The 72,089-nt window shown below is 35.8% G+C and overlaps 4 protein-coding genes, 1 long non-coding RNA gene and 1 pseudogene across 12 annotated transcripts in view; 4 read left to right on the forward strand and 2 right to left on the reverse strand.

Annotated features, from left to right (window-relative positions):
• Positions 1-9,409: 9,409 nt before the first annotated feature.
• LOC104608388 (ABC transporter B family member 9-like) lies at positions 9,410-16,547 on the forward strand. 4 transcript variants are annotated; one of them, XM_088890727.1, is made up of 13 exons: positions 9,490-9,578; positions 9,684-10,023; positions 11,380-11,434; positions 11,869-12,044; positions 12,185-12,406; positions 12,513-12,751; positions 12,824-13,349; positions 13,433-13,706; positions 13,810-14,452; positions 14,552-14,780; positions 14,972-15,238; positions 15,315-15,578; positions 15,715-16,547. In XM_088890727.1, the coding sequence occupies exons 2-13, from the start codon at positions 9,769-9,771 to the stop codon at positions 16,357-16,359; spliced, it is 3,795 nt and encodes a 1,264-aa protein (XP_088746853.1). In that variant the 5' UTR covers positions 9,490-9,578; positions 9,684-9,768; the 3' UTR covers positions 16,360-16,547. The 4 variants fall into 4 exon arrangements, with proteins under 4 accessions (XP_019055137.1, XP_019055136.1, XP_088746853.1 ...); XM_019199592.2 differs by having other exon boundaries at positions 9,410-10,023; positions 11,380-11,444; positions 11,846-12,044; XM_019199591.2 differs by having other exon boundaries at positions 9,410-10,023.
• LOC148790652 (uncharacterized) lies at positions 11,669-22,455 on the reverse strand. Its single transcript, XR_016077849.1, has 4 exons — positions 21,994-22,455; positions 12,990-13,181; positions 12,786-12,873; positions 11,669-12,365 (listed from the first exon to the last, which is right to left on the reverse strand). It is a non-coding gene; the product is annotated as an uncharacterized LOC148790652 (long non-coding RNA).
• Positions 22,456-26,017: 3,562 nt separating this feature from the next.
• Positions 26,018-32,657, forward strand: LOC104608387 (ABC transporter B family member 9-like). Its single transcript, XM_088889238.1, has 12 exons — positions 26,018-26,529; positions 27,646-27,700; positions 28,148-28,323; positions 28,464-28,685; positions 28,806-29,044; positions 29,117-29,642; positions 29,726-29,999; positions 30,103-30,751; positions 30,851-31,079; positions 31,269-31,535; positions 31,612-31,875; positions 32,010-32,657. The coding sequence occupies exons 1-12, from the start codon at positions 26,275-26,277 to the stop codon at positions 32,652-32,654; spliced, it is 3,801 nt and encodes a 1,266-aa protein (XP_088745364.1). The 5' UTR covers positions 26,018-26,274; the 3' UTR covers positions 32,655-32,657.
• Positions 32,658-38,883: 6,226 nt separating this feature from the next.
• LOC104608444 (uncharacterized) lies at positions 38,884-41,382 on the forward strand (annotated as a pseudogene). Its single transcript, XR_016077671.1, has 4 exons — positions 38,884-39,142; positions 39,203-39,834; positions 40,353-40,868; positions 41,248-41,382. The product of XR_016077671.1 is annotated as an uncharacterized LOC104608444 (transcript).
• Positions 41,383-55,085: 13,703 nt separating this feature from the next.
• LOC104608386 (uncharacterized) lies at positions 55,086-63,187 on the forward strand. Of its 4 annotated transcripts, none has more exons than XM_010274353.3 (4): positions 55,086-55,456; positions 55,628-56,409; positions 56,533-56,637; positions 62,751-63,187. In XM_010274353.3, the coding sequence occupies exons 1-3, from the start codon at positions 55,369-55,371 to the stop codon at positions 56,629-56,631; spliced, it is 969 nt and encodes a 322-aa protein (XP_010272655.1). In that variant the 5' UTR covers positions 55,086-55,368; the 3' UTR covers positions 56,632-56,637; positions 62,751-63,187. The 4 variants fall into 4 exon arrangements, with proteins under 4 accessions (XP_010272655.1, XP_019055163.1, XP_010272656.1 ...); XM_019199618.2 differs by having other exon boundaries at positions 55,136-55,456; positions 56,533-56,633; XM_010274354.3 differs by having other exon boundaries at positions 55,136-55,456; positions 56,536-56,637.
• Positions 63,188-71,753: 8,566 nt separating this feature from the next.
• Positions 71,754-72,089, reverse strand: part of LOC104608385 (membrane protein PM19L-like) — a 2,155-nt gene continuing 1,819 nt past the window's right edge. The window contains exon 4 of the mRNA XM_010274352.3: positions 71,754-72,089. This exon is cut by the window's right edge and continues 560 nt beyond it. The gene's annotated coding sequence lies outside the window, so the exon portion shown is untranslated.

The raw sequence follows: 72,089 nt of genomic DNA on the forward strand, positions 1-72,089 counted from the left end.
ATTAGACAGGCCAAAGCACTAAAATATAGTTTAATGGCTTGTTCGTGTGGAATACTTGTCCACCTAATGCTCTTTCTTAATGTTGATATACTTGCAAGAGTAAGATGGAGAGCTTGATTACTGTGGGAAGCTCCAGGCCCAGGGTGCATCAAGGCCTAATTTTCATCGACCACCCTGCACCACCCTCCCATTCTCTCTATCTTCTCTGTCTAAAGCATTGAGTGTAAGCAGTAGTTGGATTGAGCCAAATCGGATAACTGACTTGTTACCCAACCCCATTTAAAAACTATTCTCTTCTATTTTCATGAAACAATTCCCTCAGCATGTGCAGGTCTGGTGATTGAGGCTGGTGTGTTCAGGCGAGATCTCTCAGATCTTATTTTTCTCATTTTAACTCAGATTCCTTAGCTTTCCTAGCATTTTTCTGTTTCCCCTCAGTTTTTTGTTGGTTTCACTGGTACTTCCCAGATGTCTTCCCATCAGGATCGAGCTATTCAATGTTTCAATTTAAACCACCCAGTTACTGAGCCTTTTAGGATTTGGCCCATTAGTCAACATATTGATGTGCCCATTGGTTTACTTTTTCTCCTATGGTTTCAGATTTCGAGAATTCAGGTACAAGAAAGGATTCTGTCCTATGGTTTCTGAAGTGTAGCTGCTGCCACAACTTCAGAACCCATTACTGAGTATGACGATAATGATTTCTTCTACTTCATAAGTAGAGTTCAATATCACTTCAAAGCTGGACTGGACAGATTTTGGTTATTTTGGTTTGGAGACATTTTGACTTGCAGTGCCCTTGAAAGCTGCCTTGCCTCAGGGACAGGAGTTGATGTGCAGGCTGATGAGAGGAGCAGGAATTTGTTTCTGGCTTTCTATTGCCTACTGAATTGCAGACTTAAGCTTACAACTAACAAGTTGGGGGCTTGCTCAACATTTTTCTTTTTGCTTAGTGTGTTTCTATTATTCTTTTCTTAGTTTAGGTTCCATAGACTTGGGTCAACATTATAGGTTTCCTTTTCTTTGGACTATATCTGAATTGTTGATGACTTTCACCTGAGATTTTATTATTAATCTGTGGCATCATTTATTTATTTTATTTTTGAAGCATTTTGGCATTCCTGTAATCTTAAATTAATAAGATAGTTCAAGGGAACAAAATCAATTAAGTTAACAAAAATGGTTCTATAGTTATTCTTTTGCACATGCTCTTTATCCATGTTTTCATGGCTTACCTCTTATGGATTTCACAACCATTTTGATCAAATGACAACCACCAGATTGAAGGTTGGGGGTTTTGTCTGAATAACTTGTTAAAATATTTCGGTATGAAGCAATGTTTTAAAATCATTCCCAGAAGCTGAACATTTTTGCCTCTGGAGGATCCAGTCGTGGGTCATCGGTTTGACGAATGGGTTAGACCATGCCACATTAGCGTGTGCGTGGGTGGGTCTGTACAAACATGAATTTTATCAATAAAAGATGTATAATTATGTAGATGTAATATGTGTAAATAAATATTATTTTGAAGTCATTTTTTAATTTCTTATTTGCAAAAGAATGCTTAAAGTTGCAATTTGAGGCTAAAAGAGTGTTTTGGCGAAAATTTTAACTATAGCAAGATTTAAACCTTGGTCACTTGATTTTAACAACAACAAATTTACCAATGAGCTACACATATTTGTTTGCTATGATCATATGTATTTTTAATTTTAAGTAAATTTTCACTTTTCTTAATGAGTGACAAATGTTTATTAATAAATGATAAAATTAATTATTAAAATTTATATACTAATAAATATTAAGATCAATTATATTGGTTTTTTTTTGAAAATTGACATTCACATTTTAGTTATTCCATCATTTTTCAATGGTTACTAATTGTGTCCCGATATGTCACACTTTATATAAACCATTAAATTATGGTTTTTTACCTTTAAATGACTTATTTACAATCATATAAAATTTGTAAATATTGTTAGTAATATACATTCTTTTAGGATTTATTCGAATTTTTTATTATATTTATGTGTATCTCGATTTTTCATCCATATCCAAAGCGTATTCTAGTATGTCTCTTAAAATTGTCTTTTTGGTATATATTGCATTTCCGGTACTTTGAACCTTGGTATGAATGAGACATGTATTAAATATAGGAAAGAATGTATATATTTAGCCATTAGCATTATACCAATAGTGGCTATATGCTACCTTATCTACACTTTTCTCATCAAACTATAGATAATTAGATATAGCGTAATCAACAATCAAGCCTTTAGCCATAGACATTGTACATAATGTGGCTATATGCTCCCTTTAGTTATGATTTTGTCATGGCCATATACTTCCTTTAGCTATAGTTTTTTGAGAAAAGCATAGTTATAGATTTAGGGGGTATTCTGAAGTGTGGATGAGAAATTGGTGGGTGTGGATTGGTCCACACCACACATTGTGGCAAGGACTAGTCCACACCACACTACAGTCTATAGTTGTTCTAAACTGTAGACAAACTATGTGGATTGGACCAATCCACACCCATAATGGCGTACTGGTCCACACCACACTTTTTTTATTTCATGTATCTTATGTACATTTTATGAATTATCTACACCAACATTTTAAAAAATGACCCAGAAACGGAACCATTTTGGCCACCGGTTTTTAGGTTGATGGTTCGACCGTCTGAATCGAACGGATGGCCCGTTCTGACAAACAAATTAAAAATAATTAAAAATAAAAACGGTAAAAAACCATTGAACAAGTTGATGGTTTGACCGCTTTGGTCAATGGGTTGTTGACTTTTGCAACGGTTTTTAGCCAAAAACCGGGTTTGGGGTAAAATGGAACCGCTTGCCTAGACGGTCCCCGGGCTAAACGGTATGACCGTTCGGGTCAACGGCAGTTCAAAAACCTTGATCTACATAATTAATCATAAATATCTAATTTTTGGATTTTATATGATAAATATATTGAAAAATGCATCAATGAATTAATATTAACCAATAAATATTATTTTTTTATAAAAATAATAGTAAAATAATTAAAATTTTAAAAAATATATTTAAAATATTATTTTATTAACAAAACATTAAAATTAAAAAAAATAAAAAATTAAGTAAAATCATTAATATTTTATTGACAAAAATATTAAAATGTGAAATAGACAATAGGGTAGCCTTTCAGGAAAAGTTTGAAGTAGGGGATCAAAAATCAAGTGTGGACGGTTCCCAACCACGAGATTTTACCATGGATGAGAAATTGGGGTGTGGATGGGACCTGTCCACGCTATATTGGGGTGTCCCAGCCGAATGCGACCAAATTCCGTGGACAGAACCCGTCCACGAGATTTAAGCGGTTCCGAACACCGCCTTAAGGTTCAAAGTACCAAAAACACAAGATGTATTGGTAAAGCAATTTTAAGAGATGTATGGAATGCTCTTTGGACACACATGGATATGGACAAAAAATCAAAATACACATGGATATATTAAGAAATTCAAATAAACTATAAAAATGTATTAAGAACAATAAATATAAGTTTTATATGATTATAATTGAGTTGTTTAAGCATAGAAAATCATACTTTAATGGTTTATATAAATTGTAACACATGGGAATACATTTGATAAGCATTAAAAAATGATGGAAGAATTAAAATTTTAATGTATTAATTTTCACAAAATCAATATAATTTGCATTATTTTCCATTTGTATATAAGTTTTAATAATCAATTTTAGCATTTATTACCAACATTCCTTGAGAAGAGAAAATTTACTTAAGAATTAAAATGTATATGTTTATGGCAATTGACAAACAAGTCTAATGTGATTCAATAGTAGACTTACGATCATTATAAACTACTGACTAAGGTTCAAATCCTCTTACTTATAGTTTTTATAGCTAGTTTAAAGTATGTTTAATGCATATAATGAAATTGAATTTGAATTTGAATATTGATTAAATGTAATATTAAATAAAGGAGTTAGTTTAAGGCATATATATATATATATATATATATAATGGATATCATAATTTCGAGTTTGAATTTGAATACTGATTAAACAAAGGAGTTAGTTAAGGCATGTTTAATGTATCATTAAATAAATAAGTTATTAGATAGAGGGGGAGTTATTAATAATTATTATAGAGAAAGGAAATAGTCTTTCCATAATAAAAAGTCAGAATGTATCGGCTGATACATACATAGTATCAACCTATATCGGATTTGTATATTGATACAGATCCAAAACAACCCAATACAGGCTTGTATCAAACCTATACAGACAAAAAGAAACAAAACCAAAGGGTTTCGTTGTGTTCCAAGTGTTGGACTCCTACATATCAGCCTATATGTTATGAAATTTTAAACCTTGTATAGATGGATCTACAATTGAGTGTTTAGCCATAGACAATGCACAAGCTGTGGTTATATCATACCTTTAGTTAGGGTTTATGCATTGACCCTCCGATTTGAGAAGACCGTAGCTATAGATTGATCCACAATTGAGCCTTTAGGCACAGTAGTCCTTTACTGGAGAGAAACTGAAAAGATATGATATCCTAAAACTAACAAATCAATAAATTGGAACCATAAACGTGATAGTGCATAAGGTGTTAATTATCAATATTCATGGGTGAATTAACCCTTTCCAATGGTGCCACTTGGAATTTGCAATGAGAAGTCAGAAAATGTGTGAACCAACATTGGGGCTTGCCAGGTTATTTGAAGAATTTTTTAGAGCTAACTTTCTGTACAAACTGATATTTGGCTCTCTGGATAAATGAAGTGAGACACCAGAAACCTGAAAAATGTGACAAAATATTCTTCCTAAAACAAGTGTTGAATCCTTCTTTGTAAGATGCATTTATGTTATTAAAACCGTGAAATCTCAACCATGATAATCTTTTCTTGTTTCTTTCAAAACAAACACATTTTCTTTCTTAAATCTTAACTAACGGCGCAATCGGATTAGAATAGCAAGGACGTGTAGAGCTACTAAATTAACTTTTCTCTTCTACAAGAAATCAGAGGTGTGAATAACGGAAAGCGTGAATTACATTTACATACTATCCTCTGTAGTCTAAGAGCCTGAAAATCGGGGAACCGGTCAGGTAATTGGTTCTGTTTTACTTTAAAACCACGACTTTTAGGCCAGTGGCCCACTGACCCTCTAATTGTCAACCTGGACAATGGACAATAATATTTGACCGTTTTTCATTTTCTTTTATTTTTTTAAGTTAGAACAGGTCATTCGTTGAAATTGTGACAAAGACCCCTTAACTTTCAAATTCCAACACTTTGCCCCCTCCCCATTAATTTTATTGATTTATTGATGGAGTATGATAATTTACTAATTAAATAACTTTCAAAATTTTGAAATCTATTCCAACTTAATAATATTTGACTAATGGAAATTCATTCCCGAGGCATTGACAGCCCTAATTGAATGCGTCCTAATGAATATGGTTATACCAAAAACCATTTCTAACATGACTTTTAACCCTTGCATTATCTTTGGAACTATTTTATTGATTTTAAGAGAAACTTCTTTCCACTACGAACGCCATTTATAATAACTAGTAAATTTACGAACTGTATGTGATTAAATAGAGGGAAAATTTCTGATTAGTATCTTGTATTTTGAGCTTAGCATCATTTTGGTCCCCGAATTTTAAAACACGATAATTCAGTATCCAAACTTTCAGAACGTGTCAATTTAGTATGTACCATTAACTAGCCATTAAGTGGTATTTGAAAAGACACAAGTGTCTTTCGAGTGTCATCTAATTTTCTTTATTAATCATCCAAACGTTGATAAAAAATGAATATTCTCAAATCCTTTTTTCTTCTGTTCAAGAAAGTTGAGGTCACCTGAATGTCGATTAAGACATTACCCCAACTTTCTTGAATAGAAGAAAAAAAGATTTGGGACTATTCATTTTTGTCAACATTTGGATGGCTAATAAAAAAAGTTGAATTACACTCAAAGGGCATTTGTGTCTTTTCAAATGCCACTTAATAATTGGTTAACAGCAAGTACTGGATTGGCACGTTTTGAAACTTTAGATACTGAATTGTCGTGTTTTATAGTTTTGGGATCAAAGTGGCACTAAGCCCAAAGTGCATGGTACTAATCGGGAATTTTCTCTTAAATATAAATTTGGTTAGGGTTGAATTGGCAAATTTGGGCTCTAACATCAGTTTGAATTCAGCCTAGGATCCATACCTAGGTTTGGTCTTGAGTTCGTTCTTTATAGTTTATAAAAAAGATAAAAAATGGATTGAAGAATTTAAGAGGAAATAAGAGATTTAATAGGGAAGGGAGATGTTAAAGAGAGAGAGAGAGAGAGAGATTTAAGATAAGAATAATATTATTGGATAGAGTAATAATAGATCTTATTAGAGACAACAATGACCTAGAGGGTTTTTATTAGATATGCTAGGACTAACTTTTGTTTTAAAGAGTTGCTATGACTATCTCAAGTCTCAACCCTTAAAAAAGTTCTCCTTTTTCTTGCAATGAAGCAATAAAAATAGATGATAAATAGGGGATTCTCACTCCTACCTACATGGCTTCTCACTTACAAAAGGACAGTGATTTCATAAAGTGGAATCTCTCTCCTCCCACATTTTTTTTTTCGTATTGGAGGGCTCTATGTCTCTCCAAACCCATTCAAAATTTTATCCTTTTCTTGGAATTAGAGAAGAAAAAGAAAAATAGAAAAAGGTTCTATGTGGGAAATAAAAGATGTAATGCTTTTCCTCACAAAAAAAACACTTTTGTGGCGGCAAATGGTTCGGATTGAATTCGGTAGGGGTATATAATGGTATATCTGAATCCAAGAATTCCCAATTTGACCCGATACCCAATGGATATGTAAAGAAAGAGTTTTGAATTCGATTCATTTATATATCTGGATTTCCTACTTGAGTCTAATTTGATTAAAATATTATTTAAGTATATTATAAGATTATCCTAAATCCATAAAATTAATATAAGCCTAAAAATATATACCACAAATGGAAAAAATAAGCAAATCTATCAAAATCCCAAATGCAATGTAATTTTGAGGAATTTTAGGGGGTAACCTTCATACAAACTGATTTTTGGCTCTCAAGTAATCTTCGAAATATGGCCTATGTGACAGAGAATTGCATACTGGAAACATGAAAAATTGGCAAAGTACTCATGAGGTTTTAAGATTGTGGGTCATAAATTTGCTTTTAAGTGAATTCAATATATTCTTTTTTTTTTCTATTTTTCTTTTGCTTTTATAGATTCCTTCTAGAATATGTTTGTATCTAAGATAAAGTGTTCTAATTAACCTTTGCATGTGGAAAATTTTGATGATGATGATGATGACGATCATTTTCCAAAATTTTCTACAATTTTTTTTATATTTTTAAGTTTATAAAAATAATTCTTATTTATCATACCTTTTTTTTTGTTTAATATGATGTATATATATATATATATATATATATATATATATATATATATATATATGATATTAAAGATGTGCCTAAATGTTTTTTACAATTTATTTCTTTGTATTTTTTGTACGTTTTTGTGTTTTCATCCTTTTAATTATTATTATTATTATTTAATTATGACATCAAGAGTTTAATACATTTGACCCAAAAGGTTGAATTATTGACTTGCTAACAAACAGGAAAACAATTCTATTTTTTTTGTTGGTTTTAATTTTGTATTTTATTTCTATCATCAATAAAAATAATTACTTTTATCACATCTATTTTTATTTAATATGATTAATTAATATAGAATTCAATGAAAGAATGAAGTTAATACCATAAATATAGACTTAATGAGAGGGAATTGAATGATGAGGAGAAATATAGTAGTTCAAATTATATTTGTGAGAGATTAAATTCAAAAATAGTGGTGTTCTAGTCAAAAATAGGATTCAATGAATGTTTAATGGAAGTTAATACCTTAAAATAATACTTAATGAGAGGAATTTAAATAAAGAGAAAAGTGATTGTTAAAATTATATTTCTGTCTCTACAATTAGGAACGAACCAGATTCAAAAATTGGGGTATTTTAGTCAAAGAAAAACTCCATACTCTCATTCACAATTTTAATGGAAGTATAAATATAAATTAGATACTGATTGTGAGATGCATTTAAGTTTTTAAAGCCTATAGTCTCAACCATGAAAATCATAATCCCTTTTCTTGTTTTCTTTCTTAACTAACAATGCAATCAGATGAAAAAGAACATAAGGTGCTAAAAAATTTTAGATAACCAGCCTACTTTGAGGGTAGTAACAACTTATTAGTCTCCTCTGAACTTTCATTTGCAACAAAAGCCGACCCCTAAACTTTCAGATTTCAACATTTCAACTGCCCCACCGGTTAACTAGATCAATGTGAGAAAATAAATTTACTAGAATGCCCTTTTGATTCCAGCACTTATCCCCCTCCCCACTAACTAGATTGAAGGGCATTTTCCCTTTATTTCACATCATTTTTTGTTGTATTTATCTTAACTGGAATCCATTAATTGGATATTTGGGTTCTTGTATTTCCCTCTTTTTCTTCATTTTTTGAAACATTTTTATTTTTCTTTTATTTTTTCATCTTTGTTGCATTTTATCAATTTTCTGTAAAACAGCCTCAAAATTAAATTAAGGGTACTTTGGAGTTTTAGAATTTTTTAAGAGTAAAATATAAAACCTCCCTGGAGGTTTCTGACAATAATAAAAACCTCTCCTGAGGTTTCACTTTAATGAAAACATCCGTTAAACTTTTGAAAAAAAAAATTGCACTTCCCTCCCTATTATCATTGACTTGGAAGTTACAAATTTGTCCTTTCTATTCTTTGGGCATCTTCCAACATAATTCAAAATGTCAGATATGCCCTTTTAGACTTTACTTAATCCTTATGAGCTTACAAAGTAAAATTACATCACTCTTTTCAATGAATTTTTTTAGTTAAAAGTTAAAAGTTTTTTCAACAGTATTTTAGTAAATTATTATGTGTTGTATCGATAGACACAAGGGGTATTTTTAAAACTAATGCATATTATCATCACAGGAGTATAAATATATAAAATGCAAATACATGGAAAATAATACAAAATACAAGGTTTTACACTCTATAACTGAGCCTAAGTGAAACCTCAGAAGAGGATTTTATGATTGTTATTACAGGAGTTTTTATGATAAAGGGGCAAAGTGTTGGAATTAGAAATTTCAGGGTGGGTTTGTTCCAAATTGCAATTGAAAGTTTGGGGTTAAGTGTCATTGCCCCTGTCCTAACAGATTTACAGAAATATGAAATACGAGAGAGATCCGGGAGCGTTTACATCTCTGTTCTCCCAAGCGAAAGTAATAAATTTATGGGTATATATAGTAATAGTATGCTTTCAAGAACAGTCTTCGCTACTAACCGTGTAACCACTAACCACGAAGATTTAAGAAACAGAAGAGAGAGAGAGAGAGAGAGAGAGAGAGAGAGGGAGAGAGAGAGAGTTTTTCTTTTCCTCTGTCTATCTCTTGAAACTTCGCTATCCCCTTTTGCTTTACGTAACGATTCAAATTCTTTCATGGTACCTAGACTCCAGAAATCTCTTTGTTTCATTTCTTTCTCCTACTTTCAGTCGTTGTTCATGCTTTCGCATCATATCCAAGTTTTGGGTGTTATTTCTTTCTAGGCTGATAAGCTGTATATTTTCTGTGGAAGATTTGTTTCGCTCTTGGGAAGAAAAGGAGATAGATAATTAAGAGATCAAGAAAGCGATGAAAGACCAGACTGACAAAGAAGCTTCGACGAGAGGGAATGGAGAGAAAGCAAAAGGAGAGGAGCAGCAGAAGGTTCCCTTCTACAAGCTCTTCTCTTTTGCAGATAAACAAGATGTGGCGCTGATGACTGTTGGCACAACATGCGCCATTGTAAATGGGCTGTCCATGCCGCTCATGACTCTCGTCTTTGGTCAGCTCATCAACTCCTTTGGCTCTTCAGATCGTTCACACGTTGTGGCCGCAGTGTCTAAGGTATGCACGTCAAGGCAGTTCACAATAAGCCTAATTAGAAACACCAGAGTTTACCAGATAAGCCATTGTCGTTGTTAGAATAAATGTGTCTTAGCCAAACAACAAAGTACTTGGCCAGTGATCAGAACCTTGGTCTCTTTACTGCAAATAGTGAGCCAGCAATCTCTGGTTTGGATCCTTGATGACTGCCTGGTTTGGTTAATAAGGATCTCAACTCTCAGTCCTATTGCTTGGAAGAACAAGTCTAGGTAAACACAGGTACAAAACTCATTCCATTGAGAAATGGGTTAAGATCATTAGGTGTCCAGCCGGCCGGAAATCTACGCCGATGTGAGTGACACATTTAGGCCCAGTTTGAAAAAAGAATACAAATGTAAATATATACAGTACGAATGTATATAAAATAATACAAAATACAAGGTTTTATACTCTACATATTTATATTCCTGAGCCTTCTGGATCGATCATACTGAAAAAAATCCAATTTCTGAGATCAGATTTAGTGATTACTTTAGCAACTCCAGACTCCAAGGACAGCACAATTTGTATGGCTCAATTAGCCACTCTAAGAAGTGGGTCTTAGTTGTGTTTCAACATTTTTAGTCATTGGACCTTTTGGGTGAATTAACTAAACACTGTCCTTGTTTGATGATTAAAATAGCGTCTTACAAATACAAATACAGTTTTTTATTGTTTGTTCCACCTCAGAAATCGAAATGCCCGAAGGCCTTGTACGGCGTGCCAATTGATCGCTGACTCCAGCTATTAAATATCTAATTGTAGGTGGAGAACTGGAGCCGAATACAATTAGAGATTTAAAAGCTGGAGTCAGCAATCAATTGGCACTCTGTGCAAGACCATCGGGCATTTAGATTTCCAAGGTGGTGCAAACAATAAAAACCCACAAAATAAAATACCCCATCCTTTAAATGGATTATTGTTGGATTCTGCTTCTTTGTTCCAAAAAGTATGGACAGGCCAAATACATATTTCTGATTCCCACTCTGAAGTTATAAATATTCATAAGGTCCAAAAATCATACTATATGCATCCATATCCGCCCGTGAATTAGCATCAATTCCGGTTACCCACCACAATGTACTTTGAGTCTACAAATTCTGACCCTGGGGTCAGTCATTCTCCCTTGTTTGTTTTGATTATTTCGGCTTTGATCTTTCAATGAAGCTAACAAAGCGAGTGAAGAAAAATCACAGAGACAGTCACTTTAAAATGGTTAAAAGTAATGCTTGGTTGAAATATCAGGTTGGCCCAAATCATAATGAACTGCAGCCAAATATTGTCATCAATGTATCTATGCATGATTACTTGAGAATTCATTTATCTTTTTGGCTTCAGGTATCTCTGAAAATCATATACTTGGCTTTTGGTACAGGTCTCGCCGCGTTCTTACGTAAGTGTACTTGATCCCTTTTCTTTCTTTCGCACATAAATGACTGATTGAATACTCTTTATCTGGGTCATACATGGGCTGAGTTTATATGGATGGTGTCTAATTCACATGTAGGCTGGGCAAGGCAGTGATATCCAATCTCAGTTCAGATCTTCATTAATTTAATTTCCTATGCAGAATGCCAGTATCCTGCCTAGCCCAGACCAACCCATCCATATCCATTTTATATGGAGCTTTCCTTAAAGTGAAAATTTTCCATTCAGAAGACTATTTACAAATAATGGTTCCATCCCATGTCATTGTGGTTAGTTTATTACAGAAGCACTGAATAAATGGGTTGAGTAAACATTAGTTTCTCCAAATTAAGCACTCAGGCATTGGACAATACATATCAATATAAATGCTGAGTTGCTACTACTTGTTGTCCACTTCAGAGGTGTCTAGCTGGATGGTGACCGGAGAGAGACAGGCAGCTCGCATTCGAGGTCTATACCTAAAAACTATTTTGAGACAAGATATTACATTTTTTGACACGGAAACAACAACTGGAGAAGTCATTGGAAGGATGTCCGGGGACACCATTCTCATTCAAGATGCTATGGGTGAAAAGGTAGCTTCTCATGTTCTGTTTTGTTCTTGTTTCAAACTTGTATCTGCATTTACCTACTTCCAAGAATGCCAAGAAACAGTGCAGACTAGCTAGACAAGCAATTAATAGATCCCATGACATACTTCAAATTCTTTTGTTAGGTTGGAAAGTTCATCCAACTTCTTTCTACCTTTTTTGGGGGCTTTGCAATTGCATTTTCAACAGGTTGGCTTCTTTCAATGGTCATGTTGACATGCCTTCCTCTCCTTGTGGTCTCCGGTGGTGTAATGTCAGTAGTCATTTCAAAAATGTCGAGCCGCGGACAGATCGCCTATGCTGAAGCTGGAAATATTGTAGAGCAGACAGTAGGAGCCATTAGAACGGTAAGGCATATTCATGATGGAAATTCTGCAACTCAGATGCATACAATCCTTTTGAGTACAGTTATCCATAACTGACGCATTATTTTTTTTAACCTAAATTCCTTAGGTTGCATCCTTCACTGGGGAGAAACAAGCCATAAACAAATATAGTGCAGCAATACACAAGGCATATGCTTCCTCCATCCAGCAGGGCTTTGCATCAGGTGTGGGACTTGGAACAGTTTTAGTAATCATATTCAGCAGCTATGGACTAGCCATATGGTATGGATCCAAGCTGATCATTGAGAAAGGCTACAATGGCGGAGTAGTCATCAACATTATATTTTCTCTCATGACTGGTGGAATGTAAGTCTTAGATCAATTTTTGAACAGAGAATACCTATAGGAATCCCCTCTCTTATTGGTCTCTTGAATCAGGTCGCTGGGCGAGGCATCCCCATGCTTGAATGCTTTTGCAGCAGGACAAGCTGCAGCATATAAGATGTTTGAAACAATCAAAAGAAAACCACTGATTGATGCATATGACAAGAGTGGCATTGTGTTAGGGGACATCAAGGGTGACATAGAACTAAAAGATATTTACTTCAGCTACCCAGCAAGACCCAATGTTCAGATATTTTCTGGCTTCTCATTGCAAATTCCGCGTGGCACCACTGTGGCTCTAGTTGGACAAAGCGGAAGTGGGAAATCAACAGTGATCAGCCTGGTGGAGAGATTCTATGATCCCCATGCCGGTGAAGTACTTATTGATGGTGTCAACTTGAAGGAGCTGCAGCTAAGATGGATAAGGGGGAAGATTGGACTTGTCAGCCAAGAACCCATCTTGTTTGCAACTACAATCAGAGAGAATATTGCATATGGAAAGGAAAATGCAACAAATGAGGAGATTAGATTGGCAATTGAGCTTGCCAATGCTGCAAAGTTCATTCACAAGCTTCCTCAGGTACATCTGCAACATACTTTTAAGGAATAGTTTCTGCTTTAATTATGTAAACATGACATGATCACAATATACAATTTATTTAGGGGCTTGATACAATGGTAGGAGAGCATGGAACACAATTGTCTGGTGGACAGAAGCAGAGGATTGCAATTTCAAGGGCCATTCTCAAGAGTCCTAAGATTCTACTTCTTGATGAAGCAACAAGTGCATTGGATGCAGAGTCTGAGCGCATAGTTCAAGAGGCCCTAGTAAGAATCATGTCAAACCGGACGACTGTGGTTGTTGCTCATCGTTTGACCACCATTAGGAATGCAGATATCATAGCTGTGGTACATCAAGGGAAAATTCTAGAGCAAGGTAATCAAAACTTACTGTTTCATTTTAATATGTTGATTCTATCAAAGTTAACAAATACTGGAAACCATCCAAAATATCCTGAAAGTTGCATTTTGTTTACTAGGTACTCACTCAGAGTTGACTAAGGATCCTGATGGGGCTTACTCACAGCTCATTCGTCTACAAGAGGGTACTCAACAAACTGAAGTTTCACCACATAAACCAGACCAGAGCCTTGATTCTATAATGAGCAGATCTCACAGCCAGAGATTATCCATGAGGCAATCCATAAGCAGAGCTTCTTCTAGTGGTAGGCACTCCTCACTTACATTTGGTATTCCAGGTCCCATAGATCTTCATGAGACTGAAATAGAAGAGGAGGAGACTATTGACCAAAAGGAGAAAGAAGATGCACATCGCAAGGTCTCCATCAAGCGCCTAGCCTACCTAAATATGCCAGAGGTGCCAGTTTTGCTTCTAGGGTCCATTGCTGCAGCTATACATGGTGTAATCTTTCCTGTCTTTGGGCTCCTGCTCTCAACAGCCATCAAAATATTCTATGAACCTCCTCACGAGCTTCGAAAAGATTCCAGGTTTTGGGACTTGATGTTTGTAGTTCTAGGTGTCATTTCTTTGGTTTCTGTACCAGTTCAACAGTATTTCTTTGGAGTTGCTGGCAGTAAGTTGATCCAACGTATCCGATCCATGACATTTGAGAAGGTGGTACACAAAGAAATAAGTTGGTTTGATGAAGCTGCAAATTCAAGGTATTTAAACCAGTTCGTAACACCCATTCATCTCCCTCCCACACACAAATCCACACTCTCTAATATATGGATTCATTAAAATTTCTGGTTCTGTTTCAGTGGGGCAGTTGGTGCAAGGTTATCTATCGATGCCTCAAATGTGCGGAGTCTTGTAGGTGATGCCTTGGCCTTAATGGTTCAGAACATAGCAACACTAACAGCAGGGATTATAATAGCATTTTCAGCTAATTGGCGATTGGCACTTATAGTCTTAGTTCTGCTACCATTGGTGGGTTTACAAGGATATGCTCAGATGAAATTTGTGAAGGGATTCAGTGCAGATGCTAAGGTTATTTCTTCTATTCTACCATTTAACTTGATATTATTATGGAATTTAAATGATTGGAATTCGATGTGTGAATACATAGACATATTATAATCAAATTCAAACACTAATTATAGATTTAGTGGTGCAATTCTTTTGCAGACAATATATATACAGTGTATATGGCACTAAGAAAGTTTTAAAAACTCTTGCAGGTAATGTATGAAGAAGCTAGTCAAGTTGCAAATGATGCAGTGAGTAGTATTCGAACAGTTGTCTCATTTTGTGCAGAACAAAAGGTGATGGATTTGTACCAGAAAAAATGTGAGGCACCCATAAAACAAGGAGTCCGCTTAGGACTAGTAAGTGGTGGAGGCTTTGGCTTCTCTTTCATTGCACTTTATTGCACCAATGCTGCCTGTTTCTATTTTGGATCACTTCTGGTACAACATGGCCTAGCAACATTTGGACAAGTTTTTAAGGTATGGTTGTAACTATTTGTTTTCTTGATCCCTTTCCAAGGTAAATCTTTGGTCTCTGATGGTCCGATACATATAGGTTTTCTTTGCCTTGACAATATCAGCAGTGGGAATTTCACAAACTAGTGCAATGGCTCCAGACTCCAACAAGGCTAAGGATTCAGCTGCTTCTATTTTTGAGATTCTTGACAGCAAATCAAAGATTGATTCAAGCAGTGAAGAAGGTGTTACCCTAGCCAGTGTCAAAGGTGATATTGATTTCAAACACGTCAGCTTCAGATATGCAACACGCCTAAACGTGCAGATATTCAGAGACTTGTGCTTGAGCATCCCTTCTGGGAAGGTATTTAGAACACCTCCCTGACCTGTTTCTTGAACAATACTTAAACACAGTTTTTGGAAAATAAAACTCATAGGCGACATTTCTAGTCTCCTTAGTTGCTTTTTGAATTGACACTAACATTCTTTATTGTTTCTAGACTGCTGCCCTGGTTGGAGAGAGTGGTAGTGGAAAATCAACTATTATCAGCTTGCTAGAAAGGTTTTATGATCCTGATTCAGGCCATGTATTGTTAGATGGAGTTGAAATTCAGAAGTTTAGGTTAAGTTGGTTGAGGCAACAAATGGGATTGGTAAGCCAAGAGCCCATATTGTTCAATGAGACTATTCGTGACAATATTGCTTATGGAAAGCAGGGTGGTGCATCAGAAGATGAGATTATTGCAGCTGCAAACGCAGCTAATGCTCACAGCTTCATAGCAGGATTACCAGAAGGATATGATACCTCAGTTGGGGAAAGGGGGGTACAATTGTCTGGTGGCCAGAAACAACGGATAGCCATAGCAAGAGCAATACTGAAGGACCCAAAGATCCTTCTGCTTGACGAGGCCACAAGTGCGTTGGATGCAGAATCAGAGCGTGTAGTACAAGATGCATTAGATAGAGTAATGGTGAATAGAACAACTGTTGTTGTTGCTCATCGCCTCTCTACGATCAGAGGGGCTGATATAATTGCAGTAGTGAAGAATGGTGCCATTGCTGAGAAGGGAAAACATGATGAACTGATGAAGATATCTGATGGTGCCTACGCTTCTCTAGTAGCACTCCACATGAACTCTACATAAGCAAAATAGGAAACAACTGTGTAGTATTTTCACACATTAAACATCTTACCGTGATCAATAGGGCTACTTTTCTTTTCTTTTCTGTTTCTTCCTTTTTGATCAATGGACAGTGAGCAAAAAGGCTTTCCAACTGTTGATGCTAAAACTTAAAAAGAAAGTAGAGGAAATCAATATTGATTATTTGATTATGATATACTGTTGTCATCCTTGTATCTCTTTTAAGATCCTAAATAAGGTAAAATTATTGATAGAGAAGAGCAATGCTCCCTAGAGAATCTTCCTCATGGCAGTCTCAATCACAACAGAAAAATAAAGTGGAATAGCAATCAAACTCCAAGGGTTCAGAGGGAATACCTGCACTTTTCATTCATTCCCTTCAACTGGAATGCTTATTAGAGGATTTTTCTTGTTATAGAAACTTTTAACCCTTTAAACACATGCACATTTCTGTGACTTTTCTGCTGTTACACCCTTTGCATCAGAATTATTACCATCTATATTTTCTCATCATTGTGTGCAGCATTAGCTGTTATTTCCTTCAGTGGTTGGTATACTGACCGTTGGCACCATTGTTAGTGTTTTCAATTTGTAGTTTTCCCCATGATGGTGCTCAGCTAACCTGCAGACAGTTTCTCATGGCCATGTTTGGTGAGTGTCTGCAATATGATGGCTTGTTTTACAAAACAATTCTATGACGTTGACCATCTGAAGCCGTACCAAATTACAAATGCAATCACCATTTGGATGAGACTCCTTTACCATCACATTTTAAAACACTTGCTCACTTAAACAGATCTGACCAAGAAAGTCCCTCCAAATCAGTAGTTGAATCAAAATCTGAGTTATTTAATTTAAATATTTATAGCATTGGACCCAAGTTACCTAAGCATGGAGAAAGAACTAGAATGTGAACAGGAGTTGGGTAAGCGTGAAATGTTCCATAGTAATGTCTTAGGAGAATTATACGTATATATACAGAGGGAGTAGGGGTGGATTCGAGCCAAATAGTATGAGGCTTGAGCTCGGTTCGAGCTAGAACCTTGAGCTCGAGCTCGACTTGATAAAAATGTTTTATAAAAATAAAAAATATTTTTTATTTGATATTTAAAAAATTAAGAATTATAATTTTTTATTATATATATATATATATATATATATATATATATATATATATATATTCGAGCTCAGCTCGCGAGTCTCATGAGTCGAGCTCTATTAGGCTTGAGATCGGCTCGTTTATTACTTGAGCCTATACTTTGGGCTCGAGTTCGGCTCGAAACTCAGTTCAAACCAAGCCGAGCCGAGCTTTTCACAAAATGAGCTCGAGTAGCTTGTGAAGAGCTCGGCTTATGGCCACCCATAAGAAGGAGGGTGGAAAGAGTTTAGAAACAGAACATGAGAAAGAAGAGTGATTGTAAAAGACAAAAATACCCTTAATTGTTCATTAAATTTTCAAAATATACCATACTCTTTCCTTTCTCTTGAACCACTTCCACAAAGCCTTGAATAATAGAACCATTGTAAACCCTTGGTAAAGCTGTTAAAAAACTTAATGGCGACTACGTTTTTTGCCCAAAAAGAAAAGAAAAAGATGAGCACACATTTTATCCACAAACCGATGAGTGCAGATACTGTACTTGAATGACCCATTTCCCAAAAAATGAAAAAAAAAGGGTTGAATGTTTGAGCTTGGTTATTAGGAATTAAGAAAGATAAGGTTTCCATCGTAAAATGTTACAAATCCTCGAAATGGTAGTGATGAGGGGTAATTTGGGCTGATCAGTTAGCATGCGGACACATGGAACGACATGATAACTGGATGACATCTCAGTATTTCTGAACACCTTAGTAGGCCAAGTCAGCTCAGGCACCTCAGGTATCTCAGCCAAGACCAAGGTCTGAGCAGCTTGTCATGCCCTGATCTGCCGAGGTGCCACATAACGTTCTTCTAGAAGGGAGCCAACTGTCTCTGATGTCTTCGAGATCGTGTCGCATGTCAACGAGCCTTATCCTCATCCTGCCCGAATCAAACGGACTCGATAAGCCATATTAGAAACCATGGTATTAGAAAGCCTTAATTAATTAGCAAAATATTTATAATTAATAGAAAATAGAAAATAATAGAAAATATTATTATTTAATTAATTCTTATTAAAAATTAATTAAAATAATATGTAACATTTAATTAATTAGTAATTACTATTGGGGTTAATTTACCCCTACTAAGGGTTTTCAGGTCAGGCAACCCTATTAGAGATGATCATCACGAGCCAAGTTTTTACAAGGTATCAATGATGTTAATGGCTGCGCAAGCCCAACTCAGGCATTCATGCTTAGTTGTGTATAAAGAAGCCCTTATTAATAAAATAATGAATGAATTAATTAATTAATTAATGGGTATTAAAAAGTCTATGTCTGGGCCCAACTCGGCCTAGGTTCTAAGCCTAAAACATAAGTTGGGGGCCAAGCCCTACACATGCTCGTGCCTAATTAATTAAGTCTTTTATGTATAAAATGTTACATAAACATAATAGTTTATATTAAATATGGTATATAATATGCATATAATTAAATTTATTTTATATATTATATAATAATATAAATGTCTCATATATAATACATATTATAATATGTGTATATGATATATAGTATAATATAAAATAACATATATAACGTGTATACATTATGTACAAAATATATACATATCAAACAAGTTAAGGGTTCAACCATTATGGTCAACATTTTTTTGACTAGTTGTGGGGTTTAAAATCATACCATCCATGACTCGGGATCAATTTGGTTAATGTTGTGCGTAGGGGTACAAGTTGGTGGATTAACCACCCAATGCTAACTTGAACTTCAATCTTACCCAACTCAACCCAACATTTTCTAGTTAGGTTCAAGCTTACTTGGCCAAAGTTGGAGCCCTAGTCGCATATTTCTTTTTGTAATGGATTTCATGGGATTTATAATTCCATAGTCACCCTTGATATGGCATCCACCGCATAACCAAATTTATTTATTTATTTATATTTTAAATATCATTAATTTAGTAAGAACTTATTTATTAAGTTATTTTAACTAGTATTCTACATTTTAATTATTATTTTAATATTTTCATTCTAAAATGTGTGTTAATTGTTATTATTATTTGTTAATTAATAATAATTATTTGCTATTTAAGTAATTTAATCAACTATTATAAATAGGCCATTATATAGTTGGAGCCCTAGTCATGTGTTTCTTTTGTATATTTGTTCTTTTAATTATTATTAATTAGTAATCACTAATTATTATTATTACTATATTCATTAATAATTAACTACTAATATTTATTAATTATTAATTATTTTTAAGTTTTTATCCATTAATTATTAATTATCCTTATAGCTATGGTCTATGGATAATTAAAATTCATATTGCTACAATTATAAATAGCTTTTAGCCACAGATAAATAATTGTAGTTAAAGGTTAATTATAATTTATATAGCCACAGATAATTTAAGTCCGTGGCTGTAACCATGAATAACTTTTAACCATGACCAAAGTATTTTTTAGCCATGGACAAACTACCCGTAGCTAAAGAGCAATTTTCAGCTTCATTGACTTCTAGCCACGGATTTAATTAACCGTGGTTATAAACATCCATTAGCCACAGATAAAGTGAGATTTAGCTACAGATGAAATGGCCGTAGCTAAAGGTCAATGATTAGCTACGGGCATTGATTGTCCGTTGCAATATTCCATGCTCCACGGATTTTTATGTCTGTAGCTACACTGCAGTAGCTATAGACTTATTTTCTTGTAGTGATATAGACATGCACACTTGGATGGCTTGTGCTACCATGCCTTCATATTTTTCTGTTTGTTGGATATATCAGTTTGCATTGGATTCAAGAAATGTTGCATCCTCCACAAATGCTACAATAACCATGATTTGATTCTAAAAGAAATTGGTCTTTTTTTTTCCAAGAAGAAAGAGACTTTATGTTCTGATTTTATTCTACAGGCAGAAGTTGAAAATCTTTCCATGGAGGAGCAGAGAATAGATGATCGCATAAAGTTGTATTTTTAGTCAGTTGTTATGATAGATCGATATCTCCCTTCCAGTCATTGGGTTGTGCTGATACTTCAATTTGTTGCAGAGAAATGCAGGAAAGGTTGAGGGACCTAAGTGAGGATGAGAAAAATCAAATGGCTGAGGGACCTATGTACTCATTGACATATATCTTCAAAATGTCTAGGTGGTTGTTTGTGATAGAAAAAGATATCAAGGGTCTACCCTATTTCATTGTACCTAGTAATATTTCCACCGTTATGAGAGATTTTTGTTTATTTATGTATTTTTCTTTTCATTTTTTATGGAGAATGATATTTTTTTGTGATTTTTGTTTGTTGATGTGTTTTTCTTTTCTTTATTTCATATTTTCACCATATATGCACTTGGTAGCAGGTTGCCAATGTGTGTATATGTTGAAAATATATAATTAGTGGATGTTTTTGAGGTTCTTTTAACAGGGGCAGAATTGAAAACTTTGGCTGATTCTGGTTCCAGCTTCTAGTTGACCCAAACAGCAGGAAGACTGAACCAAACAGATGCCAGGAATAGATGATTCTGATTCTGGTCCTGTCCGAAAACCAAATGCACCCTAAATTATTCATTGAAACCAAAATGTCATGTTTGACACCAGCTGACCTAACTGTGTAATAGAGAGAAGGCTACACGATGTTGATCCCGGCTATTTGAGGTTTTGGGAGGGAGAGGCTAGATATGGTCTAACTCAAAAAAGCAACATTTCTGTATAGGGGTGCAACTTGGACAACCTTGATTTGGGAGTTCGATAAAATTTGAATAACCAACTTGCACCCCTATACTTGTTCCACCTTGCTCTTACATTGATGTTGTCATATGAAGTGAAGAAACAAAACAAAGTTAACCTAAAGCAAACAGACAACCCATTTTCACCTACCCAAATTTGTAATCATGCATTGCAACATACATCACCCATAATTCAAAGGGTTACAAGTGCAACATACATCACCAATAATATACCAACAAAGAAGTGCTACAGGCATTCCCATAACCTGAAACATTTCACCCGAAAGTTGTTGTACATAAATGTGTTGCTAGAGTCGGCTACACATTTCAACAAGCACATGCTGCTGAATGGTCAATAATAATCCCTTTGGTAGGATCTAACATTTCACTAGTCTGGTGGCTCTGGTCTAGTCACGATCCCCCTAAAAACAAAGACACCCAAAAGAGGAAAAATCCTACTTCAGACAGTCAACTAGTGAACACTAGAAACAGAACCCATTATCTCCTCTTAGATGCAACAGAAACAGAGATCCACAATGCCTTCAACAAATGAAAGACTAGCTAATTACAAAAAGACAAGGAAAGATGACACACCACAAGCTAACTGCAGGCAGGAATCCAAAATGCACAAAAGTTAATGAAGGATGACAAGAAAAATAAGAAAGAACGGTAACAAAAGAGAAAAATAGATCCCAATATATCATTATGCTCACCCTTAGAACCTTTTAGTTGTAATCCTAGTTTCTTGTGAATAAACATTGAGAGAAGAGAAAAAAAATAGAAGAAAATCATAAGAAAGTTGGATGAAACATACCTGCAAGAGAATGGAGAAAAGCAAATAAAAGCTGCAAGCGAAGCTAGAATGCTGGATACTGGGAAACTGGAGAAAAAGAAAATAACTTAGTAGCAAATCGAAACCCTAAACTCATGGAAGAACACATAAAGAAATCGATGGTGGTGGAGCTTTCGTTCTCATTCCTAGTGGAGGTGTCTGAATGAAAAAACAAGTCATTTAAAATTTTGCAAGGACATTTGTGTCTTTCACATGGGTCTAAAATGCGTTTGAGCGCACTTAAGGACCTGGCCTGCCTCTTTTCTATTAAGATCTAAATTTGGATTTAAGATCTACTATCCAGAGGGCAATCCAAACAAATGTGGCATCTGAAAAACAATATTTTCAGACTTAAAGGTCTAAAAAGTGCTATCAAACGCCACCCTCCCCTTTGCTTTCAGTCTTTTCTTTTTTCCTTTTTATTGGTTTTTCCTATACTTTTTTCTATCTTTTCCCTATGTTTTTGAACAATAACAAGGGTTTTGGCCCCTTCCTCCGCAAAGGTTGTCTAAAACAGGAGATCTACCTTTTCTTTTCATTTTTCTTCTTTTATTTTAGTATTTTTCTCAGCATTTCTTGGTCTAAAATAGTGGGGGAGCCCCTTGTTCTTTTTCATTTTTTGGTCTAAAACAGGGGGGGTTCTTTTTTAAGTCCCAATTTCTATTTCTAATATTTTATTTTATATACATTAAGCAAGACCAGAAGAACCAAAAACACAAAAGTTAGTTTACAGGTCTGTAGGTTAATATATAAAACTAAAACAATTAGCTCATGAGGGGTAGAAACATATAGGCTTATGATTTTTTGATTTCATCGCCTAAGCACTTAGGTAGGCATTGGGTGCCCCATGGTTGCCTAACCTTGCCTTGGCACATTGAAAACTAAACCCGAGTCCAAAAATGATTAAATGGAAAGGGGATATTGAACCCAACCCAACCCATCCCATCCCATATATAGTGCACGCATACTCAACCAAACCTATACATAATGAAAGGGCAATGGGTCATGTTTAACTCAGAGTTACCTCAACCCAAATCTAATCACCAGAAATCCAATTAAGGCGGACCAAATAAAATTGTAGCTGAACTGAAAATCTTATTAAAGGTTGTGTTTAATACCATTATTACTTCTACTTGCAATGTTTTAGGTTGGTCAATACAAATCTTATAAAAATATATTTTTCAACCACAAATAGTTTGAGTTATCAATACAACATTTGGTATCATTGGTGCTTCTTTAGGAAACATCAAATTTAGTGTTTCTACTATAAACGTCAACACCCAATCTAATGCCTACATATTTTTAATGGAAGTAATTATTTGGTGAGATGTGACAAGACACTTTTCAAAAAATTTGTACCAACTTAAAACATTACAAGTAGAAGTGGCAATGGTACCAAATACAACATTTGTCTTTTTGATTGAATAAGATTTGAAGGAAGTCAGGGACTCCTTAACAATTGAAGTTGAAACTGGGTAGTTTACTATATTCTTGAATATTTTATTTATTTAATTATTTTATCCACTAAAATATAAAGCAACAAGTCATTCAATTACTCACAAGTAAATTGCTATGAACAAACTAGAAATTATTAAAAATAGTAAATTGTAATTTTACTAAAATATCTGCCTTGAGGAAGAAGCTTGACTAGGAAGCTGTGATAAACTACTAAATAAGAGAATGAAGCTTGACTAGGTAGGATGTGTTTTCTTTTGTTTTAGGGTGGAAACATCAAATCATCCTTTTGCTTGTTTGTGAGTAAGATGTAGAATATGTTCTTAAATCCTTTGCATGGTTAGGCTGCTTCCCCCAATCTATTATTGCTTGTTTTCCAAAATTTTCTACAATTTTTTATATTTCTAAGTTTATAAAAATAAATCTTATTTTTGTTTAATATGATGTATATATGATATTAGAGATGTGCCTAAATGTTTTTCACAATTTTTTATATTTTTTGTACTTTTGTGAGTTTTCATATTTTTAATTATTATTGTTATTATTATTTAATTATGGCATCAAGAGTTTAACACATTTGACCCAAAATGTTGAATTGTTGACTTGCTACCAAACAGGAAAACAATTCTATTTTTTTTTGTTGGTTTTAATTTTGTCTTTTATTTCTATCACCAATAAAAATAATTACTTTTATCACATCTATTTTTATTCAATATGACTAATTAATATAGAATTCAATGAATGAACGAAGCTAATACCCTAAATATAGACTTAATGAGAGGGAATTGAATGAGGAGAAATGTAGTAATTCACATTATATTTGTGAGAGATTAAATTCAAAAATAATGGTGTTCTAGTCAAAAATAAGATCCAATGAATGTTAATGGAAGTTAATACCTTAAAATAATACTTAATGATAGGAATTTAAATGAAGAGAAAAGTGATTGTTAAAATTATATTTCTGTCCCTATAATTAGGGGAGAACCAAATTCAAAAATTGGGATATTTTAGTTAAAGAAAAACTCCATACTCTCATTCACACTTTTAATAATAGTATAAATATAAATTAGATATATACTGATTGTGAGATGCATTTAAGTTCTTAAAGCCTATAATCTCAACCATGATAATCATAATCCCTTTTCTTGTTTTCTTTGTTAACGAGCAATGCAATCCAGTCTCCTCTGATTTCAACATGTTAATTGCCCCACCGGTTAACTAGATCGGTGGGAGAAAATAAATTTACTAGAATACCCTTTTGATTCCAGCACTTTTCCCCTCCCCACTAACTAGATTGAAGGGCATTTTCCCTTTATTTCACATCATTTTTTGTTGTATTTATGTAAACTGGAATCCATTAATTGGGTTGTTGTATTTCCTTTTTTTTCATTTTTTATGCGTTTTTTATTTTTCTTTTGTTTTTTCATCTTTATTGCATGTTATCAATTTTCTGTAAAACAGCCTCATAATTTAATTGATACAAGGGCAGTTTGAAGTTTTAGAAAATTTAAAAAAAAACCTCCCTGGAGATTTCTGACAATCATAAAAACCTCCTCTGAGGTTTCACTTTAATAAAAACATCCCTTATACTTTTAAAAGATTTTGCACTTCCCTCCCTATTATCATTAACTCCTCTGAGGTTTCACTTTAATAAAAACATCCCTTATACTTTTAAAAGAGTTTGCACTTCCCTCCCTATTATCATTGACTTGGAAGTTACAAATTTGTCCTTTTTATTCATCGGGCATCTTCCAACATAATTCAAAATGTCAGATTTGCCCATCTAGACTTTAGTTGATCTTTATAAGCTTACAAAGTAAAATTACATCACTCTTTTCAATCTGACCCAGGGAAATTTTTTAGTTAAAAAGTTAAAAGTTTTTTCAACAGTATTTAAGTAAAATTCTATTTGGGTTGTATTGATAGATACAAGGGTAAAATGGGTATTTTTAAGAATTAATGCATTATGCCAATGTTTTCCATTTGGTACAATGACGGAAGGAAGGTAAGTGTAATTTTTTTACGGGGGAAGTTTTTGATTAAATGAAACCTCAGAAGAGGTTTCTATGATTGTCATCACAGGAGGTTTTATGACAAAGGGGCAAAGTGTTGGAATTAGAAATTTCAGGGTGGATTTGTTGCAAATTGTAATTGAAACTTTGGGGTTAAGTGTCATTGCCCCTATCCTAACAAAAATATGAAATACGAAATACGAGAAAGATCCGCGGGAGCGTTTCATCTCTTTCCTTTCAAGAAAGTTATAAATTTAAGGAGAATGACGGTTCAGCCCAACAAAATTAAAGTATAGTTAGATAGGTGTTATCTCGGAATTGATTTGATGCTAACAGATCCGATCTCTATAGAATGAGGTATTTAACATTATATCAGAAATTTGCAAAGGGCGTGTCCGTACTTTTCGGTGGTATATCACTATATATAGTAAGGTATGCGTACAAGAACAGTCTTCGCTACTAACCGTGCAACCACTAACCACGAAGATTTAAGAAACAGAAGAGAGAGAGAGAGAGCCAGTTTTTCTTTTCCAGTTTTCCTCTATCTCTCTCTTGAAACCTCGCTATCCCCTTTTGCTTTACGTAACGATTCAGATTTCTTTAATGGTAGCTAGACTCCAGAAATCTCTTTGTTTCATTGCTTTCTCCTACTTTCAGTCGTTGTTCATGCTTTTGCATCATATCCAAGTTCTGGGTGTTATTTCTTTCTAGGCTGATAAGTTGTATATTTTCTTTGGAAGATTTGTTTCGCTCTTGGGAAGAAAAGGAGATAGATAATTAAGAGATCAAGAAAGCGATGAAAGACCAGACTGACAGAGAAGCTTCGACGAGCGGGGATGGAGAGAAAGCAAAAGGAGCGGAGCAGCAGAAGGTTCCCTTCTACAAGCTCTTCTCTTTTGCAGATAAACATGATGTGGCGCTGATGACTGTTGGCACGACATGCGCCATTGTAAATGGGCTGTCCATGCCGCTCATGACTCTCATCTTTGGTCAGCTCATCAACTCCTTTGGCTCTTCAGATCGTTCACACGTTGTGGCCGCAGTGTCTAAGGTATGCACGTCAAGGCAGTTCACAGTATGCCTAATTAGATACACCAGAGCTTACAAGATAAGCCATTGTCGTTGTTAGAATAAATGTGTCTTAGCCAAACGACAAAGTACTTGGCCAGTGATAAGAACCTTGGTCTCTTTACTGCAAATAGTGAGCCAGCAATCTCTGGTTTGGATCCTTGATGACTGCCTGGTTTGGTTAACAAGGATCTCAACTCTCAGTCCTATTGCTTGGAAGAACCAAGTCTAGGTAACACAAGTACAAAACTCATGCCATTGAGAAATGGGTTCAGATCATTAGGTGTCCAGCCGGCCGGAAATCTGAGTGACACATTTAATTACAAATTTGATCGATTATGTCACTCAGAATGCCTTCTGGATCGATCATACTTAGAAAAATCCAATTTCTGAGATCAGATTTAGTGATTACTTTAGCAGCTCCAGACTCACAGGACAGCACAATTTGTATGGCTCAATTAGCCACGCTAAGAATTGGATCTTAGTTAGACATTTGTGTTCCAAAATTTCTCGTCATTATTAAGGACAATGTTGAACCTTTTGGGTGAATTAAATGAACAATGTCCTTGTTTGATGATTAAAATAGCGTCTTACAAATACAAATACAAATACAAATACAGGTTTGTATTGTTTGCACCACCTCAGAAATCGAAATGCCCGATGGCCATGTACGGCGTGCCAATTGATCGCTGATTCCAATTATTAAATATCTAATTGTATGTGGAGCACTAGAGCCGAATACAATTAGAGATTTAATAGCTGGAGTCAGCAATCAATTGGCACGCCCTACAAGGCCATCTGGCATTTCGATTTCTGAGGTGGAGCAAACAATAAAAACCCCCAAAATAAAATACCCCACCCTTTAAATGGATTATTGTTGGATCCTGGTTGGTTGTGTTGGTTCTTTCGGCTTTGATCTTTCAATGAAGCTAACAAAGAGAATGAACAAAATTCAGAGACACTCACTTTAAAATGGCTAAAAGTAATGCTTGGTTGAAATGTCAGGTTGGCCCAAATCATAATGAACTGCAGCCCAAACATTCTCATCAATGTATCTATGCATGATTTCCTGAGAATTTATTTATCTTTTTGGCTTCAGGTATCTCTGAAATTCATATACTTGGCTTTTGGTTCAGGTCTCGCATCTTTCTTACGTAAGTGTACTTGATCCCTTTTCCCTTCATTCTTTTGCACATAGATGGCTGATTGAATACTCTTTCTCTGGATCATACATGGACTGAGTTTATATGGATGGTGTCCATGATTCACATGTAGCCTGGACCAAGGCAGTGATATCCAATCTCCGTTTCAGATCTTCATTTTAATTCTTATGCAGAACGCCAGTATGCAGTATCCAGCCTAACCCAGACCAACCCATTCATATCCATTTTATATGGAGCTTCCCTTAAAGTGAAAATTTTCCATTCAGAAAACTATTTACAAATAATGGTTTCATCCCATGTCAATGCGGTTAGCTTATTACAGAAATACTGAATAAATGGGTTGAATAAACATTAATTGTCTCCAAATTAAGCACTCAGGAATTGGACAATACATATCCATGTAAATTCTGAGTTGCTACTACTTGTTATTCACTCCAGAGGTGTCCAGCTGGATGGTGACCGGAGAGAGACAGGCAGCTCGCATTCGAGGTCTATACCTAAAAACTATTTTGAGACAAGATATTACATTTTTTGACACGGAAACAACAACTGGAGAAGTCATTGGAAGGATGTCTGGGGACACCATTCTCATTCAAGATGCCATGGGTGAAAAGGTAGCTTCTCATGTTCTGTTTTGTTCTTGTTTCAAACTTGTATCTGCATTTACCTACTTCCTAGAATGCTGAGAAACAGTGCAGACTAGCTAGACAAGAAATTAATAGATCCCATGACATACTTCAAATTCTTTTGTTAGGTTGGAAAGTTCATCCAACTTCTTTCTACCTTTTTTGGGGGCTTTGCAATTGCATTTTCAAGAGGCTGGCTTCTTTCATTGGTCATGTTGGCATGCCTTCCTCTCCTTGTGATCTCCGGTGGTGTAATGTCAGTATTCATTTCAAAAATGTCGAGCCGCGGACAGATCGCCTATGCTGAAGCTGGAAATATTGTAGAGCAGACAGTAGGAGCCATTAGAATGGTAAGGCATACTCATAGAGTCCTAATAAAGAAGGAAATTCTGCAACTCAGATGCATACATTGCTTTTGAGTACAGTAATCCATAACTGACTCATTATTTTTTTAAACCTAAATTCCTTAGGTTGCATCCTTCACTGGGGAGAAACAAGCCATAAACAAATATAATGCAGCAATACACAAGGCATATGCTTCCTCCATCCAGCAGGGCTTTGCATCAGGCATGGGACTTGGAACAGTTTTAGTAATCATATTCAGCAGCTATGGATTAGCCATATGGTATGGATCCAAGCTGATCATTGAGAAAGGCTACAATGGCGGAGTAGTCATCAACATTATAATGTCTCTAATGACTGGTGGAATGTAAGTATTGGATCATTTTTTTAACAGAGAATACCTATAGATATCCCCTCTCTTATTGGTCTCTTGAATCAGGTCGCTGGGCCAGACATCCCCATGCTTGAATGCTTTTGCAGCAGGACAAGCTGCAGCATATAAGATGTTTGAAACAATCAAAAGAAAACCATTGATTGATCCATATGACATGAGTGGCATTGTGTTAGGGGACATCAAGGGCAATATAGAACTAAAAGATATTTACTTCAGCTACCCAGCAAGACCCAATGTTCATATATTTTCTGGCTTCTCATTGCAAATTCCAAGTGGCACCACTGTGGCTCTAGTTGGACAAAGCGGAAGTGGGAAATCAACAGTGATCAGCCTGGTGGAGAGATTCTATGATCCCCATTCCGGTGAAGTGCTTATTGATGGTGTCAACTTGAAGGAGCTGCAGCTAAGATGGATAAGGGGGAAGATTGGACTTGTCAGCCAAGAACCCATCTTGTTTGCAACTACAATAAGAGAGAATATCGCGTATGGAAAGGAAAATGCAACAAATGAGGAGATCAGATCGGCAATTGAGCTTGCCAATGCTGCAAAGTTCATTCACAAGCTTCCTCAGGTACATCAGCAGCAAACTTTTAGAGAATAGTTTCTTCTTTAATTATGTAAACATGACAAGATCACAATATACAATTTGTTTAGGGGCTTGATACAATGGTAGGAGAGCATGGGACACGATTGTCTGGTGGACAGAAGCAGAGGATTGCAATTGCAAGGGCCATTCTCAAGAGTCCTAAGATTCTACTTCTTGATGAAGCAACAAGTGCATTGGATGCAGAGTCTGAGCGCATAGTTCAAGAGGCCCTAGTAAGAATCATGTCAAACCGGACGACTGTGGTTGTTGCTCATCGTTTGACCACCATTAGGAATGCAGATACCATAGCCGTGGTACATCAAGGGAAAATTCTAGAGCAAGGTAATCAAAACTTACTGTTTCATTTTAATATGTTGATTCTATCAAAGTTAACAAATACTGAAAACCATAAAAAATATCCTGAAAGTTGCATTTTGTTTACTAGGTACTCACTCAGAGTTGACTAAGGATCCTGATGGGGCTTACTCACAGCTGATTCGTCTACAAGAGGGTACTCAACAAACTGAAGTTTCACCAGATAAACCAGACCAGAGCCTTGATTCTATAATGAGCAGATCTCACAGCCAGAGATTATCCACGAGGCAATCCATAAGCAGAGCTTCTTCTAGTGGTAGGCACTCCTTCTCACTTACATTTGGTATTCCAGGTCCCATAGATCTTCATGAGACTGAAATAGAAGAGGGGGAGGATACTATTGACCAAAAAGAAAAAGAAGATGCACGTCGCAAGGTCTCCATCAAGCGCCTAGCCTACCTAAATATGCCAGAGGTGCCAGTTTTGCTTCTAGGGTCCATTGCTGCAGCTATACATGGTGTAATCTTTCCTGTCTTTGGACTCCTGCTCTCAACAGCCATCAAAATATTCTATGAACCTCCTCACGAGCTACGAAAAGATTCCAGGTTTTGGGCCTTGATGTTTGTAGTTCTAGGTGTCATTTCTTTGGTTTCTGTACCAGTTCAACAGTATTTCTTTGGAGTTGCTGGCTGTAAGTTAATCCAACGTATCCGATCCATGACATTTGAGAAGGTGGTACACAAGGAAATAAGTTGGTTTGATGAAGCTGCAAATTCAAGGTATTTAAACCAGTTTGTAACACCCATTTATCTCCCCTACACACACAAATAAATGCTCTCTAATATATGGATTAATTAAAATTTCTGGTTCTGTTTCAGTGGGGCAGTTGGTGCAAGGTTATCTATCGATGCCTCAAATGTGCGGAGTCTTGTAGGTGATGCCTTGGCCTTAATGGTTCAGAACATAGCAACACTCACAGCAGGGCTTATAATAGCATTTTCAGCTAATTGGCGATTGGCACTTATAGTCTTAGTTCTGCTACCATTGGTGGGTTTACAAGGATATGCTCAGATGAAATTTGTGAAGGGATTCAGTGCAGATGCCAAGGTTATTTCTTCTATTCTACCATTTAACTTGGTATCATTATGGAATTTAAATGATTGGAATTCGATGTGTGAATACATAGACATATTATAATCAACTTCAAACACTAATTAGGGGTTTAGTGGTGCACTTCTTGCAGACAGTATATATACAGTATGTATGGCACTAAGAAAATTTTAAAAACTCTTGCAGTTAATGTATGAAGAAGCTAGTCAAGTTGCAAATGATGCAGTGGGTAGTATTCGAACAGTTGCCTCATTTTGTGCAGAACAAAAGGTGATGGATTTGTACCAGAAAAAATGTGAGGCGCCCATAAAACAAGGAATCCGCTTAGGACTAGTAAGTGGTGGAGGCTTTGGCTTCTCTTTCATTGCACTTTATTGCACAAATGCTGCCTGTTTCTACTTTGGATCGCTTCTGGTACAACATGGCCTAGCAACATTTGGACAAGTTTTTAAGGTATGGTGGTAACTATTTGTTTTCTTAATCCCTTTCCAAGGTAATTCTTTGGTCTCTGATGGTCCGATACATATAGGTTTTCTTTGCCTTGACAATATCAGCAGTGGGAATTTCACAAACTAGTGCAATGGCTCCAGATTCCAACAAGGCTAAGGATTCAACTGCTTCTATTTTTGAGATTCTTGATAGCAAATCAAAGATTGATTCAAGCAGCGAAGAAGGTGTTACCCTAGCCAGTGTCAATGGTGATATTGATTTCAAACATGTCAGCTTCAGATATGCAACACGCCCAGATGTGCAGATCTTCAGTGACTTGTGCTTGAGCATCCCTTCTGGGAAGGTATTTAACACCTCCCTGACTTGTTTCTTGAACAATACTTAAACAGTGTTTTTGGAAAATAAAACTCTTAGGCGACATTTCTAGTCGTTTTAGTTGCTTTTTGAATTAACACTAACATTCTTTATTGTTTCTAGACTGCTGCCCTGGTTGGAGAGAGTGGTAGTGGAAAATCAACTATTATCAGCTTGTTAGAAAGGTTTTATGATCCTGATTCTGGCCATGTATTGTTAGATGGAGTTGAAATTCAGAAGTTTAGGTTAAGTTGGTTGAGGCAACAGATGGGGTTGGTAAGCCAAGAACCCATATTGTTCAATGAGACTATTCGTGACAATATTGCTTATGGAAAGCTGGGTGGTGCATCTGAAGATGAGATTATTGCAGCTGCAAACGCATCTAATGCTCACAATTTCATAGCAGGATTACCAGAAGGATACGATACCTCAGTTGGGGAAAGGGGGGTACAATTGTCTGGTGGCCAGAAACAACGGATAGCCATAGCAAGAGCAATACTGAAGGACCCAAAGATCCTTCTGCTTGACGAGGCCACAAGTGCGTTGGATGCAGAATCAGAGTGTGTAGTACAAGATGCATTAGATAGAGTAATGGTGAATAGAACAACTGTTGTTGTTGCTCATCGCCTCTCTACGATCAGAGGGGCTGATATAATTGCAGTAGTGAAGAATGGTGCCATTGCTGAGAAGGGAAAACATGATGAACTGATGAAGATATCTGATGGTGCCTACGCTTCTCTAGTAGCACTCCACATGAACTCTACATAAGCAAAATAGGAAACAACCGTGTAGTATTTTCACACATTAAACATCTTACCGTGATCAATAGGGCTCCCTTTCTTTTCTTTTCTGTTTCTTCCTTTTTTATCAATGGACAGTGAGCAAAAAGGCTTGCCAACTGTTGATGTTAAAACTTAAAAAGAAAGTAGAGGAAATCAATATTGATTTATTTGATTATGATATATTGTTGTCTTCCTTGTATCTCTTTTAAGATCCTAAATAAGGTAAAATGATTCATAGAGAAGAGCAATGCTCTCTAGAAAATCTTCCTCATGGCAGTCTCAATTACAACAGAAAAATAAAATGGATTAGCAATCAAACTCCAAGGGTTCAGAGGGAATACCTGCATTTTTCATTCATTACCTTCAATTGGAATGCTTATTAGAGGATTTTCTTGTTATAGCGACTTTAACCCTTTAAACACATGCATATTTCTGTGACTTTCTGCTGTTACACCCTTAGCATCAGAATTATTACCCTCTATATTTTCTCATCATTGTGTGCAGCTTTAGCTATTATTTCCTTCAGTGGTTGGTATACTGACCATTGGCACCATTGTTGGTGTTTTCAATTCGTAGTTTTCCCCATGATGGTGCTCAGCAAACCTGCAGACAGTTTCTCATGGCCATGTTTGGTGTGTGCCTGCAATAAGATGGCTTGTTTTACAAAACAATTCTATGACATTGACCATCTGAAGCCGTACGAAATTACAAATGCAATCACCTTTTGGATGAGACTCCTTTTGCATCACTGTTTTAAAACACTTGCTCACTTAAACAGATCTGACCAAGAAAGCCCCTCCAAATCGGTAGTGGAATCAATCTCTGAGTTATTCAATTTCATTTTTATAGCATAGGACCCAAGTAACCAAAGCATGGAGAAAGAACAAGAATGTCAACAGGAGTTGGATGAGCTTGAAATGTTTCATAGTAATGTCTTAGGAGAATTATACGTATATATACAGAGGGAGGGTGGAAAGAGTTTAGAAACAGAACATGAGAAAGAAGAGTGGTTGTAAAAGAGAAAATGCTCTTAACTGTTCATTAAATTTTCAAAATATATCATATTCTTTCTTTTTCTTGAACCACTTCCACAAAGCCTTGGACTAATAGAACAATTGTAATCCCCAGGTAAAGCTGTTTAAAAACTTAATGGCGGCTGGGTTTTTTTTCCCAAAATGAAAATAAAAAGATGAACACATGTTTTATCCACAAACCGATGAGTTCAGATACAGTAATTGAACGATCCATTTTCCAAAAATGGAAAGAAAGGGTTGAATGTTTGAGCTTGCTTATTAGGAATTAATAAAGATGAGGATTCCATCGTAAAATGTTACAAATCCTCGGAATGAAGCAAGATGAGACCGTCAGAGATTCCAACTCAGACCGATCTGTCAATCTCTTTGAGAAGACTTCTTTTCAAAGAGGAATTCAGTTAGCAAAACACGTTCCTTGGAACGGAGGAGATCTTCTAACCGAACGAACGGAAATAGATTATATACTTTAAGCAGGGGGATTCTTTTTTTGATAAATTTCTTAAGCTATTCATATGATTTAATTAATTGATTAATACCCTTACTGTTTTAAAATTACGAACGCTACGTTTACTGTTTATGACAATTGTCTATCTAAACATTATCATTTTAAAATTGACTAATACTATTCTTATTATTTCTGACAATTGTTTAAAAATTATCAGGGTCACTAAATATGATAAAAAATATAAAAATGACCGTTTTACCCTTAAATTCCACCGGATGGAGCCATCGGAGAGAACAGCAGCAGAGATCTGAGATAAAAGCTACTTGTTTCTGATCTGAAACCCAGATTAGAAACAATCTCCAGTGAGGGAGGTTCGGTCCAAATCGCCACTGCTAAGAGTTGCAGCGGCGATGGTAGGGGAGGAAAAACATGAAAGGTGAGGTTGAAGAAGGAGAGAGAGAGAAAGCGTCGTTATAGCTAAGAGTTATCGTTCTTTGATTCACCTTCGCCGTCGTCGTCCTCATCGGCGATAGCCTCCTTTTTCAGAATATCAAAGCTGAAGGCAAAGAGATCGCCGCCGCCGGGACGCCTGTCGTGAGTTGAAGAAGAATCATATTCGGATGGAGGTGTTTCCTCACTCGCTTGTTAACCACGCTCAGTATTCCAGCTCGTACTCTGTTCAGGAGTTAGTAGAAGCTCGTTAACCACGCTCATTGCTCCAGCTTTGTTGCTGCGATGCTCGAATGTTGCTCAGATACAGCCGAACCTGAGAGGAAAAGGACCTCCCTTAGTGGGGAGAATGCCTCTGATTAATCAAAGAACTTGAAACCTGTAGATAATTTGCATCTTCGTTTGGTAGATAAGCATCAACGGCCTGGCAAAACAGGTGGGAAGCTATCCGCTAATGACTCCCGTTAGTTGATTTACAGAGTTTCAGAACCTCCGGCGAAAACTAGACCGAAGACAGTCGTGTTGTAGGGTCTGGACGCCATTGCAAAACCGGCGGAGCTTCCAATCTCTTTCAATGATTTAGCCTGGTCATGGCGCTTGGAAGAAGGCCCTAGAAGCACTGAAGAAGAGGAATTGAATCGTCAAAGCCGAAAAATTAGCCTTTTCTTTTTTCTCCCTCAACTGATCACGAACGTTGCGAAAATTTTTAATCAGAGCGAAAAATTTCTCCATCTTTTCCTCATTGTCATCATCGACTTCTTCTGCTTCCACGGCGACCAGCAGTGGGAGAAAAAAAAAGGACGGAAGCAACTCGACACAACTTCGGCTTCGAGTGGGTAGTAAAAATTAGAGCACTTGCAAGTGACGGAGCCGGAGACGCTAACGTAACATGATCTTACGTTTACGCTATCAATTTTTAAATGATAAGGGTATAGTCGGTCAATTAGCTAAACCATATGAGAATCAATAGCATAAAATTTAGTTTATAGGTTTGTAGGTTGATATATAAAACTAAGGACCTGTTTGGCAAGTCTTTTTTGAAAGATCTTCTAATAGTTCTGACAGTCAAAAAATGCATTGAGCTTTTGCATGAAAATCTGAGCAGTGCGAAGCTATTTTGGCAGACATATGTCTTTCCGTGTCTTTTCACACAAGAATAAAATGTGAAAGACATGAAAAGCTTCATTTGAAGTTTCTCGAAATCAGTCAAAATGAGTTTTTGTGTCTTTTCGGCCCTTCGGTTTTTGGTGGCTAGATCTTCTACGAACCAAACGGAAATAGTCCGAAAATTGATCTACCTGGCTTGTAAACAACTGAAAGACCGCATGAAAAAATGCGCCAAACGGGCCCTAAAACAATTAGTTCATGAGGGGTAGAAAAAAATATCCTTATGATTTTTTTATTTCACCGCCTAAGCACTTAGGCATTGGGCGCCCCATGGTTGCCTAACCTTGTCTTGGCACATTGAAAACTAAATCCGATTCCAAACATGATTAAATGGAAAGGGGATATTGAACTCAACTCAACCCATCCCATATATAGTGCATCCATACTCAACCAAGCCTATATATAATGAAAGGTCAATGGGTCATCTTTAACTCAGAGTTACCTCAACCCAAACCTGATCACCAGAAGTCCAATTAAGGCTAACCAAATAAACACTGTGACTGAACTGAAAATCTTATTAGAGCAGGTTGTATTTAGTATTATTGCCCATTCTACTTGCAATGTTTTAGGTTGGTCAATACAAATTTTATTAAAATATAATTTTTCAACCACAAATGATTTGAGTTATCAATACAACATTTGGTATTATTGATGATTCTTCAAGAAACATGCATCAAATTTGATGTTTCTATTATAGATGTCAACACCCAATCTAATGCCTATATATTTTTAATAGAAGTAATTATTTGGCAAGATATAATAAAGCACTTTCTCAAAAGTTTGTATTAACCAATGTAAAACATTGCAAGTAGAAGTGACAATGGTACCAAATACAACATTTGTCTTCATAGTGAATAAGATTTGAAGGAAGTCAATGACTCCTTAACAATTGAAGCTGAAACTGGGTGGTTCACTATATTCTTGAATATTTTATTTATTTAATTATTTTATCCACTAAAATATAAAGCAGCAAGTCATTCAATTACTGTGAACAAACTAGAAATTATTAAAAATAGTAAATTGCAATTTTACTAAAACATCTGCCTCGGGGAAGCTGTGATAAATTTTTCTTTTCTACTGGGGTGGAAACATCACATCATCCATCTTGAATCCTTTGCATGGGTAGCTGCTTCCGCCAGTCTATTATTTCTTTTCTCGTGAGTTAGCATTTGAAAGGTCTGATGAGCAAGAGAGGGAAGTTCTTTGGGGACTGATTCCCAAGGTTGTTTCTGGTATTTGTGGAGAGAAAGGAATTCCTAGATCTTTAAGAGCTTGAGATCAGATGATCATATCATATTGGGTAAAATTAAAGAAATGTTTTTCTCTTGGCTGTCAGATTATAAGGAGTTTAGAGGGCTAGAATATCATAGATTTTTTTATAAGGACATTTTATTTTCTTGGTAATATTTGCTAACAAAAGCTGTAGGTCCTGTACACCAATGGGTGTACATGGTCTATAGTTATTTGATATTACTATAGTAGGACCTAAAGCTCAGTTTGGAAGGAGTATAAATACAAATATATAGAATGTAAAACCTTATATTTTGTATGTATTTGTATTGCACATATTTGTATTTGTATTCATTCCAAATTTAACCTAATGCATTTACACTAATGCAAATAAAATTCATGTGCACCTTACATAAACAAGACAATTAAATCTAAAAGCATATGTCTATCACACTTCACACACACCAAACAAAGTTATGTCTAAAACAAGACAAACTTCCTATTTGCACTATTATGCATTTATATTAGTACAAATGAAATTCTCACCACAAACAAACTAACATGTACCTTACAACTAAGGGGTACTAGTTGGGTCTAATTTGAATTTACACAACTTCAGGCCTGGTCCCTAAAGCTGGGTGCATTAAAATTTTAAAAAATGCTCAACCCGAATCTACCCAAGTTGCAACTTTATCCACAATTGGTCATTACTCTGATCTGTCCTTGGGCTTTAACAAATCGGAGTGATCCGAATCTGATCGGATTCTATTATCCAATCCGAAGATCTGTAGAAGGGTTATCCGAATTCGACCAAATAGAATTGGATCTCGGATCAGATCATGATCCGATCCATTTGCACCCCTAACATAGATCCTATGGTAATTTCCTAGGTATTATAACCATATTTCCTTAATAATTATTCATAATTTTCATAAGAAAAGTATAGAGTTCATGTTAAAGTATAGAAAATCAACATATTCATGAGAAGAAAAAAAAGAAAGAAAAGAAAATTCAATTTATTATAGGAAAAAATGTGTTGATTAGATAAAATTTTAAGTTTTTCCTTACTTATTGATTCAGGTTTTAAAGTCTTTGAGGGTTCAATACAGCATTTAGCAATGTTTGTATTGATAAAACCTTAACAAATAAAAAAATAATTAATAAAAAGAAATTAGTATATAAACACACAAAATGAATATTTTAGTTTAATAAACCCTATTTTATAATTATAATATCAAAAAATAAAGAATAAAAAAGTATTTTATAATACATAGTGCAAAACTGCTTAATGATTAGACAATACGATCCTCAAAGGGCACCTTGTCGACTAGGCATCGCCTTGACAACTATGATGATATTATTTATATATTAAAAGTTTTTTTTTTATTTTAAGAAAATTTATTTTTCAAATAATACTATGAATTAAAAATTTTCAGAGATTCGAATCCCCACGGGGAACCCATCAGTGTCGAAAATCGGAGATGGAGGACCATTTTATCCCCGACGGAGTTGGGGACGGGGATTTATTTAAGAATCGGGGTCGGGGACGGGGAATATGATCCCCACCCCGAACCCGCCCAATTGCCATTCCTATTCGTTCATCTCTTGCTAATTGCATTTCCTCAAAACGAGTCAGTGAACTGATCTTGTTGGACTCGTCAGAAGCTAAAAGCCCAAAACCCCGTCAAAAGCCAACTGTTGGAAATCCCATTTCATCAGTGGATTTGCTTCCCGTAATGCTACAAGTGGACTACGGAGCTACGAATGTGAAAAACTATCGATTCAAGGACTCTGTCTCAGTCTCAGCTTGATTTTAGTATATAAATAAAACAAACCATCTGTTCTTCGCTTTACTACTCAATCTAGCTACAAATCAGCTGCATGTCACCATGGAAAGCTCTCCATTGATTGTGATGGAGGGAAGGAAGTTGAGTCTCTTTCTCTTTGCTTTGTGCTCTCTTCTTGGGCTGCCCTTGTCGGCCGGAGTTGAATATATATCTGCAGTGGGTGATCCTGGAATGAAACGAGATGGTCTGAGAGTGGCAATCGAGGCATGGAATCAGTGCAACGAGGTCGGAGAAGAAGCTCCCAATATGGGAAGCCCAAGGGCCGCGGATTGCTTCGACGTCGACACTTCTGCGTCACCTGGTGAGCTTCTTCTTCTCTTCATCATCTTCTTCTTCTTCTTCTTAATTCAGTTCATGACAGACTGAAACTTATCGTTGGCTTTGAAATCCTACTCTGAAGTCAAGTTGGTACACAAGATAACTGAGAGAGACAACAAGCTGGGCTTAGCTAGTCCCTCTCGTGGAGGGTTGATGTCCGACGATGTAGACGATTACGCAGCTGAGAAGGAGATATACTTGGGCAACAAATGCCAGGTAGAGGATCAGCCGAGGCCATGGCAGTTCTGGATGATCATGCTCAAGAGTGGCAACATGGACTCATTAGCGGCTCTATGCCCAGAGAATGGGAAGCCTTCAAAGGCCTTTCCGCCACAGTCAAGGTTCCCATGCTTCGGTAAAGGGTGCATGAATATGCCCTTGATCCATCACAACTTCACCAGTTTGCAGAAAGGAGAGAAGGGGGCTAGTGTGTTAAGGGGAGCTTTCTATGGGACATGGGACCTGGATGCTGATGTTACAAGAGGGCTGGTTTCAAACACCATTTCTTACTACTCTGTGGATTGGGAAAAGGAAATTGGCAAGGGAAGCTGGGTCTTCCATCATGTGCTGAAGACTTCACACAAGTATCCATGGCTAATGCTCTACTTGAGATCAGATGCCACAACTGGATTTTCTGGTGGATACCATTACCCAACAAGGGGGATGTCCAAGATTGTAAGTTTCTCTTTTAATTCCTGATGATCAATTGAATCCATATCTACTATTATCTTTAATTATATATGTTTGATGATGACGATTACCCAATAAGGGGGATGCATGTCTGATAAGATTCTAAATTTCTCTTTGAATTCTGGATGATCAAGAGAACCCATCTACTATTATCATTATATATGCTATGTGGAAGTGTGACAAGTAGGTCAGGTCACAAATTTCCACTGTATTCATTCTGACTTTTGATATATTCCCTTTGTCATCATCAGTTGATCAATTCTTAGTAAGAATGAAGACCAAATAAACTGTTGTTATTAATAGATTCTAAACTCACCCAATTTCAAAGTAAGGTTCACACTAGATGTAAAGGGAGGGGTCTGAAGTTCCAAATTGGAAGTGACTATTTGTTCACAATCATCCAGCTTATCAATTCCATCACTTTTGTATTTTCCTTTGTCATAATCTGTTGATCAAGTCTGACTAAGAATGAAGAACAACAATTAAACTGCTCTTGTTTACAGATTCCAAAGTCACCAAATTTCAAAGTAAGGTTCACACTGGATATAAAGAAAGGTGGGAGTTCTAAGAGCCAGTTCTACCTTATGGACATAGGAAGCTGTTGGAAGAACAATGGGCAACCTTGCGATGGCGATGTGACGACCGATGTCACCAGATACAGTGAGATGATCATCAACCCCAGAACTGAGTCATGGTGCCGCCCTGATAATCTTAAGTTCTGCCCACCTTACCACACCCTGCCCAATGGAAAAAGAATCCATCGCACAGACAAGGCCAAGTATCCATATGAGGCTTATCACATGTATTGTGCCCCTGGACATGCACAGCATGTAGAGGAGCCATACAATTTATGCGATCCATACGGCAATCCACAAGCCCAGGAGGTAGTGCAGACACTGCCACACCCAGTTTGGGGAGAATATGGGTATCCCACAAAGAAGGGTGAGGGGTGGATTGGAGATGCCCGGACCTGGGATCTTGATGTGGGAAGGTTGTCTCAGTCACTTTATTTTTACCAGGTTTGTGCTACTTTCAGGTCCTGTTCGATCAAGTGCATTTATCCATGTTCTTTTATTTTTTTGGAAGGATCATTTTATTTATAAAAAAACTCATCATTAAATGAGACATTTTTGTCACATCCAAGTGTTGACAAATTTCTCCCATGTGGGTAAGTTATTTATCTAGTGCCGTCGGAGATGGATATCACTTACCCACGTAAATGATACCCAGGAAAATAAATCTTTCCTAATCCCCACATAAATCTGAAAAATGAACATGAGGTTTTTGATCAATGAAAACTAAAATCCCTTAATACTATGATCTGTTGAACTTTTATTCAGTTTGTATTAATTCAGCATTTTTATGAAGTATTAACAGTGAAACTTACTGAGTATGCAGGATCCAGGTACTAAGCCTGTAGATAGATACTGGCCTTCTATTAACGTGGGAACTGAGATCTATATAAGTGAGAATGAAGTTGCAGAGTGGACTGTCAGCGGCTTCGAGATTGTTGTTCCAAAAGATGACTATTGAAGATGTGATCCAAGAGTAGTCGTTTCTCCTGGTGTACACTGTACACAGGTTTTATACAGAAGGACATGGAGTTTATCAGTTGCTAACAATCCTATTTAATTAAGATGTTTTCCAAGAGAAATCTAATCTTCATGGAGATGTAGAGGAACGCAATTTATGTGCATTTCATTCCAAAATCTTGGTGGGAAGAAGAACGCGAAGGATTGGATATCATCATGATTGACAAAACAATTCTACCACAGTATACAAGGTCCTAAATCTTGTTTATATTTTAGTTAAGTAGTTTACTGTATTGTTTTTTTTTTTTTTTTTGAATTGTATGTTGGCTGCAGATTGACCTAAATTGGTCAATTTCATGTGTTTAAAGTGTAATTAGAATGAATTAATTTAATTAATCTAACCAGCTTGATGAACCTATTGATTGACTTTGTATGGTCTCTTTCTAATTGGGGGTCTAAGGATTCTAACAATAATACTAAGGCCCCTTTCCTTTTTCAGTAAGTTACTTACCCAGGTAAATGCAGTTACTTGGGAAACACTTACTCGGGTAAGTGTATTTCCCTATGTTCTTTTATTTCTCATGTAAATAGGGAAATGACCATTTTATTTATAAAAATCCATTATTAAAATGGGCATTTTTATCCCATTCAAGTGTTGGCAACTTTCTCCCTAGGTGGGAAAGTTATTTACCCACCTAGGACATGGGTATCACTTATAAATTTTCCTCGATCCCCACATAAATCTGAAAAAAGAACATGAGATTCTTGGTCCCCCCTCTCAAAATCTGAAAAAAAAAATGCCCCCTAAGGATTAATTACTTATATACACTCTGTACATTTTGGAAACTACTTATATATACCTGAACTTTCAAAAACAACTTATATATATGCCCTTCTTGGCTGTTCCCACAAACATGACCATCGTTAGTATACTATTTAGAGCTAACTGTTAATACTTTATTCCAAATGCATTCATAATACCAATATTACTCTAGATTCTATGACAAAAAACAAAAACCCAAAACTCAGAAACAGAAGTGAGTTTTGCCGGTTCTATGTAACTTGTATTCAGAATGTTCATTTCTTAAGCCAATATTCAGAACAGTGTCATCGTCCTCAACGAAAACCCTACCGCTGAGTTAATTTCAAAGTTCAAACATTATTCATTTTTGTAATACTAAATAAAGGTTTCATGTGTTTGGAACATGACATATTCACTCATGTTTGGTTATATAGGGGGCGTGCTATTTTTAGATTTTGAGAGGGGGAAAAGTTGGTCAATGGGATTTTGGTTCCCATTGACAGAGAAGACCATGTTCATTTTTTAGATTAATGTGGGGACCAAAGAAAGTTTATTTTTTTGGGTATCACTTACCTGGTAAGTGGTACCTATCTCTTGAGTGGATAAATAACTTTCACACCTAGGAGGAAAGTTGCTAAAACTTGAATGTGACAAAAATGTTCCTTTCAATGATGGATTTTTATGACTAAAATGGTCATTACCTTATTTATTTGAGAAATAAAAGAACTTGAATAAATGTACTTATCCGGATAAATGTTTCCCAGGAAAAACTTACCCAGGTGATTACATTTACCTGAGTAAATAATTTATCGAATAAATGAATGGAGCTTTTAATGCATGACAAGCAGCAGATCGTGAGTGCTCTAGAACTTGTGAGCCTTTGATAGAGAGGTTTTTCAATCAGAACGGGAAAGTTTCCTATCACCTACTCAACCACCATTTGGTAAGTCAGGCCAAATGGTCTTGTGGAGTTAGGGTTCTTTTCTTCAGGGTGAATGGGATGCAAGTACTTGGATAATTGGAGAAATTAGAGAGAGATTGAAAACATGAAAATAAACTAACTTGATTAATTTCAAGCATAAATTACAATGACTTGGATTGTGTTTGGATAAGTTTTAGAACTTGTGCTTCCGAAGCCCAAAAACATAAAAAAGTCTCATTTTAGGATTTATGCTTTGGGGCTTAAAAAGAATTTTGGTTTTAAATTGTTATGTTTTTCAAAAGCAATAAAAATACTTTTTGGCTCATTTCTTTTTCTCACAGCCTACAAATCAAAAGCTTATTCAAATACAGCCTTAGTTAACTCACAAAAACAATTTACCAACCTTACCTTTTCTATGATCAATGCTTCACATATGTTAATCCACAAAATCTCTCATGCAGAATTTGCTACTACCCCAACATAAAGATTTCTATGGTCATGGTCACAGCACTTGCTTCCAATCTCCAATTAAACATGATTACATGAACACCCCAATTAATCCTTTGTTAATGGGGAGGTTTGCAAGGAAGTGATCGAGTAGTTGTGAACTTCCCAATGCAAGACACACGAAGGGAAAGGCCTAGCTAGGTTAGCTAGGTTACATGTTAGACAAGTTGAAATAAAATGGCATACACAGTGGTGTGAGTTCCAATGTTCAGCCAGCTCAACCAGTAACCTGGATCTTGCCCGCCATGTGTCTGATGTTAGGGTGTTACCAATTCTACTACCACTACCTGTTTCTAGGGTTAGCATTCCCTGTACATTATCATCAATGATATGGGTTGGCCAAATCATGTTTCATCTTCATCAATTTGTTTTATGAACACAAAAAGATAAATCAAGATCTCTGATCATGAGAGTTTGAAAAAGAGGTTCATGACATCACAAACCTTAGATGCTCCTTCCCAAAACCCAATATTTGATACTGGTGGGAATGAGTCCAAAATGGATTACTTTTTTTTATAAAAACAGACATGACTTGAGCTGCCAAGTTTTTTTTTTTTCTTTTAACTTTTATGTCCATGTGGATCAATGTTATCTTGCTTTGTAGCTTATAATAATTTGAGAATGGATGTTAATTAAATACGGTACCAACATAACGATGAGTTGCCATTTAGGCTGTCTTTATTTGCAGTGCAAATTTAATTAAATGGGTTTCAAGTTTTGCATTTGGTTCAGTTTTGCATCTGTTCGTTTGTTTGTGACATGATCTGCATTTTTATCTGACACAATATTTGTACTTTTTGTCTCATTTCCACCAGTGAATTGGTCAAATTTTTGTTTCCCAAAAACTGATGAAAATTTTGCACCAACTCCTCCCTACATATAAAATGGGGACTAAATCATCTTGCTTCTTAGTTCTTACTCACTATCAAACAAATATCCCTCCCACTATCTTGTTCTCTTTCAAATATAGCAGGGACTGGGGACACACATTATTTTATTAGTCAAATCTGAAACAAAGGTAACTGCGACATTACACTTAGCCTATTTGCACTTCCATGCATTTACACAATTACACCATCTATCATGTCCTACGTGGAGATGAACTGGACAAAAAATCAGCTTCAATACAATTGGAATAAATTTTTACACCTCATCAAGTGGTGCCTATTTTAGCTGGTAACCCATTCAGTTGGCCAGTCAACATCCTTTATTTGAAGGAAAAACTCTCCATGTAGTCAATCCAATGGGCATGTGCGTACAACCCTCCCACCATTACTAACCCCACTAATTGGGCCTAGCACATGACTATGTTGGATCTCCTACCAGACTGCTACTACATACATACCCACAGGACACAGGTGCGCATTGTCATTCATGGGGAGATACTCCAAACACACCAAGCTAGTGTCTTGTGGGTATGAATGTGGGTAGGAAATCCAAAGTGGCATATAGCACCTTGCACCATGTCTAAGTGGGTCTCTCTACTGTATATGTGCCAATTGCAACATCATATACTTCCAACACTACTTGTTCAAGTAGTTCAAATTAAACAACATTTCTCTAAGAATGCACAAATATTCCTCGTATATTCCAAAGTCACCCAATTTAAGGTGAGGTTCTGTCTGGACATCAAGAAATAGAAACCGGATTCAATCAGTGCAAAGTCCGTTTGAATAGCTTTTATGTCAATAGGATTAAACATCTCCTAGACAAAATAGTATTCCCGTATCAGAGTGCCTTTGTGCTGGCAATAGACAATTAATGATAATATCCTAATTACACATGAGATTATTCATTCGATGAAAAAGAAGAAAGAAAGCTCAGGGATTGTGGCCTATAAAATTGATATGAAAATTGCCTATGATAAATTAGAATGGGAATTTATTGAAAAAGTTTTGAAGAAATTTGGCTTTCATGAGAAATGGATTGCATGGGTAATGGCATGTATTAAAACAGCCTCCTATAAGATTTTAATCAATGGGAGTCCAACAGACGAATTTAAACCCAGTAGAGGTATTAGGCAAGGAGACCCTCTTTCTCCTTACATTTTCGTTCTATGTGCTGAAGCTCTTGCAAAGAAGTGAGGGAAAATGAAGAGCAGGTTGATTGCAGAGTTTCGAGAGGGAGTCCAAAAATTCCCATCCTGCAATTTGCAGATGACTGTTTTATCTTTGCAAATACTACCATTTCTGCGTGCTTAAAAGTTAAGGAAATCATTACAAGTTATGCAAAGGCCTCAGGCCAATGTCCAAATTTTAACAAATCTGTTGAGTTTTTCTCAAAAAATACATCGTATAGATTCTAGAAAATGCTCTCTAAAATACTCAGAATCCCTCTAGAGACTAAATCTAATTCTTATTTAGGGGTCCCCATCATCACTGGAAGAGTTACAAAGAATACATTTACTTAGATTAAAGAGAAAATGATGAGTAAATTGGCAAATTAGAAAAAACATTCCCTATCAACTGTGGGTAGACCAACTCTCATCAATTCAACAACAAACATGATGTCTCAATTTATAATGAATTCATTCAAAATCCCTAAAAATGCCATTGATGAATTGGATAAAATCCAAAGAGATTTTCTTTGGAACAATACTACTAATAAGAAATCCCCCCACTTAATGAATTGGGAAAAAATCTCCACTCACAAAAGGTGGGGTGGTATGGGAATAAGAAGACTCTGCTGGGTCAGTGAGGCCAGCTTGGCTAAGTTAGGGTGGAAGATTTTGAACAAAAAAGGTAACTTGTGGGTAAAAGTTGTTAAGAGCAAATATTTGAGAAGGGAAAACTTTTTGGACATCAAAATTAAAAAAGGGATCTCTTGGGCTTGAAGAGGCATCCTCCTTCCTAGAGACCTCATTAGATTGGGATCTCGTTGGCAAGTGGATGATGAAAGCTCTATAAATTTCTAGTTGGATAATTGGGTATATGACAAACCTCTAATTGAAACTTTGAACTACAAAAATATCACAAATATTAATATCAAAGTAGCATAAATGATTGATTTTGAGATGGGTTGTTAGAAGGAAGACAAAATTTAAAATGAGGTCTCTGAAAATGTTTGGCAAAACATTAAGACTATTCATATTGCCCCTAATAACATGGAGGATAAAAGAGTTTGTGGGTGCAATCCTAAGGGGACCTTCTCTATCAAATCAACTTATTTAGTCCAGTGTTCCTCTATATCAAATTCTCCTAGCAATTTTAATTGGTTGAATAACATCTGGAATGTGAAATGCCCTCCAAAGATAGTGCACACATTTTTAAAGTTTGTGATCACGCAAAGCAAGTTTGGCTAACTTTAAGCGCTCCCTTGAAAGGGCCAAAGGAAAATGAAAATCTAAGTGACTAGTGGATAAGAATGTGCACTAAAAAAGAAAGCAAAACTCTTTATGTGAAGGAAAAACTAGCCTTTGTTTTACGGGTGGTCTAGAAAAATAGGAACTCCAAAACTTTTAATGATGGTACTACTCCCATTCCAATACTATTAGATAGATCTCTAAATATGTTCACGGAAATTCTTGATGGGAATAAATTCAGTACATCTACCACATCTCACAAGTGATGGGAGGCAAATTAGTTGAAATGCTCCAAAATATGGTTTTATTAAAATAAACTTTGATGCCTCTCACAATAGTGATGGAAAATGTTCAGTGGCCTATATAGTCTGCGACCATATTGGTAAGGTGCTAGCGGTCAAAGCATATAAACTTAGTATTTGTTCCATTAACCAGGCTAAAGCTTGAGTTGCATGGGAAGCCCATGTCCAAGCTACAAACTATAGGAAGTTTCCTATCATCATAGAAGGGGATTTGTCTCTTGTCATCTCTTGCCTTAAAAGAAAGGTGGATGTTCCTTGGAATCTGGAAGGTACTATCTCAAGCTGCTTACGGAAGAGAGATCTGTTTGAATGAGTTCTTCACTAACAACATGTCTACAGAGAAGCAAATCATGCGACTGGTTGGCTGGCTCGGGAGGCTCTTTCTTCTTCTTCTTCTTCTTCTTCTTCTTCTTCTTCTTCTTCTTCTTCTTCTTCTCTAGATTTTAGCATCTTATCACTTCCCCCTTCTCTTCTTCTTATTTGTTCTACTAACTTTTAGGGATGTACTACCCCTGTTGTATGTAGTACATTTCGGTTTATTTTCAAAAAAAAAAATAGCTTTGCATTGGAAATATCTCCCCATGAAATAAAGCACATAAGTGCAGAGATATTCCTGATACAAGGCTGTAAAGGCTGTTCGAACGGGTCTTGCACTAATTGAAGCCAGTCTCCAAGAGATAAGGGGGCCCAAATAACCTATTGTACCTTAAGCTCAGTTTGGAAGGAGTATAAATACAAATATATGTGTAAGTGCAAAACCTTGTATTTTGTATTATTTTTTATGCATTTGAACTGTGCATATTTGTATTTGTACTCCTAGATTCAGTTTGGGAAGAATGCAAATACAAATATATATGTATAGTGCAAATATAAGGTTAGATAAGGTTTTGTACCATTCATATTTATATTTTCATTTTTCCCAAACTGATCATTAAGGCCCGATTTGCTTGCAATTAATGCAATTTCATTTGCATTGATTCGAAAGTATAAGAGTGCAAATTATTAACTTATCTTCTTTCATCTTGTCTTATTTTTGTTTGTCTACATTGCGCATGAAGTTATTAAGCAAAGTCTACAAGCATGCACACCACAGCCACACACACAAATCTGAATCAAAACAAAATTTAATAACCTGGAGTTGGAGTTGGGATCTCCTGCCAATAAAAATACATTCCAACACTCTACCAACTTGATCTATAAATTGGAACACACTATGCATGTCTGAGATGTACGGTATTAGATGATATTAATAGGGTGTTGGAGTGTATTTTATTGGCATATGATTCAGATGCAATAACCTGAAGCAAAAGTGAACCAGATTTGCATTCTCATATTGCATTTGTAATAGTGCTAAAAAATTTCGCTGCGAACATAAGAAGTCAATGGACCTTTTTTGGAAGGAAAAATGGCCAGTCTTGCAACGGCATAGTGATGTAATAACCAGCTGATACAGCGAAATGATCATCAATCCCAACACACCATCGTGGTGCAAGCCGAATAATATTCATTCTTGCCCACGTACCTTGTTTCTTTTTCTTCTTTTTGGTGATATTGTCCACCTTATTTACTATAGTAATGAATAATGATTTCAATATTCATCATGCACTTATTTATATATAGCTTCTTAGTATTTTTTTTTTTTTTTTATAAAGAGCTTCTTAGGCCCGTTCATTTTTTGGCAAGTTATTTATCTCCCTAAATGTATTTATCTGAATAAGTGTTTCCTATATAATATTTATCTGGGTAGGTGTATTTTTCAATGTTCTTTCATTTCCTATGTAAATAAGGCAATGATGATTTTAATCATAAAAATCAATTATTAAAAGGGGGTATTTTTGAAAGTTATTTATCCACCTAATAAATGGGTATAAAGTTTTCCTAATCCCCACATAAATTTGAAAAAAAAGAACATAGAATTCTTGGTCAGTAGGAACCAAAATTTCATTGGCTAACTTTCCCCTCTCTCAAAATTCAAAAAAAAAAAAAAAAAAACACCCTCTTAATATCTAAAACATGTTGTACAACATATAAAATAACATGGCCAATTATGCCCTAATTTCACAAGGACAATCTTGTTCATCCAATTCAATGATATTATTATTGATTCATCTCAATATTCTTATCCTTTAAAGTAGATGAGACATTAAATAGGATAAATTAAAGACACACTCCATTCGTCAAATGACAATGAGATATGTGGATGTGCGATTAATGAGATATGGGGAGGTGGCCGTTTAGACACTCGCTCGAAAAATGTAGGGGTAAGTTTGCTTGGAATCAGAGCGCACGTGCAACATTCATCAAATGACAATGTTTGTGTTCTACCACTCTACACAAGAATGCTGAAAATTAATCCCATTGGCTTGAAAAAAAAAAAACGAGATTGTGTAGGTCAAATCCGTTGTCTTCATCAGTTAATAGAGCAATTCAAGGAGGTAGTTAATTTGCTTTACAAAAAAGTATATTATACTTAAAAGAAGGAATGTGTATGACATCATCCAAAACCATGGTTTTCAAAACTGGACCGGAAAAACTGGGAATTGGTTCCATTTCTCCCCAAAATCGGATTTTCTCAAAAAACTGTTGATTTTGATTATTTAATTTGGCCTTCCCAATGGTAAAGGCAGATACAAGGCTTCCATTGGGACTGAGGATGCCATGTGGACCATGTGGTCAATGACTCATGTACCAAGAACCCAATGATCATGATGCATGGATGCAGAAAACAAACTCGATCAGAGACATACCAGCCAAGTTCACCACTGATTTATTGTTGAGGGTTTGGAAGAATGTTAATCCAACCCAAAAGGAGATATTGTGCCGTAGCATGCTCATTTTCATAGCTTTTTTCTATCGTCCCATCAAATCTTAAATGTGCATTTTTGTAATTTTACCTTCATCATCAACCCTATTAACAAAAGCAGAGAAAGTGCTAGGATCTAAAAAGTTTTAGGAAGGGGGTGGTCTGGTCACAAAGCAAACTTCAGGAGAATTAAGAGTCACCACCCTCTGATGGTCTATAATTTACCCTATTAAATATATATCAAACTTGTGATTTCTTCATTTGTGCTTGAAATAGTTTCTTGTTTTTTTTATGTGAGGTGGTCATTGCTAGGGGTGATCATTTCAGCCCGGCCTGGCCTGGCCTGCATATATTTAAGCTTACATATTTTATGTATAATGTAGACATATGTATACAATGTTATTTTACATTATATATTTTATATATAAATATTATAACGTGACATGCATAATTTATATTATATGTAATATTTTATATTATATATAAAATAAAAGTTTATATGCATGTTATGTCATTTAATATAAAATATATAGATATGTAATATTTTATATATAAAACACATTAGCCCGGAATCAAGTCCAAGCCCGTATAGACCTGGGCTAAGGCTTATGTTATAGGCCTGGAACCCGGGCCAGCCCGGGCCCGGGCCTAAACTATAATCCTTATCATAAATGCAAAGCCCGGCCTGGCCTGGCACGTGATCACCCCTAGTCATTGCCCACAATATTCACAAAATGCATAAGTCTGTTCGACATTTTATTGTTCTTTCAAATTTTATAGATTGTCTGTTGTTTCTTCTTTACTCCACCAATGTTTCAAAATTTAAATTTGGTTTTTCAGTTATTCTTTAAATATTACATAACAGTGCCCACGTGGCAAATTACTTCAGTCATAGTCCACCTGATCCAGGACATTAGTTATAGTACTCCAAACCCATCCGGGCATGTTATGTAAAAATGGGCCGAGACCCACTGATTTTTGTTTTTTTTTTTGGTAACCAATCCCATCCACTGATTTCGGAACCGAGATATCTGTTGTGTATGTTTGGCCTATTGAGCTGGGCTAAATGGGCCCTCAGTTGTGGGCTGATAGGGCATGGGATGATTTAGGGCTTGCATTCAGGTTATAGACTTATAGTTATGCCTAAGGGTGTTATTTGGACTGGATTTGGCCCAATCTGATCCAGTCCAATGTGAATCCATTATAAATGGATCAGGTTCAATCCAATTCAATGTTTGGAACGTTCAATCTGTTCAATTTTGTTTTAATTTAGATTGGTTTCAATCCAAACCCAGTCCATTGATACCTATATTTTTATCTTATATCAATGGATCAGATATTGACTTAATCCAACTCAGTCCAATATGAATTTATTATATACGGATTAGGTCCAATCCAATCTAATAAATATTTTGAATCATATTGATCCAATCCAATATATCTTTTTGGTCCGTCCAATCCATCCAAATCGATTTTGGAATGGATGGTGTCCCAATCCAAAATCGATCCATTAACTTGACACCCTAAGTTATGCCAGCCCTAGGCCACTGCAATATTCCTTTTCCCTGTACCGTAGTTCAGTTTCTGACCATACTTTAAACTACCGAACCAGATACTTCCTTCTGGCAAACCTTTAAATTATTTCCCAACATCTCATTAAATTGTGATAACCATTAGAAAAAGAAAAACGAACTAGTGATATAAACTTCTTTTCTTCACCCTTCGTGAATGCAGCTTTACACCACACATCTAGAACATTTTTTTTGCCGGATGACCCACCAAACTGAGACAGTGGTCCAGGTTGTGGCGAAGCCATAGAAGAAAGTAACAGACATGCATCCTTAGCATTGCCAACATTAAATACACACTGCCATTCACTACAAGAAATTCATAGAATTGGTACAACTTCATAAATGAAGCACCTCTCAGAAAAAATTAGCTACCAATCAGAACAGCTTGAGACCTGCCTAAAAAGTTGTGGGTTTCAACAAAACAAGGACATTTCACAAAAGATCACCTTCACCATAAAAAGTTAGACCTATTTATTACCTCATTTTTCCTGCTACTAATTTGTTTTATAATACAAATATACATATTTATTGCATAGTTCTGTTTGTACAAAAAAAATTCTCTTTTTTTTTTCTACTATACAAATTTTGAAAACAAGAAAATGCAAAGAAACATGTATATCTTCAAGGAAAAAAAAGGTAGGGAAAAAGAAGGAAAAGGTAGAAAAACCTATACAAATACAGCCTTAGGTTTCTCTTCCTTGCTATTCCTTTTCTTACTTTTTCTTTCAAACCAAATATAGCCTTAGCAGGTTTTTTATTTCCATTTTCATCCAAAATAGTCAATCTTTCTATTATTTGTCACCTTATTTTGGAGTTTGAAGTGTAATCTCTTACTTGCCTCAATGTTGGATAGACCCCACAAGAGTTCACCTTCAACATGCCCCACTTGGATTGAAATAGAAAGCATATATTTTCTGAAATTCAATAGACTAGATTTTAAAAATCCCATTCTCAGATCCAAACAAGAAAAATGGCCATGAAATTTAGATCTTTCTTTCAGAAACCATTGCCATATATATTAAATGTGTATGTTTTTATTTTGGGAAAATTCTTGATCAGTATTTTGTACTTTGGTTTGAGTGACAATTTGATCCCCAAACTTTAAAATGCAACAATTCAATACCTAAACTTTCAAAATATGACAATCCAGTACCTGTTGTTAACCAGTTCGTTAATCACCCGTTAAGTGACATTTGAAAAGTCAAAAATGCCCTAAAAATGTCATCTAATTCTCTTTATCAACCATCCAAACATTGGCAATAAAATGAACAGTCCCAAATTCTAGATTCTTCTTAACAATCACCAACTTTTTTTGAATAAAAGATGATAGGATTTGGGACTGTTTAGTTTTTTGTCAATGTTTGGATGGTTGATAAAGAGAATTATATGGCATTTTTGACTTTTCAAATGTCACTTAACGACTGATTAACAATAGGTACTGAATTGTCACATTTTGAAAGTTCAAGTACTGAATTGTCGCATTTTAAAATTCAAGGACCAAATTTATTATAACAAATGTCCAACAGTCCAAGGGCAAGGAAGAGTTACTAGATTGAAATGGTCCATATGGAGAAATGGTATCAAGGAGAAATGAACATACCCAATTTGGGGCATTCATTATAACAAATAAAATCATATATAGTCAAAATTTAAAGCCAAATTTATTAGTTATCATAAATGAAATTTTCTTCCATTTATAATCGTTATCATAAATGAAATTTATTAGTTATCATACATTTCATGCATTGAATATGAACTACCATTGATTGTTCAGCCCACTAACCATTAGGAATGGAGTAACAGAAACGATGGAGGAATGAATGTATAGGTGGTGGAGGAATGAATGATATATATATCTGCTGAACATTGGATAAATGAGTTGAACTCATCTTCATTTTTTTTTGAATAGCTAACTTTCCAGCTAAGCAAAGGAAATCAATCATATGTTCATATGGCTCAGTTTGTTTGTAGTGGAAATTTCATTTGCTATATGTAAATGCATGAGAGTACAATGCGCTGAGTGTAAACTCTGGTTTACTTTTGCTTCATATTTGACTTTTTTTTTTTTTGGTAAATGATAATCATTCGTAAGGTTTAATTTGGAAAGAGTATAAATATAAACATGTACAGTATAAATACATACAAAATAATGCAAAATGCAAGGTTTTACACTGTACATATTTGTATTTGTACTCCTTCCAAACTAAGCCTAAAAGTAAAATAGGAAGTAAATTTAAATGTTCCCCACCTTAAATGGAAGAAGATGGATCAAAAGTGCAAAGTTTGATCAATTAAGAGTACAAATCATTGTTACAAACAAATGGATGCAAAAATGGACCAGGTGTACACTTTATATCCGGTTCAGATTTGCACTGCAACCAAACAGAGCCTATATAAAACATCTCAGGTGGCATATACACTTGGCTAACCATATGCATGTAATTTTATATTTTAAGAAGAGAATATGTTTACCAAAAAGGAAGAGAACTCTTGTAATCTAGTAGATTCTTTTAAGTATAAAATTTGTGATACCAATAAGATGGTTGTAAGACAATTCTTTAATTATTTAGAAATAAACATATATTTTAGTATTTAGCCAATACATAGAAATGTTCCTAAATTGAATTTGAAATACTGGGAGTTTCTACTTCATACTCTATAAAAGATGAATGATAAAAGCGACTTATTGTTCAATCTAGAGCTCAATCCTCAACTCCATCCTCCATCATGGCGCTTCAAATGGATTGGATCAAATTATATAGATATATCCAAATCTGATCCATTTATATTTAAATTTGTATAGATCAGATTTATATTGAATTTGAATTGAAATAAGATATTAAATAGTATAAATAAATAAATTGATCCAATTATAAACGATGGAATTAAGATCACCCTTAATGGAACAGAATTCAGATTCCAATTTGGACAATGGGATACCGTTTGCAGCCCTACTCCATTCTTGCTAATATATAAGTTCAAAAAAATCATTTCTCTCTGTTTCGTTTTCATTCAACACCAAAGAAAATACCCAATTACATAAGTTTCTAACTTGTCTCATTACCCACACTAGTAACCCCCTAAGATGCCAAAACCCATTCTGCTTTTATTGTATTAAATTCTCCTCAACTTGATCAAGAAGCTTAGCAGGCAGGTTGACGCAATACTGTATATAAATTCAAAGAAAACATAGAATCAGAGATAAGGTCTCTTTCAAATCTCCGCTAGTAGCTTTCCATGCGGCTTTTATTTCTCATATTTCAACAGTTTTGTCAAGATCCCGCCCTTTCTTTCAATCCCGAAAACAAGACACATCACAGACCGACAAATTTACAGATCCCTACTCAAAAGAAAACGCTCCCAACACTGTCCCAAATGGAAAAGATGACAGGATGTTTCCAATATGCGGCTGCATTGGTTCGTGGGGATATGTTGGGAGCCTAGCAGATCTGATCTGAATTCCTCAATTTTAAAGTTCAAACTCCCAAACCGCCCCCTTGCCTCTTTAATAAATTTTTCAAAACCCGAGAGACCCACCAGCCACTCACTCTTCTCTGTCCTCTCTCTTATATAAACCCCATCACAACCCACGCACCGGTCTTTGCTCACAAAAGCAAGCAGAATAAAGAAATAGACGAGCCAGAGACAGGAGGGGCTTTCAGGGACCCGATTACAGATTGGCAAGGGAGAATCAATCCCACCACCACCTCCTCCAACCACCGTCAGCATCTCGCTTGCAGTCACCAACACCCCCATTAGAGCCAACCAGTCTAATCATCATGCCCTCGGGTCCAAAAAAGAGGAAAGCAGCCAAGAAAAAGAAGAAGGAACGGGCAGCCAACACCCAGTCTACAACTAGCTCTCAAGGTACTTACTTATCACTACCACCCCTCACCCTTGATCATCACCCACCACTCTCTTGCTGGCTTTCTTTATTTCTTTGATTTGTTCCTTCTATTTCTCTATTGGGTGTCTGCTGAAATGTTTGATAATATTTATTACTCCTTTCATCTCAATGAGTTGTACATTTTCTGCTAGGAAATGGTGATCTGAAAACCCATTATGAGAAGGAAAGTGATAGTGGTGATGTGAGTTCTCCTACATCACAAGACCACCATCATCCGTTGGAGGAAGAGGAAGAGGAGGAGAAGAAGGATTCTGCTGCTGCTGCTGTTGGTGGGTCTGTTATGGCCGATACCAAATCGATAGAGGGGCCCCTAAATGGTGGGAGTAGTGAAGGGGAGAGTAAACAGAAGGTAGAAGTAGAGGAGGTTGTTGAGGTTGTTAGGGAATTCAAACCTGATGAGGGTTCTGAGGGAAGCAGTGTTTTTATCGAACATGTTGAGTATGCGAAGAATTCCCGTGATGATGGATCGTCTGGGGATGCTGGGAGTTCCAGTAGTAGTTCTGATGATGAGTCTGGGAACGCTCATGTGGTCGGGGAGGGTGCTTCGGTAGCAGAGTCGGGAAAATTGGAAGAGGAGAAGGGTTCGATTAGGGAGACTGTGCTTATTATTGAATCGGTTCAGACGGCAGATGCTTTGTCTGAAGAGGTGAGTCAAGTGGTTGAGGCCACCGAGGTTGAGGAGACTGAGGCTACACAGGTAATTGTTTCGGAATTGAAGGTAAAAGAGGAGGAGCCGCCTTTGCCTTCTTCGGACAGGACTAGTGGGGTTTCGGGTGTGATTGATTTGGGATTGAAGGAAAATGAGAGTAATGTTTTGCGGTCACCAGATTCTCCACCTGTGGAATCTAGTAATGTTGTTTTTTCTGGCGAACATCATAATGAACCTGAGGTTCCTGAAAGCTTAGAAAATCAGGTCTGTAAATTATTACTATGGAATGAGAATCTGCTGGTTTTGGTTATTATATGTGTTTATCACTTTTTTTGTATATTAATCACATACTGAACAATTGATTGTTCTTGTTCATATCTTTTCCAGCAGCAGCAAGAGGTACACCCAGCTCCGCCAACAGTACGGCCAACTTCATGGAAGTGTTGCTGTGGCTTATTTGAGGTTCTGATGGTCTCCAGCAGATGATTGTAGGTGAAGAAACTATACTGGAAATACTTTCCTTCTTCTTGTTGGAACTAAGATCTCTCCAATTTGTTTTGTCAGATATTTTTTTTTTGGGGTGACGATTTTTGTTTAGGGTGGAACTATAATGTGGTTATGGTATTGTTGTTTCAATTTTCCTTGGTTGTCTATGTTTGACTGAAGACTTTAATATCCAATCTGTATGAATTACACGGTATGTAAGTGGAGGGAGTTCACTATTATTATGAAACATTGATTCCACTTAAAAGAATAGAAATATGATGTGGAAAATACATATTCATGACTCAGATAAGTTGTCTAATTAGCTTAATTAGCATATTTTACGTGCTTCTTGAGGCTCTAGTATCAAAGGATAGCAAATATTGTGTTTTTATTTCAATTACATGTAATTTCTTGTAAGATTCTAGCTTCATCTCTTGGATTCTTTAGCTGAAGGGTCTTACAAGACTTGCATGAGTTTGTATCCTTATTGACTAGTTGACTTTGTCAATGTTTAGTCATCCTAGGTGCATCATAAGCATTGGCCGGCTAGTTAGTGATGCACTTGGTATGGCCCTCAAATGACATGGTCACTTGGTTGGTGAATGCTTTGACAACACTGGTTGGGCTAATGTGCTGCTTCACTAGTGAAAGTTTTTTTGTTCTATTATCGCTATTATACTAATTGTTTGTTGTTTGGGTTTGCTTCTTTGAGTTTTGGCTTGGCCCCCTCTTATTGGACCTCCAATCTTTCTTGTATTACTTCCTTTGGCAAGTATTAGACATCCCCAAAGGTCAAATGCACCAATAGGAACTAGTTCTTGTGAGAATGATTATGGCAGTGCATGTGTTTGTGTCTTTCATGTGTTGGACTGTCCATATTAGATCAAGAATATTTTGTTGTTGTATGGATTGCCAGTTTATCAGTATAAATTTAAAGGTCACCAGGGGAGCAACTTTGTAAAGCCCCTTCTACTTTCTCTTCATTGATCTATCCTCTTTTTCTCTTACTCCTTGTTTTTTTGTTATTAGGAACAATTATCATAGTGTTATTGAGCCTATATCTAAAACACAAAGGTAGGAAATTTAGCGATTCATGTATTTCATTATATTTTATTTTTAAATAATTCTTTTGGTCATACCATACACCAGACAAGAGAGTTGATAAGGAAATTGAAGTTTCTAATCTATCTTGAACAAATATTCCAAAGTGATTGTAGTTAGTATAAAGTGAAGTAACCTATGTTAAAATCTCTTTTCCCTTGGATCAATATTCATGCTTATGGAGTTGATATTTAGGGTTATTAAAAAGTTCAAGTGTTTCTGATGATATGCTTTGATCTATTCATACTTTTGGGATAAGAAAGGATTATAAATATCGGTATTTGGGGGATAATTGCTTATGAGGTATTTTTTGTGGACAGTTCGTAAAAGTAAATAAGTTGCATATATGCTTACTATTATTATTGTTACATTCATTGCATCATGTGCTTGTTTGGTTGCATAGCAAAAGCACCATATAGGCTATAATTCATGTAACCAATAAAGTGATATGTCCATGGGAGGTAGTCAAAATGACCACCTGGGATTTATGACCTCTATTTTGAACAAGATGGAAGTGTTGTCTCTCAACCAAGGATTAAAATATCAATAATGGGTATTGGGCATATTGATATCACCAATACTCTTTTTTTAAAACTTTTTTTTAAATCTTATAAGCATTAAAGAGTTATGGCTCACATATCTAAACTTAAAATTTATAAATGGCTTTTGTATCAATGTGTCCAAGCATATATGGGTACACCAACGCGGATACGATACACCCTAATATGAACATATCATATTGATATTTTAATCCTTGATGTCAACATGATAAGATTATGTACAAGAATTTTTTATTGCCTCTGATTTGGTATTTGCTGGTCCCTTGTACTTGCAGAGTGAATTTTGAACTTGTCATGAAAAACCAATGGGAAGGAGAATAAATAATTTTCCAATGGCAACATGTAGGACCCTCCAAAAGTGAGTGATCATAATCCTACAGTGCAAGTTGGTCCAGGTTAGACTGGGTTTGGTCAGTCAACCCTAATCTAACCCGAGCTGGTGAGCCCCCAATCCTAATCCTAACCCAACCCAAAGCTTTTGGGTTGGCCCTACTTCTCTCCTTTCTCTTGCCACATGTTCACTTTTCCTAGCCTCAAGGGTTGAGGTCAAGTTATTGTATATAAAAAGACATAATTATCATGGCTTAACAAAATTTTGCCTTTGAACTTAAAATTATTGGCATACATATACATATCCGTACACATGTATAGATAGATAGATAAATAGATATATGTCTACATACATTACATACATTTACATGCGTGCATACATATAGTTGCAGACTTGCATATTTACATGCATGCACGCATACATATATACATAATTACTTACATGTATAAGTGTTTATGCAACATTTATACGTACAAACATGAAGTTAGGTTGGGTTCAGGTTGGTCATGGCCTCAACCCTAACCCAACCCAAAGTTAAGTTGGGTTCATATTTCCCAACCCTAACCCTAACCCAAACTTGAAACTGGCCACACCCAACCCGACTTTTTTGGTCAGGTTGCAGCCCTGTCCTTCCATAAAATCTATAACTTTGAAATAAGACATTTGGTGTTATATTCTAGATGTAATACAATGGGAAGAATTTTGTTTTCTTACACTGAAAAATCAATGCAATTCTTTCCTAATAGTCTCATTTGGTGATCCTGGAAAGGGTTTCAAACTCCTGTGGATAATGTGCAATCCTTAAAGAAACTTCTTGGGAGGTGAAGGGTGGGCTGGTTTAGGGATGTCTTTCAAGATTCAGAAGGTAAGGTACTAGCACTATATTTGGGCCCTGTAGAGCAAGGAGGAGCTGCTGGCTTTGCTTCAAGGGCTGAAATTTGCAAAGTAGTTTGGGTTCCAGCTACTGGAAGTGGAAGGGGACACCCGGTTGGTTATTTTCTGGACAAATTTTCATAGCCAAACTCTTTGGATTTACAGACACAAAATCCAGGAAATTAATGCTTCGCAAGGGAATTAAATATTACCTTTAAATGGGTGAGAAGAACTGCAAAACAAGGGGCAAATAGGCAGCAGATATTTTGGGCTAAAGTGTAATGTTTGTTTTGGGGTTTGTGTGCTAGCTTTATTTTGATAATCACTTGGAAGTGGGTAATATACCCACTGCAATGTAACATTTAGTTTTAATATTTTCTTAATAAATTCTACCTTTGCAGATAAAAAAAATGTGATTCTTAAAGAGTGTAAAACCTCTTGGAAAAGATGGTCCATTAAGGGGTGTTAAATGTCTTGGTTTGGGTGTTAACCTTTTTTTTACGAGTATTTGGGTCTTAACCAGTTCCAAACAAAAGTAAATACAATCCAACAATGGCAGTACACTTTGAAAAATACCACTTTCAGAAATGTTTGAAAATATTGAGATGAAATGGTTGTATCACCGACAAATCAAAAAACTTTATTGAGGATCTATTTGGCCTTGGTTTAGAAGGAAAGTCTGTTGGACATGGATTATTTTATTTTTGTTTGGATCAGTAAAAGAACATGTTTGCAGAAGGAAAGCTGATAGTTTTTTTTTTTTTTTTCTTTTAAATTTGTTCTGGGAAAAGATAACTAGAGCTTACATTAATGTGTAAGAAGAAAAATGTGTACATGGGGGGATGTTCTTTGATGCACAATATGTGTAATGCCCATTCCCAAACCCCAAGACAAACACAAGCACACACAAGAAAATAGGTAAATCGGTGAAAAGTTGTCACTATGCAAAGAGGTCCTTGTCACCCAGATCTAGCAAGCCATATGCCATTTATTTCCACAGGGACTGACTTATTTGTGTAGACATGGATGCCAGGATTTCTCTGGTTTCATTAAGATAATGAGTTAGGTACTATACCCCCATTTTTATGTCTTGACTGGATTAATCCTGTCCAATTACTAAAGAAGCTAGTCTTGATCTTTTGGCTATCCTTGGGTTTGTTTAGAGGGCCAGATTAGGGATGATATTATAATAATTATATATAATACTTTATATTAAATGACATATAACATCCATATAAACTTATTTTATTACATTATATAATATAAATTATACATGTCATTATAATAATTATAGTTTTATAATAAAATATATAATATAATATAAAATAACATGTGTACATATATATACATTATACATAAAACGTGTGTTTAAATATAAACAGGTCAGGCCGGGCCTGAACACAAAACCTAGGCCCAAGTCCGGAATTTCTGCATTGGGCTGGGCCGGGCTGAAATGATCACCTCTAGGCCAGATCCTTGGCTTTAGTGAAGTCCCATCATCAATAGGTCCAGTGAGTGTCTGATGCATACTACTATGGGCTTTAGGGATGCCTTATTGGTGCCCTTTACAAGGGAGCTCCTATTCAACTGATGATTTACCCTTCTCCAGAGTGGGAGGAAGGAGTTCGATTGGGATTTGGGAGGGGTTCTGTGGAGGATTGTAGGAGTTTTTGCAGATTTTCTTCTTAGATCATGAGGACAAACCAAGAAAATCTTGAAAACTAAGATCCATGGGATGGTATGTGATTGTTCAAGACTCTAAGCCCTCATGTGAAGCCTGCATGAATGATGGGTATTGATAATCGTTACTTTTGATGCCTAGGCTATGTCTTTCCATTATTGGAGGATGTAGCGTTGCCAGAAGCCACCCATACTGAGCGAACCAAGCCCAGAAAGAAACACAACTTCCTATTATTTGTGAAATATAGAAAAAAGATGTGCCACTGACAATGTCATGAAGACATGTTATGCCATGAATGGGAGAAGATATATAATTGTCTAAGCTTCTTCCTTTGAAGGTTATTGCTTGCATTGCAGAATTGTGAAGAAAACTAGGATGCCATTGCCAATAACAGACATATAGTTGATGAATTGCTGACTGCATGATTCACCAGTAAACAACACAAACATAATAGATGAAGAACATTAACAGGCACACTCTTCAAAAGTTACACAATCAGATATGTTGATGAATTGTTGACTGCATATAGTTGGGATAAGGCTTATGTGAAACCAGAGGAAGGAGAGGAGATATGGTTGAATGGTGGTTACTCAAAAATAGATTAGAGAAACTAGAAGAAAGGGCTGTTTATGTTCAAAGTCACCAATCAATCCAAGGAAAGAAATTGCACTGCCATGGCAAACATTACTACTTGAAGAGAGCAAACATTACCATGGCAAACATTACTTCTTGAAGAGAGCAAACACTGCTGTGGTTCTCAAAGAGAGCAAATGGTGTTCTGTTTTTGTGGATGGTGTGGTGACTAGGTTGGAGGCGGAAGAAAAGGGGAGTCAGTTGCTGGGGGGGGGGGGGGGGGGGGGGGGGGGCGGGGTTCGACAAAGCAAGACCATTCTAAATGGTTCTTTGTTTGTCAGGGTGGAGGAGAAAGGAGGAAGGGCGAGAATTGAGAGTTTGGTAGATGGGGATGTTAGAGTTGGAAAGAGTTTGGTAGCATATACATACTAGAGGGGAGAAATTCCGGCCAAATAAAAGATTGCTAGGAGGATTAAAAAGAAACAAAGCAGAATATCCTTCCTAAACTGAAAAGGGGATGAAAAAAAAAATTGTACCTACCATGGGACAAGTGGTCTGAATTACAACCAGCAAAGGCCTACAAACTGAAAAAATAGCAATGGCCTGCAAACCCAATGCCCAAATTTTGAAGGTAGTCTCATTTTTCCCAGTAATGGATTCCACCCAAGCAGATTCCTTGTGAACTCTTTCTGCACAGACCAACAAAGTGCAACCCACAATTGGTTCAGCCCTAATACTGAAACCTTTCATTGACCAAGACATTATCAGCATAGGAAGATTGCTAGGTGGGGTTCTTTTGCTTCTCCAATTAAATGTAAGATATGAACTAATTGCAACTATGGTTATGCAATGAGATGCCACGATAAATTTATTCATTACTAGTTGCTTTCTCAAATATTTTGGATAATGAAATTTGTTGCATCTCTACGCTTGATGATACTTGATGATGGCAACTTTCCACTGTTTTTTCGATAAAAGACATTTGTTTTATTGGGTGCAGATACAGGGCATGGTGAGGAGTTGAGGTGGGCAGAAAAGTGCAGTCGACTACTGAAATTGGGGTTTATAAGTTTGAGAAGTTTTAAGTGAGTTATTAGGTTGTGATTATATCATGTTCAAGATTGTCTTATGAGGAATAATGGACAAGGGAGCTGACTACAAGTATTGTGATAGGAATAGTTTTGCGGTTGATAAGCAGCTCGAACTTGCTAGAGTTTGCAGAGTGACTTTCTATTGGGTTTAGTGATGGATAATGTTCCTTGTGGGTATTTATTTATTTTTTTTGTTTTTAATTGAGGAAGATGATCCCTTGTTATTTGTTAATTACGGTGGTCCTGTAATTTGAAGTTCCCCACATCCCTATCATGACATATGGTTGCATTTGCACATTCTTTGATCGGATAAATGCTCATGGATTTACAGTTCTGAATGGTGAAAGACATCTGCTTTAGAATTATTTTTCCTGCATCAGGAAAGGAGAATGTTAGCCTTTTATTCTTGGTGCCTTTCTTGTAGTTGCTTTTGTTTCCATTTTAGTATTTAGAATTGGAAGGGAATATTTTTGCTTAAACAGTGACTGATGTCGCAGCATCTTCCAATCTTCCCAATGAGAAAAGGAGCAATGTTAAGCCGACGCCTTGGCTGTTTAGCGGTCTGTGGAATCAATGATAAGTTCCATGACAATGATAAAATACATGGGCCCTACCTTTCACAGTGAGGCCTATGAATTTATTACTGGCGTGTGGCGTGTGGCGTGTGGAACATCATTGGTCCCACAGCTTGCTGAACAGCCAAAGCTTTCAGCTAATCCGAAATCTGAGAGTAGAGTGGTTTTGGTACCCCATGTCAAATAACTGGGATTTTCTTGAAATGGGATTCAGTCAGTGCAAAGCTCGTTCAAACAATCATCATAGCCTTGTATTGGGAATATCTCCCCATGAAATAAAGCATAGAAGTACGGAGATATTCTTAATGCAAGGCTGTAAAAGCTGTTTGAACAGTGTTCAAACAAGCCTTGCACTGATTGAAGCCGATCTCGATTTCCTTTATCCTTTGGAGCTTTGCTATTGATGGAATACAGGATGAATGCCAAAGAGAGATGGACATACTTCTGTTTGTGAATCATTCACCATTAGGGTTGTCAATGGACCGGATTTGGATTGGACTGCATTTGATCTATACTCAATTCAAATGGACTGGACGGTCCAATGAGACATAATGGAGTGGCTTGGTCCAAACTTAAAGAGGTCCATGCCTGTATCTAGGGGTGGATTCGAGCCGAGCCGAGCTAAATACTACCACGCTTGAGCTCAGCTCGAGACTGTTCTACAAGGTTCGAGCTAGAACCTTCGATTTTGAGAAAAAATATTTTATAAAAATAAATATTATATATAAAGATATTTTTTATTTAATATTTTAAAAATTAAGAATTATAATAATTAATAATTATAATGTTTTTATCTATCTATCTATCTATCTATCTATCTATATATATATATATATATATTCGAGCCGGCTCGTGAGCCTTACGAGCCAAGCACTAGTAGGCTCGAGTTCGACTCGTTTAAACTTGTATCGGAGTGGACATAAACCAATTGTCCAACAATATCTCCGATGGACAGACTGTTCAACCAAAGCCAATCCAGGATTTTGGTAAAACACGTCTACATTCTGGAATTTCCAACGGCAAAACCAAAGTCTATTGGATCAGATAGGATGACAATTTTTTCTATATTTTTTTCTCTGTTTTCCTTCAAGCCTTATGTTTGGTTTTAAGGAAAAGGTAGGGAAACCTATACAAGGTTTGTAAAGGTTTCCCTACTTTTTCCTTCAAACCAAACACAACTTATGTGAAAATAGCTTAGTTTGGCTCTATCATATTTTCTATTTTTTTCGAAAGACATCATCTTTTCTCTTCTAATTTGTGTCTTTGTTATGTTACTGTTTTTCATATTTAATAGAGAACGTTTTTTATGGATTGATCTAGTGATTCCAAATAAGTGTGTCAATTGGGCTGAATTTGGTCCAGTCTGATCCAATATGAGTAGGGATGCAAATAGATCAAATTATATTCGAATCAGGGTATATCCGAATTCGATCTGATATCATATATCCGAGATTTGATCCTATCCAAAGATCTGATCTATATTATGAAAAAAATAATAAATTAATAAAATAAAAAAGCATAAAAAATTATACAAAGAAAAACAAAAAATATAAGTACTTTTTTCAACTATTTTCATCATATATATTAATATATACATGTCTTTTTATAAAAAATTACAAAAAATGTAATATTAATATATTTATTAATAATAAATATATTAATATATGCACGTCTTTTTATAAGTAAATATGTTTATAAACATATACATATATAGGTTGGATTTGATTGGATAGGGATGATCCAAATCCGATATGAAAATTTGACAGAGGGTTATCTGAATCCGACAAAATGGGATAAAATATGATCAGATTCAGATCAGTTCGGATCATGATCCGATCCAATTGTACCCCTAAATATGAGTCTGCTATAGATGGACCAGATCCATTCTAATTCAATGAATACTTTTGACCATTTTGGACCAAATCAAATTTAATTTCTAGACAGTCCAATGTGTTCAAATTGGTTTTAATTTATATTGGTTCCAAGTTTTCCGACCCAAACCCAATCCATTAACACTTGTGTTCTTATATTCTATTAATGGATTGAATATTTATTGGTTCAATCCAATCCAATATAAATCCATTATGGATGAACCAAGTCCAATCCAATCCAATAAATACTTTGGACCATTAAGTCTGGACTAATCCAATTTAGTGTCTTATCGGTCCATGCAAATTAATTTTGATTTGGACAGGTCCAACCCAAAATTGATCCATTGACACCCATAGTTCCAAGAAATCAAATTGAACCACACCTCATTCCATTTGAAATATAGTTTCTTTTATTTTAGCGGGGGTTTTTATTTTAGCCCATGGTTCCAATAAAAACTAAGTGGACTTTATGTGGTTTATTTATGTGGTTCATACTTTCATTCAATTTGGATTAGATTGGACCCCATCCGATCCACTTGCATTTCAGTTGAATTGGTTTGGATCTGGACCGGATTGGGTCCAGTCCATTTATAAATGGACCCATGTTGGACTGGATTGGATTGGACCAAATCCAGTCCAATTGACACCCACATTCACCACATATTTGTAAGGTTCAAAATGCATATCAGCCTGTATCGAAGCTTACCTTAATTATTATTTTTTTGGGGCAAATTTTTTAAACTGCCCTTTATTGCTTAGCTAATTGATAAATTGTACCCTTACTGTTTAATTATTGTCTTGCACCACCCCTATTGTTCCTAACAATTGTTATATCGTTAAATTCTAATAGAAAGGATGGAAAGTCACTTTCACCCTCCGGTTAAGTCTCATCCATCTGCATACAATCAGTCATAAATTTCCAACATAAAGGTACAATCTTGACTGGCACAACTAGGCCGCTACCTCCCAAATGGTCAACTAGCTTTGATTCATCGATAATAACAATGAACTTCCAGCAAGTTTCCTCGGTCACCTTCTCCCTAAGCAAAGACCCACCTCGGCCTTTGACAAAATTGAGATGTGGATCGACCTCATTGGCTCCATCAATTGCAAGATCAAGAACTGGATGCTCATTGAGGTCAGAGAGAGGAATCCCCAATGAAACCGTTTGCTCTTCGATTTTCTTTGAGGTGGGTATCCCAATAATATTCTTGAGAGAACTGCATCTGCTCCAGTCGAAGTGGTGGAACGCCCCTTTGAATCAAAGGGGGAGCTTCTTGGTCTCCAAAAGATACCTGCAACGGGATAAAGCTAGTGCTTAGGTCCTCTTCCTGGAAGCAAGCAAATACTTCTTTCTCTTGAAGTGCAGTCCAATTTTTTATGGCAGGCACTCCAGGTACAACTATTTTCCCTTGCCATTCCATTTTTGGATGACAAGCACTCCAGTTACACTATTTCATGGTCGCAAACGATTCATTGAGTTGGATCCTCATCAAACCACTCTAAAAGAAGCGATTTTTCTCCTTTCAGGTCTTTTACGATGATATTGATTACCCTTTATGGTGGAGATGAGGCATCTGGGGTTGCAGAAGCAACAGACCCATGCCCATAATCGGAATGAAACAGGATTAGTCAAGGGGAAGTTTGGGACAAAACCAGAGTTGGATCTGCGGCAAAGTCGAGCCTCCAAAGGTATGGTGGCTTGTGTTGTGTTGTCATTTTGGTCCTTTTGTGGAAGATCATCAATTTGGTTCACGACAAACCACGCAGCCCCAAAGCGAATTCAAAGTTACTAAATTCAAATGCCTTCTCCAAACCACGCCTGGCTTATTCAAATGCCTTCTCCCTATCTCAAGACGACTATACTCAATGAGCTTCTAGGAAGATTTTACAAGTGTAGAGTCCATTTTAACCTGGGTTGGCGTCAATGTTAGAAGAGGTAGAGATGGATACGGAGATGAAAATGAAAACGGAGACAGAGACAAAGATAGAGGTGGAACTCGATTTGCAAGGAGGAGGAGGAGGAGGAGGAGAGGGAAAGGGAGAGGGAGAGGGAGATGGGTGAAGGGTAATATTGGGTTTTAAAAAATAATTATACGTCACGGGTGTACGAATTTTGACGGAACATTAACGGATGCTAATGGCAGTGGTAGAGTTTGTCAATTGTTAGAAACAATAGGGGTGGTTTAAGACAATAGTTAAACAGTAACGGTATTGTTTGTCAATTAGCTAAACAGTAGGGGTAGTTTAAGAAATTTGTCCCTTTTTTTTCTCAAACTGGTTCAGAGGGGTTAGTTTAAGGTGGCGTTTGATAAATTTGAAATCTAAAGCCTGAAAAGTAAAAACAGATATTAAAAATGTTTGAAATCTAAAAAGAGGCATAGATGCATTTCTACTTTTTAGAGGATATGAATAGATAATGTTGTTTGTATTGGATCAATTATACATCTAAAATTGCTTTGTTTTACTATTTTACCCCTGGAATAGGCTATTTTGTAATTGTGAATGCAGTTAGCACTATTTCATATAAAATAACTTATCATATTCCAAATAATATCAAAATTATACAAAAAATAATAAAAATAATTATTCACTAATAAAAAAGTAAAATGATTAAAATTTAATAAAAATTTAAAAAATCAATAAAATTTAATAAGTAAATAATTATTTAATTAATAATAATATTGAAACAACACAAATAAAAATAATAAAATAAATAATAATTGATAATAATTACTAAAAATAATTAATAATTATAAATAGCACAATAACAATTAATAAAAATAATTATTCACTAATAAAAAATAATTAATGTTTAATAAAAATTATTAAGATAATTAATAATTAATAATTAGTAAAAAAATTAATAATTATTATTATTAATACTCAACCGTTGCCACAGCAAGGTGGTGGGAAGACAAGAGAGAAAGAGAGAGAGAGAGGTCGAATGGATTCACGAGAGAGTGAAAACACGAGCAGCATTATTCATTCCCGTCCTTAAGAGCAAAAACACGAATGACTAGGTTTTTTTGGGTTGGGTTAAACAGGGGTAGCGCGCGTCATTTGTAAAAGATTGGAAGGGTAATTTTGACAATGCACTAGCTCTGAAATGCGTCTGAGCGCATTAAGGACCGGCCCACGCGCTATGTTTTCAAATCTTGAAACAAATTTCAGATCAGTTTTAAAAGGAGACACCAAATGTGTCTGAGGTTTGAAAAGCAACATTTTCAAACCTCAAACATCTTAAAAGTGCAATCAAACGCCACCTAAGGCCCATCTACCCTCTAAAATAGATGGGACCTCAAAACACCATATATAGGGGTGTATGGAGGGGCCCCGACATAATATGTTTCGGCTGATATACCCCAATTCGTGGGTAGGAAATCCGAACTCTTATCAAATGTACAGTTTTACCTCAATTCACGGTGCACTTTAATACTAATCAAATGGTTACATAACTGAATCAGGATATAGCACCAACCTTAGGGGTGCAAATGGATCGTATCATGATTCAATTTTATCCGAGATCTGATCCTATTTGGTCGAATCTGAATCACCCCCTATTCGATCTGAAAAGATCCGATTCAATATATATTATATAGTTATAAATATATATATTTTATTTATTTATTTATAAATATATTTTTTATATTATATTTTTATAAATTTGTTATTATATCATCTATTTTTTATAAAAAAACATGTATATATATGATAGAAATAATTAAGAAATACTTGTATTTTTTGTTTTTACTTTATTCAAATTAATATATTTTAATTTTTTTAATAATTTATTAATTTTTAAACAAAATAAGTCGAATTGGATCAGATTCAAAGATCCAATTTACCAATAGGTTTTCGAATTCAAATCAAATCATATCAGATTTGATTGGATGTTCGAATCGGATCGGAGTCAAAGAAAAAAGGTATGGAAAGGAAGAAAAAGGTAGGCGTAAGGCCGGTGGATGTGGTGGTTTGTACTCTGAAGTTTGAAAAATTAGTTCTTTCAGGAGAAAACAGCCGGAATATACCCTTCGGCGAGGGATTAGGCCATTTGTAGTTTGTCGGAATTGGAATTGTAGGAATGGAGAAAGATGGTAGACAGTACTGCATGGGAGGAGAGTGAGTGAAATGGAAGAAGAGAGAGGAGAGCAATGGCGGTTCAGGGGTGGAGAATGAGGTCCCAAAAGTCCTTTTAACTCACATGTTAATTTGCTGCTGCTGTATTGAAATATTTAGCACTCAAGACTTTGATTAATAACAAAGTGGATTGATCTGACCTGGGTTTAGTCGGGCCAACCAGATCTATGTATTTTATTGATGTCATCCTCTTATAGTAAAGAAATCTTTTCCTATCTTTTCCTCTCTTTCCCTACCTTTTCCTTCAAATTCAGTATTAGTATTGGAGAAGTTGAGTACATGAGATAATCCTGAAAGCAGAGAGAGAGAGACGGTCTTAAGCTAAGCTTCATGTGACATGGTTATGTGGCAGTGGCAGTGTCTTCTCCAAGTTATCCATAGATTAACCTTCTTGGGTTGGTGGCTCAATAAGTCCAAATATAATAAAGCCACTTTTAAATGAATCTTAAGCTTCACGTGACATGAGTTACGTGGCAATGTTTTGCCACTTTTGAACGAATCTTAATCCTCACGTGACATGGGTTACGTGGCAATGTTTTCCACTGGCTGATGGAGTGATGGTAAACTGGAACAAGGCGGAGAGAGGTTGTTACCCAAAAAAACGAGAAAAGTAAGAAGCTTAACATTGGATGGGGTTGGAATTTTATAATGGACATTGGAGGTTTAGTTGGTTTTCCTAATTCCTTGGTTAGGTTCTGTTTGGTTGCCACGAAAGTATAATAAAGTGAAAAGAAATTATTTAAATAAAAAAGAATAAGGAAAAGAAAGACATAGGTTACTGTTTTCCTAAATGTCTCATTGGCAGGAGAGTGATGCAGCTCATTTAGAATTCTTGGTGCAACTAAAGTTTGCTTAACCCCTCATTTCTTTTTTTTCATAAGAAAGAGAACAAACTCAAGAATCATGCTGCCTTACAGGTTCTCCAAGCTAACAAATTTCACCACTCCTGACGCCACCAAGTCAAGTATAGATTAGGGGTGTTCATTCTTAGCCCGGCTGGAATCCGGGCCAAGCCCAGCCTGAAATTTCTGGGCCTCAGTTCAAGGTTTTTGCGTGGATTATGTCTAGAGTAGGGGTGGCCATGAGCTGAGCTCTTTACGAGCTATTCGAGCTCGAGCCTAATAGAGATCGATTCGTGAGGCTTGCGAGCCGAGCTCGAATAGATATATAATAATAATAATAATAATAATAATAATAATAATAATAATAATAATAATAATAATAATAATAATAATAATAATAATAAGAAGAAGAATAAGAATAATATTATTATTATTATTCTTAATTTTTTAAATATCAAATAAAAATGTTTTTTATATATAATTTTTTATTTTTATAAAACATTTTTCTCAAATCGAGCTCGAGCCAAACCGAGCTTGAGCTTACGAGTTTTTGACTCGAGTCGAGCTCAAACTTGAGCCTTGTACTACCTTGGCAAACTGAGCTCGAACTTGAACCTTGTACTACCTTGACGAACTGAGCTCAAGCCTCATACTATTTGGCTCGGCTAGGCAACCTAGCCTAAGCCACGATCCCGCCTAACTAGTAGAGCAAGAATTTGTTTAGACATTACAACCACACTAAAAGAACAGGGCCAAAGTATCCCATCTTCCCCATACTTTTTTATCTTTAAGGCTATGTTTGGTTTGAAGAAAAAAATAGGAAAACGAAAGAAAATATAGAGAAACCATTACAAACCTTGTATAGATTTTCCTATGTTTTCCTTCCTTTCCCTATCTCTTCCTTCAAAGAAAACATAGCTTAAACCTTTGGGAGCTGTCATGCTTCAACATCCAAACTTGAGGCTCCAATTTAATGAGGCTCATAATTAATTACTGGAAATGCCCATTATTAATTAAACCTGGCACACTCTATTCTCAAATCTAATGAGGCTCCAATTTACTCTATTTTCAATTCTAGCTGCATTGTTTTTTCTACGTTTCTACTTAAACCAGTTTTTATCCCCACCTTATCAGTTCAATATTTGTTTCTTTCTGAATTTAGTTTAAAGTTAATGAATTTTATTCTTTTTTTTTTTAATTTTATGCCTGTAACTCTTGTAAGAGCTTAAGGTTGCGTTTGTCTGCACTGCAAATTTGAACTGGGTACAAATTATGCACTCCATCAGTTTTACATCTATTTGCATGCAATTATGACTTGCACTCTAGTATGATAAAAAATGTGTACCTTTTGTCTCATTTGCATTTATAGGCAGTGCAAATTTTGCATTGTAAATACTGAAGCAAAATTTGCACCACCTTTCCCCTACCCCAAATCTCTCTCGTACATATAAAGTGGGGACTTCATCATCTTACTTTCTATCTTACTCTCAAACAAATAACCCTCCTTGTTCCTCCATTCTCTTTCATATAAGGTGGGGATTATATCATTTTATTTCTCACAACAAATAAGACAATCAAATTTGAAGCAAAAGTAAACCAGAATTTACACTCAGCTCGTTTGCATGCTCATGCATTTATACCAATGCAAAGGAAACTTGCACTGAAAACAAATTGAGCCTAAGGCTTAGTTTGGAAGGAGTACAAATACAAATATGTAGAATGCAAAACCTTGTCATTTGTATTATTTTGTATGTAAATAGTAAGGACATTTACAAGAAATTCAATCTCAGAAATGAAATCCTTAATACATTAATCCACTG

Source organism: Nelumbo nucifera, chromosome 6, assembly GCF_055504915.1.
Source record: "Nelumbo nucifera cultivar China Antique chromosome 6, China Antique-T2T, whole genome shotgun sequence".
Taxonomy (NCBI): Eukaryota; Viridiplantae; Streptophyta; class Magnoliopsida; order Proteales; family Nelumbonaceae; genus Nelumbo; species Nelumbo nucifera.

Excerpts from the sequence above, each read along its gene's own strand:
- LOC104608387 (XM_088889238.1), top strand. The coding sequence starts at position 26,275 with ATGAAAGACCAGACTGACAGAGAAGCTTCGACGAGCGGGGATGGAGAG. Across the intron at positions 28,686-28,805 it reads CAGTAGGAGCCATTAGAATG|GTTGCATCCTTCACTGGGGA; the intron begins GTAAGGCATACT and ends TAAATTCCTTAG. Across the intron at positions 31,080-31,268 it reads GATTCAGTGCAGATGCCAAG|TTAATGTATGAAGAAGCTAG; the intron begins GTTATTTCTTCT and ends AAACTCTTGCAG.
- LOC104608386 (XM_010274353.3), top strand. The coding sequence starts at position 55,369 with ATGCCCTCGGGTCCAAAAAAGAGGAAAGCAGCCAAGAAAAAGAAGAAG. Across the intron at positions 55,457-55,627 it reads GTCTACAACTAGCTCTCAAG|GAAATGGTGATCTGAAAACC; the intron begins GTACTTACTTAT and ends ATTTTCTGCTAG. Across the intron at positions 56,410-56,532 it reads CTGAAAGCTTAGAAAATCAG|CAGCAGCAAGAGGTACACCC; the intron begins GTCTGTAAATTA and ends TATCTTTTCCAG.
- LOC104608388 (XM_019199592.2), top strand. The coding sequence starts at position 9,769 with ATGAAAGACCAGACTGACAAAGAAGCTTCGACGAGAGGGAATGGAGAG. Across the intron at positions 13,350-13,432 it reads TCATTCACAAGCTTCCTCAG|GGGCTTGATACAATGGTAGG; the intron begins GTACATCTGCAA and ends CAATTTATTTAG. Across the intron at positions 14,453-14,551 it reads GATGAAGCTGCAAATTCAAG|TGGGGCAGTTGGTGCAAGGT; the intron begins GTATTTAAACCA and ends GTTCTGTTTCAG.